The 72,089-nt window shown below is 43.2% G+C and overlaps 2 pseudogenes across 2 annotated transcripts; both read right to left on the minus strand.

The window, feature by feature from the left end:
* Positions 1-11,338: 11,338 nt before the first annotated feature.
* LOC307070091 (centrosomal protein of 78 kDa-like) lies at positions 11,339-39,098 on the minus strand (annotated as a pseudogene). The gene is made up of 14 exons: positions 39,057-39,098; positions 38,692-38,764; positions 37,515-37,624; positions 35,124-35,294; positions 33,005-33,118; positions 30,950-31,013; positions 27,658-27,779; positions 26,418-26,467; positions 24,873-25,003; positions 15,751-15,827; positions 14,111-14,277; positions 12,877-13,048; positions 12,507-12,554; positions 11,339-11,967 (listed from the first exon to the last, which is right to left on the minus strand). The product of its transcript is annotated as a centrosomal protein of 78 kDa-like (transcript).
* Positions 38,964-57,503, minus strand: LOC307070092 (BCL-6 corepressor-like; annotated as a pseudogene). The gene is made up of 12 exons (XR_013811536.1): positions 57,030-57,503; positions 56,317-56,370; positions 55,659-55,845; positions 50,046-50,291; positions 49,353-49,700; positions 48,621-48,928; positions 48,037-48,291; positions 43,006-43,172; positions 41,711-41,856; positions 41,198-41,275; positions 40,880-41,036; positions 38,964-39,454 (listed from the first exon to the last, which is right to left on the minus strand). The product of XR_013811536.1 is annotated as a BCL-6 corepressor-like (transcript).
* Positions 57,504-72,089: the final 14,586 nt, after the last annotated feature.

Below are 72,089 nucleotides of genomic sequence, written 5' to 3' on the forward strand. Positions count from 1 at the left end.
CCTAGTATCTTGTTGCATCTGGCAAGAGCATTTTGAAATATTCTCTAAAGTTTTGTATTTTATTTTATAATAATTTACTTATTTATCTCAATGTAAATATTAAAAACGCATGAGAAATATGTTAACATTTGGCATTTGACTATTCTTATCTATTTCCTTAATGTTTCCTTTGCCTCCTATGATGATCTTTTGGGATAGACAGCACATACCACTCTCCTACTCCCCAGACTCTACAGCCCCATACACATGCAAAATAGCTTGTGTGGCGATGTGTTAACATACACTTGGTTGAGGCAGGAAGGCTGTAGAGTACATCGTTTTTACACCTCAACATTTTAAGTGTTTTTGGAAAGTAACCCTAGTTTGAGTGCAAGTTCCATCGATTTATCAAATGCATTTCAGGTATACCTAGGTATGTCCAGTCAAATGGTAAGGCTGTATTACTGAGAGACTATTTACATGAGCCAGTGAAAAGAAATCAGTGAAAGAATATATTATAACCAAGAGTCAGATATAATAGGTCAATCAAATAGAATGTAGATCCCAGAAACATATCCACACATATAAGGACAATTGATTTTTCAACAGAGGTGCAAAGCCAATTTTGAGGAGAAAGGATAGTCTTCTTGACAAATGGTGCTGGAAGCATGTAGTACATGGATATAGTGCCTAGGTAGCCATATGCAAAAGTATGACCTTTGATCCCTACTTCACACCATATAAAGAATTAACTAAATGTAGATCAAAACATAAATCTCTAAAACTTGGACAAAATCTTTTTGACTTTGGGTTAAGCCTAGAGATGACACCAAAAGCAAGATCCATAAAAGAAAAAAAGTAATAAATTGGGTTTCATCTTTGGAAGCCATTATTAATAAAAGAAAAGCCACAGGTTGGAAGAAAATATTTACAAATTATATACCTGAAAAGACTTGTGTCTCTAACACGTATAGAACTCTCAAAACTCAGTAATTAGAAAAAAATTTTTAAATTAACAATATGGGTAAGAATATTTAAAAAGAGATCCTGCCAAGGAGGTGTACGGAGGCAAATAAGCACATGAAGTTGCTCAATGTAATCAATTATTAGCTATATGGAAATGAAAGCCCCAGGAGATACCACTACACACCTATTGAATGGCTAAAATTAGAAAAGTCCAACCACACCAAGTATTGGTGAGGCAGTGTAGGAACTGCAAGTCTTCTACACTGCTAGTGGGAAGGAAAATAGTACAGTCACTTCAGTCAACAGTTTGGCCGTTTCTTTATAAGTTGAACGTACACCTACCGTATGATCCAGCCTTTCTGCACCTGGATATTTATGCAAGAAAAATGAAAGCATATGTTCATACAAAGACTTGTACATGGATCATCATAGCATCTTTATTTTTAATAGACAGAATTGAAACAACCTCGAGCACCCATCAACAAGAGAATGAATAAATATACTGTGGTATACCCATACAGTGAAACACTATTCAGCAAAACAAAGTGATAAACTATTGACACCCACCAAAATATGAATTACTCTCAAAATAATTACATTGAGTGAAAGAAGCCAGATAAAAGAGTCCTCAGTGTGTGAATCCCTTTATATAAATTTCTAGAAAAATGCAAACACGTCTATAATGAAAGAAAGCATATCAGTGCTCACTTGGGGATGCGGAGGGCTGGAATGTGAGGGGAAAAAAGGGGCTTTATGAATGAGGCATAAACACTTGAAAGTGATGGATATGTTCCTTTTCTTGATTGTGTTGGCAGTTCCATGGGTATATGCATATTTCAGAATTTAAATTGTGTTTTTAAGTATGTGCAGTGTACTGTGTCCATTCTATTTAACAGAGCCATTAAAAAAAAGGCTAAGAACAGACGTTTGTCTCAACGAATAAATGTAACAAAGAACAGAAAAGTCAACTACAGTATGATCTCTGTCAGTTGAATTTTCCTGTAGTTTATTTCCTCAAAAAATATATCCCAGTTCTTAAAAGAGATGGGACTCTTAATAAATGGTTAAAAAAACCCAGCAAAGCCATCAGCAGGGTGAGCTCCAGCTACTTTTCAATTGTGAGACACTAGGTGCACAGTGCAGACATGCTAGGATGTTTGTTCTTCCTGCCCAATATTTTAGAGAGGATATGAAACACCCCCGTTAAATGCCTGCAAGTGATGCCCAGAGTGGAGTTTGGAGAATGATGGCTGTGATCTTTAATATGGTTGTGCCTTTGTAAAGAATCTCACTCAGAATTTCCAGGGTAATTTTGGAGTCAATTTTTTTTTGTTTTTTGGATGATATATATGTAACTCACCTGAAGAATATACCCACGTAGACTTGAAGTTAGGGACCAGCTGGTGTAAATTTGTGTGGTTATCTCCTGACCTAACCTTTTAGCTTCTTTTTGTTCCTTGATTGTAGTTAAGCTTCATCTTGCCTCAGGGACTTTGTATTCACTGTTCCCATGTTTTGGAAATATTATTTCCAGAAAAATTTTCCATAACTGATTCCTTTCTATTCTTTGGCACTCATCTCTTAAAGATATGTTTTCCTTGATTGTCCTACTAGCCTAACTCAGTCCCAATTTAACAGATTACCTTACTTCTTTCACAGAATAATAATCAAACCAAATATTATCTTTGGTGTCTCTTTGTATTTAGATGAACTTCTTCCCAAAGAACTCAAGCCCCACAGTGACAGAGGTTGTTACCTTTCTTATCCCTTGTTCTGGGTCTTAGAACTGTGTCTGGCATGTAGTAATCACTCGAGGTCTGTTGACTGTGTAAAGAATATGTGAGTAGATGAACAGATTTGGAGTTATTTGAGGTCGCTCTTAATGATGGCTGGTGTTGGTGATTAAATTAAAGTTGTAGGTTTTAGAGTTGGAAGTGATCTTGCTGAGTCTCACAGTTACGGCAAAACTCTCCCTACTGTAGCATCCCTGACAGATGATCAAGTCTGAGCTTGAATAACTGTATATGAAAGACCCTAACCAGGGCACCCTCCTAGCTCTGCCAGGTCAGATAGAATTTTGGACTATTCTCTTTCTCTCTCTTGTAGACAGCCACTGTCATTTGGTAAGCCATAAGCCTTCCTTTGCTTTGACTGTGGTTAGTGTGTTTGCTGGATTTCTAAAATATATTTTTAGTGTTTACTTGTTTAGATTGAAAAGATTGGGCTATATTTTTAAAAGTTTATCCCTCCATTTTGGAAGGCCTTTTAAGTTGTGATATTGCATGCAAGAGAGCTAACGGAATTCTGGACTCCATATTTTCGTTTTTACCTTTTTTTTTTTTTTTTTCTCAGACTTTGAACTAACAATGGCTAAGAATGAGAGGCACTCAGACCCGAATATTTTTTCCCTTGTCAAGCACAGAGAATATGGGAAAGAATGAAATTGGGAAATTGTTTTGCTCCTCTTCCTTTCCTCCTTTTTGGTCAGTTACCTTAGTCGTCCACCTCACTTTGTATTTCTAGCCTGGCTTCAGAAGACCTGAATTTGATGAACTACACACTGTTGGAGTAGTAGATTGTTAGAAGGAATGGCGGCTTCACAGAATTATTTTCAAGAAGGATGGTCCAGCCAATTTCCTCACTTCCACTGTGAAAGGAGTTCCCTATTCCTAAGAAAATGGACCTATGTCCAAATGACACAGAAGATAGAGATTTATCCCAGTGCATTTATATATGTATATCTATTAAATTTATGTATATATATATATAATGCCTAATGGAAACATCTCAGATGTTCTATTTGGTATTTTTCTTTAATTTTACTTATAAAATTGTGACCATTTTTTAACTCAAAAGAGGAGAACCTTAAAAATTAATTAAGAAGACATCCTCAGTAGTCTAAGGTTCAGAGTGACTTGGCAGAGAAAATTGCTGAATGGTTAGATAATATTGCTGGTATGCTTGGCTATTGTAACACTTTACATTTGAGTTTCTCTTCCTTGAAATTACAAGAACTATATGACTCAAGAAAAAGATTGATAATTAGGAATATTCTGCTTGCTATTTTTTTTTGTTGTTGTTGTTGCGGTACGCGGGCCTCTCACTGCTGTGGCCTCTCCCGTTGCGGAGCACAGGCTCCGGACGCGCAGGCCCAGCGGCCATGGCCCACGGGCCCAGCCGCTCCGCGGCATGTGGGATCCTCCCGGACCGGGGCACGAACCCGTGTCCCCTGCATCGGCAGGCGGACTCCCAACCACTGTGCCACCAGGGAAGCCCCTCTGCTTGCTTTTTATATAGCCTATTGAAGAACATTTTCATTATTTGGAGGTCATAGGAAGGAACCTTCATGATCTAAGTTTTGAACAAGTAGTGTTGCAACACAAAGCTATGACTTAAAAAGGAAATTTGAAATGACCTATTTCTTTTGGCATCTCAATCCAGATATCTGTCAGTAAAATGAGTCACTTTTCAGTCAAATGGGTGGTCAGCAATATAATTTTTTATTGGGAAGCTGAAAGACGCCATTGCCAAGCAGAGCATCTGCAGTGTTAACATCTATATTTGAGCATCTTTCGTTTTCCCAAGGGGTGCAAGTGAAGAGAAGGAAGGCAGAGAAATGCACTTTAATAAAGCTTTTCAAGATGGATAGAACAGAGAGCATTGCCAGAGGCAGGTCAAGTTCAACCCAAGAACGACTCTCTCAGTGCTTTCACAACTAGGTAAAATACAAGACCAGTAGTAACTCAGCTCTCAAATCAGTGCTGAAATCCGGCAGAAGGTTGTTAATATTGATATGGTTAACATACATCAAATAGGATTACTGAATTTACTGAATCCAACTGAACTCCCAGGATTGTTTGGTTTCAAAGGCTGTTGGGTTCAAGACGCATTTGGTTTTTTTTTTTTTTTTTAGCGCGGTATGTGGGCCTCTCACTGTTGTGGCCTCTCCCGCTGCGGAGCACAGGCTCCGGACGCGCAGGCCCAGCTGCCATGGCTCACGGGCCCAGAAGCTCCGCGGCATGTGGGATCTTCCCAGACCGGGGCACGAACCCATGTCCCCTGCATCGGCAGGCAGACTGTCAACCACTGCGCCACCAGGGAAGCCCCACATTTGGTTTTAAATAATCCTTCATAAAATGTTCAGCTTGCAGTCTAATATGATTGAAACCCAGCTTGAGTGTGTCTTATAATACACTGGACTGGAAAGACTATGGGCATTGAATTATTCAAAACATGACAGGCGAAGGAGTGATATGTGGGGAGGATGTGATCATAGAAATGAGTGAGACTTGATATTTCTTGTTATCTCATTTTATTTACCTGTTAGAACTCTTCCAAATATTAGAGGAAAGAAATCAATATCAATTTTCACCTGTCACGTTCCACACTTCAATGATTAATGAATGTCAAATTTGACCACAGTTTTCTGTACCACCTGCTCTGAAATAATATTTCTGGGCCTTTATTAAAACTGTAAAATTTTCATTGAATTTCCAAATATGATTCTTCAGTGGCTAATTCAGCTTGTTTTATTAGTAAGCAAGTTCTGATGAGTAATACTAATTTAATAAGCCTGCATGTGAGGTTAAAGTGTAAACTATTCCTGCCGAAGGTGATGAGATATGACTGTGATGTGGTGGTAGGGCACTCACCTTCCTGAACGAACCCTGCGAGCACACAGTTCTTGGGAGAAACCAGTACTGCATATAGTAGCAAATCTGATATAATTTTGCATGTCTCCTGTAGCAGTGGAATGCACACACATACAAACATGATCATGGGTGAAAAAACACACATGCGCACCTTAGAGGCTTACATTAATTTCTGAATATAGTTCTCCGGAAAGAAAAATCTTTACTGATGATTTGTATTTTTATAGTTTGTTTTATCCATACTAAAACACTTCATGAAATCACTTCCTGTTTTGTTGTCCATGGAATCCTTTCAATTTTGAGATGCTAAATATAAATCGAAATAATGATTATAGTCCTTGGCCATGAAAGACTAAGTTACAGAGAACCCGGTGACTGGAGGTCAGAGCTGCCACGGAATTATTCTCTGCTCCAGAGACCATCAGAATATCACTGTGTACCCACTTAAGGATAGAATGCTGCTATTGAGAAACGAGCTCTCTTTTATTTCTACTAAAAGGAGAGAACAGTAGGGGACCTTGGCTGCGCGAGTGTATGACACTTTCTCTGTTTTGTACAATAAGCCAAAAACAATACATGAAATAGCCTCACGCCTTTTGTCTTTTGTACCCAGCTCCTTCCTGTATTGCTCCTGATCAATTACACTTAAATCAACAAGAGTTGCTTGAACATTTTGACAGTTATGTTCCCCATACCCTGAAGCATTTTTAAAGGGTTACTGAGATAAAGCTATTTCAAAAATACTCCCTCCAAATTTTTTCAGGGTGGCATCAATGAAAGTAACTTAGAGGAAAAAAACTTGAGTTCCTGGCCTACCACTCTAAGGCCAGGCAAGCATAAACCTTCATAGCAAAACCTAAGTTTGCTCCCAGTTGAGAATTTAGTTTCCACGGTCTTATATAAAAAGTATATGGAGACTTTAATTCCCTATAGGCCCTTTCCAAAGAGTGAATACAGTTCATCATTCGTAAGAGATGATGAAAGTTACAATTTTGTTGAATAGGTGGAATATATATTACATATAATATACATATTTATTTTTAATATATATATATTATATAAAGTTACTATTCAGAGTCCTAAAACGTGGATTTTTCTTACTTACCAAGAATGAACAGTAACTTGATCTCTAAACAATAAAGCACCTGGTCATAACAGAATCATAACAAATATTTGATATCAGAATGAATTCACTGTTCAGGTGTAAAGAGGGAATAGCTTCAGTTTTCCTCTTTCGTGCACCCCATTATTGCATCCTGGACAGAGGGGATTTTCTTGATTTTAATCTAAAGGAGAAATGGTCACTTTTGTTGAGATGGAAATTGACAACCTCAGTAGGCAGAGGCACTGTTTTTATTTGGCTGAATTCATGTTTCTAGTGATAATTCAAGGTGTAATAGGGTTTTCTCAGCCACTCCAAAATCTGAAAATGATAAGCATCTCACCAGAGTTTCAGGATGGCCCATTACCTATTCTGTGGAAAGGATATTCAAAATACCATGCTTCATCAATGTCTTCTTTGACTTATTAATGAATGGACAACTACTGAGTTAAGACAGTGTCTTATCCTTGCTTCAAAAAAATAAAAACAAAAAACCCCCACAAACACAAAAAAACTGTTAACAATGAAAACTCATTATGCCAGGCCTTAGTATGGCCTGACTTGGAAATTTAGTTTCAGAGGCTTTTGTGAATATACCAAGGAAAGAGGACCTAGGTGTATCTTATTCCCACAGGCCGTCAATAAATATTTGCTTAATGGACAAAAAATTAATATATAGTATAGGAGAGAACCTGACAGATGCTTCACATTATTGAGTGATAGCAATGCCCAAACTCATCTGTGATCAAACACTATGAAAGTATCCTCCTAAGGATAAACTTATTACAAATAAGAAGTGAAAATTCAATTATGCAGATACTTTCAGTGTCAGCTCTGATATGCAAAAAGCATGGAAGTTGTCACTGTATCTTGTCCTTACAAGATAATGCTGTACAAAATGAAAATCAGTGACTTTTCTCAGACGTGATTAATAAAACATGTAACTATGAAAGAATTTTCAAACGGTAATTATGTATGTGTCTATATGTGTCTCTGAAAAATCTGTGTCAAAAGCTGAGGCTATCAGTATAAACTCATTTAACTTCTATCTCTTCTTACCTTTATTTCCTCCCAAACTTACCAGTATCCATCCAGCTCGAAGGATACAAGTGATTTTTATATACTGTGCAAGGTTTTTTTTCTTATTCATATGTCCATGTTTCCCCAATTCTCTAAATTATTATCTACATCTTCAGGATCTCCTTTATTGGTTCCTTCATTTCAACATATAAAATATAAGTCCTTCTCATTCTAAAAAATTCTTTTTTGCTAATTATTTTCTTTTCATCCAAACTCCTTGAGAGTAGCCTATTCCCACTGTCCTCACTAGCCCCGCCTGGCCCCGACAGGCAGCCCTACACCCTCAGTTTATTGCCATCTGGCTTTTTGTCCACCACTTCACTGAACTGCTCTAAGGTCACTGGGGACCTAACTGCCCAAATCCAATGGACACTCACATTCTCTGAAGGATGACACTGTCATCTACTTCCTCCTTCTTGAAACTCTATCACCTCTCTCCTTACCAGAATTCTTTCTCTGCTTATTACTTAAACGTTGTCAGTACTCACAATTCTCTGAAATCTCATCCATTTTCATGATTTTAATGACTGCTGATATGTGCTGATGACATTCAAATTTTTATCTTTCCATGTCTTCACGTGCATGTCCAGTTATCTACCAGTTTGTCTTCTGAATTCTACAGGTGCTTTAAAATTCTACATGTCCAGAACTAAAGTCTTTTCCCCACTTCAGTTCTTTATCCCTTATTTCCAAACTCAATGATACCACCACCCAACCTTAGTCACACAGATGGGGGTTCAGCCTCCGCCTCCTACTTCTTCCTTACTTCCCAAGGTCAAGTCTTGCTGGTAATTTCCTAAATACAATTAAAACTTATTTCTTCCCTTCATCTATACCTTATTTCAGACCCCTTTCTTCTTGCTATTACCTGGTCTAGAAGTTATGAAATTGCTGTTTGGTGGAACCAGTTGTTAGACATTCTATTAAAAAAGGACTCTAGGGTCAAATAGCTTTGAGGATGGCTGTGTACCATACGCCTGCTGTGACGATCCAGAATGAACATTAGCCTACAGCAGCCCCGAGAAGCTGTACAGTAAAGAAACCTGATTAACTTTACTTAAGCCAGGTTCTCCCTTCTGCCGGCCTATAAACCTTTCAGTAGGGACAGGAGAGGAGGTGGCAGCGTGAAAATCCCACTTGAAAATATAAAGCACTGCTCCTCAGAAGAGTGGGGCATAATTATCTCCAGGCTTCTTCAGATTCCTCATCCATACTGACGTCAGTGGTCTAAAATGCCACCTGAACTTGTCCTTTCCATTCTTAGCTATTTTCTGAGGAAACCAGCTCCACGCACATGGGTGGTTAAGACCTGCTCTCCTCCTCCTCGCTGCCTCCTTTAGGGGCACTTGCCGCTGCCTGGGGACACTGCACTGATCCTCCAGAGCCTGTGCCTGTGCCTCTGTAACACACCCCTCGCACACTCACGGCTCTGGACTTCCGCTGTCCTCTCTGCCTTGAGTATCCTTGCCTTTCACCGGCTGACTCACCAGTTTCTCACGAGCCCTTTAAGACTTAGCTTAGGGACCGCCTCTTTCGATGACTTTTCTTTGCCTCACGGCTCCCCCTCTTCTTCCACAAACACTGACTAAACGCCCTGAATATGCCCGTCACAGCATGTCACGTGCAGGATGAGACATCTGCTGTGCGTCTTCCCCTCTCACTCCACTGCTAAACGGCCAACACTACATCTTGCTCATTGTTTCACTCCTCTAACACTCAACCCATGATTAATGAACTAACTAGTACTGTAATAGCCCTCTTAGTAATAATCAGGCAGGACTTTCTACAGGAAATCTGACACTCCAGCTTTTCTCTGATCTCACCTTTCACTCTGGTTGAACTAGACTTATCTGTACATGTTTTACCAGGGAGATATAATTTAATCCAGAGATGTGTCATCACATACTCTGCCATTTAAAAATTCTGCTCACGATGGGGGAAGGAGACAGCTGTGCTTTCTGACAGCCCCACTGTTTTTGCACTTCCAGTGCTCACTGGCTTCTCTCTCAGTGCCTTCCTTAAACCCTTCTTAACAAGGAAACAGGATAACAAAGTAATTAAGAGCCTGGTTACAGCCTATGTGTGAACAGAAACATAACCAAGGACATAGAGAATAGACTGGTGGTTGCCAAGGAGGAGGGTGTGGGAGAGGTTTGGATTGGGAGTTTGGGATTAGCAGATGCAAACTGGTGTATATACAGGATGGATAAACAAAAAGGTCCTACATGGGACTTCCCTGGTGGCGCAGTGGTTAAGAATACGCCTGCCAATGCAGGGGACATGGGTTCAAGCCCTGGTCTGGGAAGATCCCACATGCCAGAGAGCAACTAAGCCGGATGTCACAACTACTGAAGTCCAGGCACCTAGAGCCCGTGCTCTGCAACAAGAGAAGCCACCACAATGAGAAGCATGTGCACCTCAACTAGAGGAAGCCCGCGTGCAGCAACAAAGGCCAAACACAGCCAAAAATAAATACATACATACATACATACATACATTTATTTTAAAAAAGTGCATGTATTTAAAAAAACCCCAAAAAGGTCCTACTGTAGAGCACAGGGAATATATTCTATATCCTGTGATAAACCGTAATGGAAAAGAATATGAAAAAGAATGTACATAAATGTGTAACTGAGTCACTTTCCTGTACAGCAGTAATTAACACAACACTGTAATTCAAGTGTATGTCAATAAAAAATAAAATTTTAAAAAATTGCCAGAAAAATAGTCACATAAGGGGAACTTCCCTGGTGGTCCAGTGGTTAAGACTTTGCCTTCCAATGGAGGGGGTGAGGGTTCAATCCCTGGTCGGGGAGCTAAGATCCCACATGCCTTGAGGCCAAAAAACCAAAATATAAAACAGAAGCAATACTGTAACAAATGCAATAAACACTTTAAAAATGGTTGACATCAGAAAAAATCTTTAAAGAAAAAATTCACATAAATCAGAAACAAATGAAAGATAATAAAGTCCATACATTAAAAAAAAAAAAAAAAAAAAAGCATGGGTTCGGGTCACATTGCAACTTCCCACTTACTTATAGCTGTGTAATTCTGGGCAACTCACATAATGTCTCCTCAGACTGTTCATCTATAAAATGGGGATGGTAAGAGTTCCCTACCTCAGAGCGTTGCTGTAATCCATAAACATGGTTAAGTGCCTTGGTAAATGTTTGAGGCTCTCTGGTTATTATGAATTAAAATATGTCAATGGCTTCTGGCCGTGTGATTTATAATAGTTTGATGTTTAACCAAATGGTAAAACTATTCCATTTATTATTCCCATCTCTTTTTAACCCTTAGCCTGCTTTGTTGTTTATGTTTTCTCCCACCACAGAGTGCTAGTTCCAGGAGAGTAAAGGCTTTATTTTGTTCACTGCTGAAAGCAACAGCACCCAGAAAAGTACTGTACATATGAAGCCCTCAGTAAACACGAGCTGAATGAATGGTGCAAAGTGTTACAAGGAAAAGTACACCAAAACTTTCATTATAATAAAAAAGTATAGATTAAAAAAATCTTTCTCTAATGGCTTCCAGTCAAGTAACTGAAAACACCATATGCTATAATAAAAACATAAGTAATTTATTAAAATTTGAAGGCAAAAACATAATTTTAAAAGATTTAGACCTATGTTAGGCGTGATAGAGTATGGATGCTTTCTTGAAATTCACAATCAGATCCAAGAGTATCACTTTCAGACTGTTCTAGTAGACTGAGTTTACTTTTAGTTGTCTTTGATGAAACAGTCACTATTCTACTCTCTTAACAGAAATGTGTTTTTTCGAAGACTCACTTTTAATTGGTTTATTAACCAAAGAATTATTTTGCCCAATTCCTTTGCTTTTCTGCTTTACAGGTGAGTCAGAGCAGGAATGCAGGTCCTTCCCAGGTTGTTTCTTAGCAGAGTATTTTTTGGTATATTCACCTGCTTTGCTCATTTTCTCTGAAGAAGACCTGCTATTTCTAGATACTTCCTCTTCTTTTCTTTGACTTCCAGTTCCAGAAATGACGTCTGCTGAAGGAGAACATGTTCTAGCAATGAAATCTTCAAAAGACTCCTGCCGCTGCTCTGTGACTGGGACCCCCAGGTTGTCTTTGGAAGTTTCTAAGGCCTCCTGAGTAGACGCTGGGACACGGAAGGAGTCGAGAGGCAAAGGAATCCTAGCATCACCTGTAATTTTCTGAAAGTGGAGGGGAAGACAAAAGACAAGACAAAAATTCAGTGATGAACAAAGCCAACCATTAAGAAGTAAGAGTTCAAAACTTCAATGTTACTCTGTAATCTTATTACTAACACAGTCAATTGATTAATCAGAAGATTTCAGAGCCAGTTTTTTTTGTAATTATATCTTGCCAAGTGATTCTCAGCTTAACCTAGCTATATCCAAGGCTATGTCCGCTACGTTTTCAGACTTTGGTGATTGGGGTAGTTATTACCCATTTCCTTTCCCTCACTAAAAATAAAACCCTATTCTGTAAGATAATTAATTTCTTTTCTATCCTCCAGGCACATGTAAACCGTATACAGTTTGTGACCAGACTGTGTTCTCAAGCTGTCAGTTCCCAAGACCACTCTGAGATTGGTTGATGTGGGCTCCAAGTAAGGCTAGAGGAAAAGCTGACAGGTTTTCCCCTCCCATTCCCATAACCAGGTGATTCATTCTAATATGTTACCTATTAGCTATGTCTGGATTACTTATTTTAAAAATTATATCAGTATGTGTACCTTCATTAGTGTTCCTTCATTGTAAGCTGACTGCATACAAATAGAAACCTAGATAAAATATGAACAGAATAGACATTTATACAATTTAAAATCTGGAATATTTTCTCTAATGTCTTCTTTCTTCATTAAGGATAGTTTGCTTTAACTCATAAATTTTCTAAAGAACTTCCAGTCTCCTTATTTACAAAAGTACAGTATCATGAAATGGGCACACATTTACTAATCTCAGATTTGGAAAGGATTCCAGAGTCTTCTAGTTCCCAAGCTTGTGAACTATTAGAGACCGATCATTATTGTTTTCTCCCTGACTTGGTCATTTCCTTTTTGCTAATCACTCTTAGAATCATTAAGTGCTGTTCTGTCCATTTACTTGGATATTTTGCATTTGTTATGGGGCACCCTGTTTTGATTCTGATTTTCCTTCTTCAAGTGCCTTCTTTTCTTCTTTAGGTGGACTACTAACAGTAGAATTCATCTGGGGACGACCTAGTAAATGAAAATCTGACTGATCTATACCAGCCATTGTGGCCAACTGCCCAAGCCTAGACGAGAGGAGGAAAGGAGAAAAGACAAAGGTTATTATAATCACAGAAGAGCAGTTTAGATTTCCCCAGACCTACAATCATGAAATACTTCTAAAATCTTTTTTTCTTTTTCTTTTTTTTTTTTTGCGGTACACGGGCCTCTCACTCCTGTGGCCTCTCCCGTTGCGGAGCACAGGCTCCGGACGCACAGGCTCAGCGGCCATGGCTCACGGGCCCAGCCGCTCCATGCCATGCGGGATCCTCCCAGACCGGGGCACGAACCCATAGCCCCTGCATCGGCAGGCGGACTCTCAACCACTCCGCCACCAGGGAAGCCCTACTTCTAAAATCTTAAAAGCCAACATCCTACTCCAGACTACAAGCCTCTCTCTCCCCCAAATCCTCAGCCCTTTCCAGATTCATCCTCTAGGAGACATCCCACTGTCTCACTAGCAGCTTCAATATGTACCATGCACCCTGTCCACTGCCTGTCACACCTCCATTCCCACACTTCTTTACCACCTTTCCTCCAGTTTCCAAGAATGTGTTTGTTCCTTCCTTCCCAACACCAACACCAATTCATTCACTGACAAAACACCACTCCATCAACTATCAATCTCCACTTCCCTCTTTCAGCAAAATTGCTCCCGGTTGAGAACCACTGACCTATATCTCCCCTGCAGATTAATAATCATTTTTATGTCTAAGGCAAAGATAACTTTAATTCAAACTTATCAAACAAGCAAAATAAGTGAAAGATAGGAAAATTCTTATGCATTCCCGAATATTTTCAATGAAAACTGCCTTTAATTTAGTCTTTACAAAACAACTACACCTACTAATTACTCTGTCTACAGGTTACTCTTTTATAATGGGCTCCCCACTCTACCAAAGCAGGCTTCCCTATTTGCATTTCTTAAAAAATTTAATTCCTCATTTTAAAATGTCAACTATATTACCTATAATTACACTAAATTTGGCTAAATATAGCCACGTAAGTGATGAAAATTGCTCCAGTTCCTCAGCAAACTACCATTATAGTCGCAAAGAGAAGAATGCCATGAAGAGAAATGAACTAACCCAGCATCTTTAAGGAGAACCAGGAAAGCATGGAACTTCTGAAAAGAATTCTCAGTTCTGCCCAAAACACCTTCATCATCCAGGATCATGCTTGTCAATGAGTGGGCATGAAGGGCTTCAGACAAAGAGAAAGTTGTGTTTCTTAACTGGGCATTTTCATGTTCCAGCTATACAAGAAGACTGAAAACGTCTGACATGATTTTTTCTCATTGTCATCAAAAGTAGTCTTGCCTTGGGCTTCCCTGGTGGCGCAGTGGTTGCGAGTCCGCCTGCCGATGCAGGGGACACGGGTTCGTGCCCCAGTCCGGGAAGATCCCACATGCTGCGTAGCGGCTGGGCCTGTGAGCCATGGCCGCTGATCCTGTGCGTCCGGAGCCTGTGCTCCGCAACGGGAGAGGCCACAACAGTGAGAGGCTCACATACCGCAAAAAAAAAACCCAAAAAAACAAAAAACAAACAAACAAAAAGTAGTCTTGCCTAGTTTCAAGGAACAAAACTAAAACACTCAAAATGTAATTAATTTATAATTAATGTAACCCTCCGCCAGTAAAGACAGAAACCATATCACATAATAACCAAAACCCACAGGCACCCAACAAAGTTTCCTATATAACACTTAGGTGGTATATAAATAAACCAAAGTTACCGTTTTATTAATGATCTTTCACAAAAGATCACATTTCTAACTGGTTCAATTCATAATGGAGCCTCATTCCACATTAGAAAATTACCTGCTTTAAGTTTCCCTTAAATTAGAAAGTGAATTATAGAATCTGATTTGAACAAAACATATTTCAACTCTGCTGAATGTTAAGAATTAACTTTAGTGAGTAAAATATCTAATGCTTACATTTAAAAGTCCTAAATCATACCCAACCCGATTTATTAACTGTCCGGTCACCAATATTGTCTTTGGCTTCTTGAAAATATTCACCCCGTGCACGCTTCCCCTTCCGCTCATCATCTATGCACTTAAAGCCCCCTGTAAGCTCCACTCTAGTATTTCTCAGAAAGGCCGTTAATGTTCATGATGCCCCTTTCGCCTTACATGAGCAGGTGCTCAACATTTATTGAGTGAGTGTCTGCCAATCCAATGGATGCACTTTCAAAAATTCCTCCCTACACTCACCCTGTGATAAATTATATTTAGATAGAACTTTTTAGATTATGCCCTGCTTTCATGCACATTACCTAATGTAATTCTCATAGTATATATTTTTATCTTTCATTGCATTCTTAGAAGTTTTCCAATATCTTAAATTTATTTAAATGATTCACTTTCCTAATTCATTGCCAAGAGAGTCTCATCATGTCCTTTATGTTACTGTATATACAATATATGCACAGAAAGTGCCTTCTTGAATCAAAGAATCATGAACAGGAAATAAGCTAATGTCATATAAAAGCACACACACACACACACACACACACACACAAAACCAGATTTTCACATCTTTAAAAACATGCTTTCTGGAATATAGATCATATGATCACTAAACACCAGTAAATGCAAAAGTCCATATGATACAACCAATTTGCAACATATTACAGTTTTAAAGCTTACAAAATATGTGTATATGGCTTAAAATCAAATCAAAATAAAACCAAAACACTCTCAAAAGCAGATGAAACGTGTTTACCTCACTGACTCGTCTATCAGCCTTCAGTCTTATTACTCTTTCCTCCTTTAACTGCTTAGGCACCCCTCCAGGGTTTCCTAAGCAAACAGAGTCAATATTATAAGTAATTCATAGTATAATATCCAAAAGCCTTTCCAGCTATTGGTCTCATCAGGGTTTAGGGGCAGAGCCAGAAGTGAACTCAGATGTTAGTCTGCTACTGGTAATGTCATACCATGCCAGTGAAATGAATGATCAAAATCTATCAAATTGGCAAAGATTTATTTAAATTCCACTCTTTCCAACATAAATTTGTGGCAGCCCACCATAAAAGGCATATGCATATAACATAGTAAGTCAGAAATAAGAAGTTACGACCAAGAAAGAAAAATTCAATTTTTATTTGTGGGTCTCTTTATAGCAGGAAGTCCTGTTAACGAACCTGCTTAGCATACCTGAATTGCATAATTGCAGATTCAAAAGCATGTTTTAAAAAAGTAATCACTTTTAAAGCAATTTACAGTCAAGCACTGTTCCTGGAGTTCCCTGGGTATTAAATAATCGAATCATCAAAACCCTAAGAGGGGGCTTCCCTACTGGCACAGTGGTTAAGAATCCGCCTGCCAGTGCAGGGGACACGGGTTCGAGCCCTAGTCCAGGAAGAACCCACATGCCGCACAGCAACTAAGCCTGTGCGTCACGACTACTGAGCCTACGCTCTAGAACCCACATGCCACAACTACTGAAGCCTGCGCGCCTAGAGCCTGTGCTCCGCAATGAGAAGCCACCGCACCGCAACGAAGAGTAGCCCCCCGCTCGACGCAACTGGAGAAAGCTGGCGAGCAGCAACCAAGACCCAATGCAGCCAAAAATTTTATAAAACAAAAAACCCTACGAGGAAAGAATGATCACTAACTCCATGTTATTTTACAGATGAGGGAAACAGAGGCAGAGAAGTACAGTAAGCAGAGCAGCACAGCCAAGGTCACACCACTAAGTAGCAGAGCCACACTGTGGACTCAGGAAGCTGGCTGCCATTCCTGCTCACGGAGGTGGTAGTCTTCCCTTCACCAAGGTCACTGAAATAAAATGAACACTGATAAACTCTCTTAGGAGTTTTAGGAACGAAGACACTTTGGTCCTTGAAGTGGGGGCACTGCTTGCAATAGGCAGAATTCTGACAGAGCCCCCAAGATTACCACTTACTGAAGTACACAAACCTTCCACTTATCCAATCAAACTCTAAATCTAGGTGCTGTAGTGAAGGGATTTTGCACATGGAATTAAGGTTCAAAATCAGTTGATCTTTTAAGATAGGGAGATTATTTTAGGTGGATGTGGCCTACTCAGGCACCCCATGAAAAGGACCTGAACTCTTCCTGAATTGAAGTACAAAAGGGACAAGAGGGAGACTCTCCATTGCTGGCTCTGAAGAAGTCCAATGCTGCGGCAGGGAAGGCAAGCGAGAGGCCTCTAGGAGCTGAAACTCTCCCCCGACTGACAGCCAGCAAGGAAATGGGGACCTCTGTCCTGCAACTGCAGAATCTGAATTATGCCAACAAGCCGAAGAAGCCTGTAGGCATTCTTTCCCAGAGCCTCTGGACGCTAACACAGCCAGACTGACATCTTGATTTCAGCTCTGTGGCCCACACAAACTATGGTGAACATCCAACGTTTGGGGCTCAATATCTTACACTTAAATTTCACGTGCTTTAACACTCTCAGGAGGGAACCCACATGTTCCCGTGTGTATCTGAGCAGGAAGCCCAGTCACGCTGTGCCTGGACTTCTGACCTACAGAACTCTGAGCTAGTCAAATAGGTATTATTTTCAGTCAGTAAGAGTGTAGTAAAAGAATTAATATTCTACTCAACCTCCAGGTTCGTGAACAAAATAAATGACTGTCATTGTTTTAGGCCACTGTTTTGGGGTGGTTTCTTATGCAGTGATAAACAATCATAATACCTATACTTATGAATACAGTAAGATATATTTATACATGTTAACTGCTTTGAACAATCACTTAAAGAATGAGGAACTCTATTACCTGCCATCATTGGGAGAGGAGCTGGTATCACTTTCTGGAGAGTAGCTTTTGGTACCTAACAACAATCCTACATCAGGAGTTTACCCTAAGGAAATCAAAGATGTGGGCAAAGATTTATCTACCAACATGATGTCATAAGATTGTTTATAACCAAACCCTAGAAGAAAGCTAAGAGCCTCCGAATTGGGACTGGTTTAAGTAAAAACAGATCATCGTCTGAAGGAATGCGCTATGAAGCCACTAAGAATGACAAGAGGTCTCAACCAGAGTTAATGAATGGGCTTCAGGAGTGCTACATTCAAAATGTATCTGTGCGTTTTTCCTGGGAGATGATGCATAAGCTTAATCAAATTCTCTGATGTAGAAGAGTAGTTAGTGACATGGCAAAATATTTCTGATACTTTTTTAAGACAAAAGAGCAGATTAGGTGTGTGTACATGCAGAGGTGGCTTTTATTTCCTTCAAGAAGTTGTTCATTGTTTTCAAACATTTGCTCAATGAACATATATTTTTATATTCAGAACATGTTTAAAAAATTGAGAGTCTAAGAACTTCAAATTCTTTAATGTTTCATTACTAAAGCCAGTCAAGTTTTCAATGGGGAAAAAGGGAAAAAAATTGCAAAATTCCTCTACTTTTAATATAATGGTTTAATCAATCTTCTAAAACTGATTTCAAAGAAATTCTAAACAAATAAACAAAAAAACAAAAAACCCTCAGCACGGTCAGAGGAAAGTAGACTAAAATTCCTGAGTGGTTCGAAATAGCACATCAAAGTGCAGTTACATGCAACAGTTTCTCCCTCTAATGGAGGGAATTAGAACACAGTGTTAAATTTTTGTGAAAAAGTGTACCCTCCTCCTACAAAGTATTCAGAATTCATGTCCCTTACGTGGAAATATGGAACCAAAAAAGTTAGAAAGTAAAATTGCTTGATATTCTATTACTTAAGTAAGACTAATGATAAGGCTTTGGAAGAATTTTCCTTCCTGCCGTCTGCTCTCCCTTCCTCCCTTCTGTACACCGGCCAGGGTGATTTTTCTGGGACAAAGCTCCCATCATATTGGATATCAAATTTTATGTTCAACTTTTCTCCATTTAACATTGAAATCAATCATTTCTCATATAATCAGGGGATTCATAACCTTGATTTTTTTGTGTGGGCTACAAAATATTCCACTGAGTGGGTTTACTGGTTAACCATTTTACACAGTTAAATTCTTTCCAACTTTTCAATATTACCAGACAAAATAACCGTTTTTATGCATGAAGGCTTTTTTCCATATTGAGAATAACATAATTACAATAAATCCATAAAAATGAGCTTGAGATCAAAGCAAATGAACATTTTTAAGGCTCTGAGGTACCTATCTCCAGACTTTTTACCAAAAGATTTCTGAGATTTTACACTGCCATCAGTGATGTATCACTTGGTATATAACCTCTACTATAACTGTTGGCTTACTTCCTCACTTAGAGTGCAAGTTATTTGAAGATAGGGGGTGTATTTTATTAAGTGTTTATCCCCAGCACCTGTGCCTAGCACAACGTAGACGGTCAATAAATAATTGCTTAATAAGGAAAATCCCTGCCACACACGTACATATAAGATGTACGTGTGTGAAAGACAGACTGTGTGTTTTTCTCTAACTGGATAGATGAAAACTTGTCATCTTCTTTAATGTGCAATATTTTTGCTTATAATTAGTAATTAAATTTCTCTTTTAGATTATATTGTAAATATTCAGATTCTCTGAGGCAAATGGGCCTGGCACTACCCATTAGCTATATAACTTTGGACAAGTTCTGTAACTCTAGGCCTCAACTTCCTCATCTATAAAATGGAGATAAGCTCCCATATCACAGAGCTCTTGTGAGAATTACATGAGTTAAAACACATATAAAATTAGAAGAGAGCTTGGTACATAGAATATGTGCAATTAATGCTGAATGAATGAACATGCGAATGCAAACAGTAGTGAAGGGCTTAAAATGAAACGGTCTCATCCCACTCCCACATCCAGCACTCAAGAAGCGACCGATTCTTTACGCAGTTTTTAATTGTAAAATACGATATGTGTACTGAGAAGTGCACAGAACAAAACTGTCAATGTGACAAATAAAAAGAGAATACTTACATAAGCACTACTCGAATCTGAAAGTATTCATACTTGTCAGCATCGCAAAAACCCCCCATATCCTTTTCTCATCACAAGCTCCTTCCCTCTTCCCGGTTAAACACCAACCTCACTTCTTGACAGTCATTTCCTTTAACCTGCATGCATCCCTAACAAAAGAGTTTAGTTGTGTCAACATCTAACTTTATGTACAGGATCATAGTATATGAAGTCTTTTCTATCTTATTTCTTTCTCTCAACATTGGTTTAAAAAATTCATCCACATTGCTGCCTGTAGCTCTAGTTCATTCAACTTTATTGCTGGATAGTTTTCCCACTGTACAAATACACATCATTTATTTAATTTTTGACTCTTAATGGACATTTGGTTTGTTTTCAGTTTGTGCTAATGCAAATCATGGACAGGAATCCTGCTGTACCCATTATTCTGGTGCATTTACATAGGGCAGGGGTGAGGGCTGCTGGCTCACAGGCTATTTATATACCTTCCATTGATGGAGAGTGCTAAATGCTTTCCAAAGTAGTTGTGTCGATTTATACTCCAGTATAAACAGGGTAGAAGATTCCCATAGTACTCCAGGTCTACAATACCTGATACTACCAAACTTTTTATTTATGTATTTGTCAATCTGATTGACATGTAGTTTCCTTGGTTTTGACTCACTTTTCACTTATTACTTAATGAAGTCGTACACTTTTCTGTGTTTACTGGCTGTATGGATTTCCTTTTTTATGAGGTTTACGTCAAATATTGTTATTTTTTATTATTTTATTATTATTATTTACTTTTGGCTGTATTGGGTCTTCGTTGCTGCGTGCAGGTTTTCTCTAGTTGCGGCGAGCGGGGGCTACTCTTCATTGCGGTGGCTTCTCTTGTTATGAAGCACAGGATCTAGGCGTGCAGGCTTCAGTAGTTGTGGCACGTGGACTCAGTAGTTGTGCTCGCAGGCTCTAGAGCACAGGCTCCGTAGTTGTGGCGAACGGGCTTCGCTGCTCCGCGGCATGTGGGATCTTCCCGGATCAGGGCTCGAACCCGTGTCCCCTGCCTTGGCAGGCAGTTTCGTAACCACTGCGCCATCAGGGAGGTCCAACTATTGTTATTTTGAATTCTTCTCCATTTCCAAGTAATACTCTTCCATGATTATTTTCTCACTAAATTGGAGGCATTATCTGTTCACTTTCTAACTTACTAATAAGTAAGGGTTTAGTTCCTTTACACTCTTTCCTATGTCCACACTGCTCAGTAAAGTTATGTCATCATGAGTTATTCCACTGCTCATGATCTCTTTGACTTGTAGTGATATACTTAAAAACCTACATTGTTGATCAACTAGAAACTCTCTCAACGTCACGCTTTGTAAAATGAGGACATTCATACCATCTTCTCTTTTTTCTACCTCCTGTCTACCTTCCAAACCTAGCTTTTACGTTGTCAAAGTTGAAATTTATATTCTGTTCTATGTGCAGTTAAGTCTTCTGTTATGTGAGAGTCAGTACGGAGTAAGGTTTAAGAGAACAGGCAGAGAGCCTAAACTCAAAACCTCGATCCAACCTTAAATTAGGTACAGACTGGGCAAGCTCCTTCCCTGTCTTAGCTTCCTGTTCTCAAAAGTGGGAATGATATTAGCACCAACCTCATAAGTCTATTCAGAGGATTAAATGAGTTAATATATGCAAAAACACTTAGAACCTAATATATACTAAGTACATACTAGTACACAATACATTTCAGTACATACCAAGTTAATACTAATATACACTAAGTATAGTTTACTTTAGTTATTTGTGATTACATGCAAGTTGACAATAAAAGCTGCAAACCAAGACAGTATTGCCATTACTACAATGAAATTAATATTGCCCACTGCAGATGTACTGTGTCTCTGTGTATAGACTACACCTCGTTCCATACTGTGCCAGTGTCACTGCCCTTGTGCAGGGTGACCACATACCCCAAGCCGCCTTGGTCTGTTCCAGTTTATACCTGTTGTCCTGATGTTACAGCATTAGAGTGCCTCCTTACACTATTGAAGTGTAAGGAGTTTGGACAAGTTCTGGTTTGGACAACAAATTAGATAGGTGGTCATTACCCCTGTGTGTCACTGAAAAGGGGGACATCTATAGTGTCAAGTTGAAGTGGATTCTTCCCTTCCTCACCAATAGTAGGTTAAAAATCAACCATAGTTTAGTGTGCTTCAGGTTTATGTCCGAATAGCCTTTTCTCCTCTGGAGTTCAAGTTCCTTCTCCTCTTCCTCTCCCTCCTCCCTTCCAACAGTGCCTAACACCTAGTAAGTACAATATGCCTCAAGGTGTTTCTAAGCTCTCAATCACACAATCAATAGAAGCCTCTCCACTCTAGACTAGCTGCAATCTGCACTGAATCCCCTATTACCTTCCTTCTTGGTTTATTGCCTCATTTTACTGGATTATTTCTATAAATAGCTTAAGGTGTAGCACAGGAGGTCAATTTTTCAAATTTCTTTGGGTACAAAATATCTTCTTCAGCCTCCACTTATGACTCATAGTTTGGCTAGATACAAACCCCTAGGGTGAAAATTATGTGCCTGAAAAACTTTGGAGGTATCTTTCTAATGCCTTCCAGGATCCATGGTGCTCATGACAAGTATGATAAAGTCAGATTTTAACCTTTTTTATTAGGTGACCAGTAGTTTTCTCTCTGGAATGGATGTATCCTCTCAGTATTTTATTCTATTTTAATTTATTTTTTCAGTATTTTAAAGTTTCACAATGAAGGGTGCCTAGGTATGAGGCTATTCTTGCTCATCTTGCATAACTATTTTCAATCTGAGGCCTGATGTCTACTTTCAGCTGTGGGGAATTTTGTTGCCCTTTGACAGCTTCCCTCCATTTTTTTTCTAAGTCTGGACTTTCTAATAGTAACATGCGGGATCTCCCAGATGCAGCCTCTCTAACATATTTCTATCACATTTTCCATTGTGTCTTTCTTTTTTATATACTGAGAAATTTTTTAAATTCCTACTGAATTTATTTCAGCAACCATATTTTCATTTCCAGGAGACCTCTCTTGCTTTCTGACCATTCTCCTTTTCATTAATACCCTAGTCTTATTTTATAGTTGCTAGCTCTTTTTAAACCTCTCAGGATACTAATTAGGGTTTTTTCTTAAATTATTCTGTTCCCTAAATTGTCCCTGGTCCTACTAGGATATGTTTGCACTCTTTCCCCCTCTCTCATGTTGTAAGCTTTACTCAGCTATCAGGCAAATGACAGTTATTTTCTATTTAAGAATGAGTGCAGAAAGCTCCCTGAAGTCAACGATTGATTGGCTTCTTATGCAGGAAGAAGCGGGGAGTAACTGTAACAGGATCTCCCCCAAACACAATTTTCTAGGGTATAAAAACTCACACTAGCTGCCCCAGTTCTCGCCAGTTTCACTGTTTTCAAAATGAAATCATCTTATTTCAGGAGCGTGAGGGCGGGGCTGGGAGTCCACTCCTCTAAACACAACCCTTCAATGAGCTCCCCTATCTCAGTCATACTTTTAACTAACTCCACCCTCTCTCCTACATGCGCACCTGAGCATGGGGCTACTTTTTCAGGTGGGGTCAGAATCCTCCTCAGTTGCAGGTGGTCCCTGTGCATATTCTAGGTGATGCTTTTCCTCTGTTCTACTGCTTTGGTTTCACACTCTTCCACCTGTCTTCTGTCTTTGAAAACTATGTTGAAATCTCTTGATTGTTGTGGGCTTATATACTGAAACACTTTGATACCATCATTGTAGTGTCTTGTCAAAACAGAGAAGAGCTAAAAGGGTTCTCAGTGCATTCTGAATCTGCTATTCTGTGGTCCCAGTGTTTAAACTTCTTGGACTTCCCCAGTGTCTATCATTGCTTTTAGAAATACAATCTCGTGGTCTATTCGTGAAGGAAATGAATACACCACATCTAAAATAACAAGGAATGCGGGTTAGATGCTCTAGGGTCTTGTCATACTCTGCCATTTAGTAATAAACCACTTACATTCTACAAATTGTAGGTGCTCATTTATAAAATGAAAGGGAGTAACTCTACATGAACTATAGATTTCTCCTACTCTAACATTTCATAATTTTCTAAGTTCTTTTCTTAAAATTACTCTATATTATCATTAATTTTAATTAAAAAATAAAAATCTAACTTTCTCTTTTGAAAATCAAAGAGTAATTCCCGTAGTCCTACAATAATGGGATAATTAGTTCTGAAACCTGTCAAGTGTCACGTTTCATATGAAGAGAAAGTCATATTAAATAATTTTAAAAAATTAAACATGGACTTTGTAGCACAAAGGCAAGGTCCCCCCAAATGGTGTTCCTTTATTTACTAGAAATGTTCAGCTCTGCATTAAAGTTGAAATAAAATAAATATATTAATTTTGAGGTGCAAAAATTTCTTATAAAAATCAATTTTTCTTTTCTGTCCATACAAACAAAAGTATGGAATGACATTAGAGGTCAGGTTTATTTGGTAATAGAATGTAGCTTCTTGATATTTTTGATTTTAGGAACGGAGAATATCAACATCAAAACTTTTTTCAACTTTACTTTTATTTAAAATGAGGCCATATTTTCCTCTTATAAAAAGAGAGTTCAACTAGAACTGTCAATTTTCTCATCTGTAAAACAAGAGCACTGAATCAGCTGACTGTATTCATTCAGAACTCAATTTCCTTATCTTATGATCACTAAGGTTCTCCCTAAATCTAATATACTAAGGTTCTAAGGAAAGGAAAATATATTACTAACGACATGTTTTGATTTTAGTTTCTTAGAGTTCAAATGTCCACCATTCACCTTGGTCTAAGCTTAAGGAATCAGTCAAGGGGATACAATGCAGATGGCATGAGAAAACAGAACCCTCACACAAGCTGTGCAGTGTTGCAATCAGGCTTCCATTTGAAAAATAATCTTCTCTATAGCTTTAAAGTGATAACTTTGTACCTGCACTGCTTCTTGTTTCAAACGGATTTTCTCTGGCTCTTCCTGAACACGTTCTGAGGAATCATCAGCCTCTTCGACTTCTGAGGAGGAAGGACTCTCTACTGTCACAGTCACAGGAAATTCTGATGGACCTGAGTGTCTGAGGAAGAAGATAAGAAATCACAGAGTTGTTAAACTAAAGTGCAAAGAAAGAAGACAAGATTGTATAAAAGACAACACAAGCCAGATACCAAGTATCCAAATATTAGAGGACATTTAATAAAAGTGATCTGAAGTATCATTCTTTATAAATGTCTCTTACTGCTCCTTAGTCTAAAACAGGCAATGACTAAGTAAAATTACAGGAACTTATTTTTGCTATGTTACTGTACAGACCTCTGTTGTACATGATTAGGATTAGTAATGGGAATTGTCCATATTATTTTATTAAGTTTCTTTCACAGAAGCCAAGTGAAGATCCAAGGTAAACATTTTTTCTCAGATCAACTTTATACTGCAAATGAAAAATTTATTCTTCACCATCAGACAAAAACAGTCTGGAAGAAAATGTAGTTTTTCAGAGGAAAATACATCAGTAAAGGGACTGATGAATAATCAGAAAGTCAACATATCTAAGCTGTGAATAATAGACATTAGAATTAAAAAAAAATAAATCGCATACACATACACAACTAAAACTGACCCATCAAAAATTTCATCTTCTCACCACCCTTAAGCCAAAACTAGGGCAACAATTCTCCCAGCAAGCTTCACTGCCACTGCAATGTTGTTCAATAGGACATTTCCAAACATTTAAAAACTGACCGTGCCACAACCCCATAAAAGTCTACAGATCATAAAGAACTGTGCTGGGATTATATAACCACGCAGAAGACAAGTCACTAGGACATCTTTTTGACAACAAGCAGCAAACCCTGCAGCATAGGAAAACCCTAACAGGAGAACGAGGTGCACACCCCTCTCTCTGGGAATGCAAGGCCAGGACTGACACCCAAGATGCTCTTCTCTCAACCTCAGCAGTGGTGCCATTCACAGAGCAACTATGCAGTCTCCCAAGACCACTGGGAAGGAGAATCTGATACTGACAGTATTAGCTTGCCATGAGGCCATAAGCGAGGGAATGTGTGTGGCCTTGGTGAGAGAGCAGAGGTTTGGGAGATGCTGCTTTATATTGGCTTTCAGATCAGGAATTTGTAAATATAGCCCGCAAACAACGTTTCTTGAAAACATGTGAACATTCTTGAGTATGACAGCTCCGTGTGAGGGGTCAGAAATGGCAGTCAAGTTCGTTTCACTGTGTAACAGCTGATTTGCGGACTGGAAAACAGGCTTCCTTGTTTACAGACATAGCCACAAGGCTGCCCGTTGTGTGCCAAATCCACACAACTACACAGTTGCATTGAGAGAGCGACCAAACATGTTTTACATGGATTTATTTCAGAGAGGGAAATGCTTCATGTAAGGCTCTGTCAGTTTAAAAAGCAAGAAGAATGACCATCCACCTTTCCCAATTCAAGCCCTATATATCATAAATATGATTGCTACACACCAGCAACTGATTACATACATCACGAGCTTTGATGAATGGAAAGCCCCTAAAAAGATATCAACAAAACGAAGTTAGATCTTCATGTAAATACATCACCAGTTAAACCCAATTAATACAACTATTTAGTAGTATGAACAGTATCCATACAGAATTGTGTATAAAAATAAATAAGCTCAAAAGAAGGACCTGGAAGGCTCTGCTACGGAGAAAACAGAACAGAATTCAGCCGACTGGCTTGGTAATAACTCTCTGAACTGCTGAGAGGCCCCTTCAGCTCCTATGCTCAGGACGGTTGAGATTTCAGTCTCACTTCTTTAAATGGTGATATTAATCGTTCTCTAATTTAACACCCTGTGTGACGAGGATGGACCTGCGATTAAGTGTCGCAGGAAGAAGATAGGAAACCACAGAGCTGTGAAACTCAAGTGCAAACACTGGGGATTCAACACTATAGTTTATGCAACAGCAATTCACATTACCATTTGCAAAAAAGTAGTCGGTTGTCCAGTGGGGATTAGAAACATCCATTTAACATGAGCAACTGAACAGATATTTTACACAGTAACTACTTCAAGTACTATTCAAAATCAATTCTCTTTGTTTTCTTAAGCAATTGTTAATCCTCAATTTCGTGATTACTACCAAGTAAGTCACCTGAAGATCATCTAGAGACATCTATTTCACTTAGCAAGCCTAAAGCTATAATTCAACCATTTTATTTACTGTTCTGTGACAAAAATTACTATGAACAGCTATCCCCTGGATAAGAAATCAGGTAATGCTAGTTTGACTCACTAAATCTGATTTACTGAGTTAATAAGCCAGTTGATTTAGAATAGGTCTAATGCATATTTTTCATCCATTCTGCATTAAACTATTTCCCATGCCTAAAATGTCTTTTTTCCCATTCGTACGTATCCAAATTCCTACTTCTGTGCTGTAGGGCTTCGCTCAACTACACCTGCCTTTAATGAAACTTTTCTCACATGCACAATTGGTGATAATTTTAGTCTCCTCAAGACTCCCACGGAGTTACCTCTGTTGTGACACTTGAGAAACAACTTGAAACTCCCAATTACTTTTAATTTTTCTTCCTTAGAGGGCTCATTAGGCAGAAGCCATGTGTGAGTTACCTTTTTTCCTCTACACAAAGCACCAGAGACCACCCACATAATAGAAGTTCCAAAATAAAGAACTCTAAATGACTGAAAAAGACAGGGAATGCAAACAGGTTACCTGTTGCTTTTTGCACTTTCTGCAGGACACAATGGCCGGAAACCAGACACTCCAGGTGGTAGCGGTTCAGGAGGGTAACATTCTTTACCAGCAGAGTGTTTCCTTCCATTACTTACAGGCTTCTTTGCGGTCAAGACTACACTTGACAAAGCATGAAAAGAAGGAATCAAGATGCACCAAAGGTCTACAGAGCAACTGTCACACGTGCACACGTCGAAAGGAATCAAAAAGGCACTTGACAATGATGCCAAGCCCATTAAAAAGAGGATCGGTTTTGTACAAAGGTTTTACATAAGCCAGCATTTTTAAAAAATATAAGTTCTCTACAGTAACAAGTTATTTTAACTAAAACAAAAGTGTTGAGATGTGCAGAAATGCAAAAATAAAGTTTAAAAAAAATCCCAAAGTATGATACATTTTATGTATCATGCAGAAACACTCAAGTTTCCTGAATCTTAGAACACCTTTGGCATTTCTGAATCTCAAGGACACAGAAACACAGATACACCCATGACTTCTGCCAAACAGAATCTTCAGAAGTAGACCAAAAGTTAAATTGAAGATGAATTTTTCTATGTAAAAACAATACAAGTTGTAAGGCTGCAAGTCGCTGGGGGGTAGATGAGTCAATTTTACCCTCCTATAAGCCTGTCAGCCTTCACTGCTCCTTTGATTTCATATAGAAAACACACAGAAAAACAAATGGAACCCACTGCATGAAAGAGTGAAATGTGGAGACTTACCCTGTATTTCAGTAGTAAAGAGGCAAGTATCTTTATATGAAACATTTGGTTGCAAAAACTAGACCTACGTGTTAATATTTTACTTAGAACAAGCCATATATTAAAATTCACATTTAAATATTTAATTTAAATTTACTGAAAACAAACATCATAGGTTAAAATGGTTATATTTATCCTTCAAAGCTACTATACTTTATGTTATTTTATTTATTTATTTTAATAGATCTTGATTGGAGTATAATTGCTTCACAATTCTGTGTTAGTTTCTGTTACACAACAAAGCGAATCAGCCATATGCATACACATGTCCCCATATCCCACCCTCTTGAGCCTCCCTCCCACCCTCCCTATCCCACCCCTCTAGGTCATCGCAAAGCACCAAGCTGATCTCCCTGTGCTATGCTGCTGCTTTCTACTATATTTTAGCAGCATTAGGATGCAGGGTAAAATGGAGTGTATGCGGTAATATAGGACAAATATTTCATACAGTGTAGCTTATTGATAATCACCACACGATCCTGTGTGATTTACATGCCTCTTAAAAATATATAGGAGGGCTTCCCTGGTGGCGCAGTGGTTGAGAGTCCACCTGCCGATGCAGGGGACACGGGTTCGTGCCCCGGTCCGGGAAGATCCCACATGCCGCAGAGCGACTGGGCCCGTGAGCCATGGCCGCTGAGCCTGCGCGTCCGGAGCCTGTGCTCCGCAACGGGAGAGGCCACAACAGTGAGAGGCCCGCGTACCACAAAAAAAAAAAAAAAAAAAAAAAAATATATATATATATATATATATATATATATATATATATATAGGAGCTCAGTTCATTTTGTGCTATTTTATTGTTTTTTAACTTAATTGCCATCAAAAAAATGTTTGTATGCATATGGTTTGTATGTGTATACCCTTCCTTTACTTTCAGAAACTAATGCAAATACATTTGTATTAAAATTTTTTTAAATTACACTTTTCTTGTTAGGAGATTAAAAATTTCTAATAAAAGTTCCCATCTTTTATTAGGCATACATAAGTACAATATAAATGTGACACAATTCACACCATTATTTCACCCCTATACTCACCTGGATCTAGGTATATACCCAGATACTGATTTGGCTTACCTCTATGTCTCCAAATAACTGAGGCAAATACAAAAAAAAGCCCAAGAAATAAAATTACTCTTAAAAGAGCTCAATGAGCTTGTATACTTCAGTTACATTTCCACTTTGTTTAATCATGCTAACTAAAAAAAAATGTTTAACTGTTCTCATTCCATGATGCCCTATTATTCTGTACTAATTTTACAGAATTCCTAATATGTTTTATTTATATATATTTCCATTTCTAATATCATAGCAAAAGTCAATGTAGCTATTTTAAGAATGCTTTACATATGATATAAATTTTTAATAATATCTAATTAGTGTGATATCACAAATCTTAACTTCTTTAAATGTACTATTTGATTATTAAAATATCACTCTCTTGAAATAAGAATTGGCAGACGATCATAAGCTTTTTTTTGACTTCATAAACACTCTTAACAACTTATTTAATACACTATTGTCCAAGCAAGTTGATTAATAGAGAATCAAAAACATACAACTTTAAGTAGAAAAAAAAAGCTGTATTTATGAAGATGTTTACATATTTTAGGTTATTTCCAATTTTTCACCAATTTAAAAAATTGACCAACTCAATGAAACCTTGTGAATGCAATGTTAAAAAGTATAACTATGAATCACAGAATTTAAATTTAGTATGAAAAGATAAGAATGGCAAATTATATTGAAGCTATGTGGAATTATGTTTATAGACAGAAGGAAGAGAAAATAAAAATGTCAATACTGCTTGATAGGATAATGGGATTAGAGGTGGTCTTTTAAATTTTTCATTTTTATGCTAATACAATACCTTTATAAAACCCAAAAATCTTCAAACAACACATTTTTTAAAAATTGTGGTAAACTACACAAAACAGAAAATTTATAATTTTAACCATTTTAAAGTGGACCGTTCAGTGATATGAAGTCAACAAATTTTTAAAACTTTCAGAGGGCACCTGAATAAAAGATGTGTTGTCCACTGGTGATTTTAATGTATCTGGTATATAACTAAAGTCACCACAAAACTCTTTCTGGGAAATTGGCAGATCATAAACATAAAAAATTTATTTTGCTTTTTATTAAACTTTATTGCTTTGCTGTTTCAAAATTCAAATTTACTCACAAGAAAGAGTCAGTTTCATATTAGATTTGGTTTCACAAATGCTGCTCCTGCTATTCATTCTTATCACCAAAAAAAAAGACTATTTGTGACTAACAATAATATGTTACAGAAAATAAAAAGTTAAAAGGTTTTCAATCTGCATTATCTGGGAACCTAAATTAAAGCATCACATAACATTTTCAAAAACAGAAAAGCCATTTGATTTGACTAAAATCTTAGTTTTAAGATGGCAGAAAGTACCTTGATAATTTTCTTTTAAGAAAGAAAGAAAACCAAGCCATTAAAGAGAAATTCTTCCAAGAGAACTGAAACATGTTATATACCTCTGACTTGGCACTCCTTCCATCTGGAGAACTTTTTTGGTAACTGTTTTCATCACAGAATGATCTAAAGTAAAATGAATTGAAATTAGAGTAATTATTTTCCAATGAGTGGCTATTTCCATTTAAAACCAAAAGCCAACTAATTATTGCTTTTCCCATAAATTTAAATATGAAATCTACATTATATAATTATACACTTATTTCCCCCTTTGTGTATTCTAATTTCTTCCTCAGAAACCTAAGATGCCATCTTGCAGACTGCCCACAGTGGCTACTATTTTGGCAGCAGCAAAGGTCAACTTTAAACATTTTGCATCTAAAGTGGCTTTGGATACCTTTGGATACAAAGTACAGTCTGAGCACCGTCCAGACGCTTAGATACCTAAAGAGCATCTAAGATATCAAACCAGGGCATCCAAGATAACAAACCAAGTCCTGATATTCCCTCAAAAGCTGCTCCTCCCATCAGCCCCCTTCTTCTAAGTGATACTACCCAGTTGCACACATAATCATCAACGACTTGTCTCCTTGTTACTATTTCCTTCATACCTCACATCTATGCAGGTCTTGATAGCTACACCTTCAAAACACAACCTGAATTCAACCACTTTTCACTTGCTGCAAACTTCCAACCTAACCTAGGCCATAAACATCTCTTATTTGGAGCACTGTGATAGTCTCCTAAGTGGTCTCCCTGTTCCTCTTTTTTTTTTTTTTTTTTTTTTTTTTGCGGTACACGGGCCTCTCACTGTTGTGGCCTCTCCCGTTGCGGAGCACAGGCTCCGGACGCGCAGGCTCAGTGGCCATGGCTCACGGGCCCAGTCGCTCCGCGGCATGTGGGATCTTCCCGGACCGGGGCACGAACCCGCGTCCCCTGCATCGGCAGGCGGATTCTCAACCACTGCGCCACCAGGGAAGCCCCCTGTTCCTCTTCTTTATCCTCCCAAGTCCCTTCTCTATACCAGGTCACCTTATTCAGATACTATTTGGATCATGCCTTTTTCCAGTTCAAACCCCTCTACTCATTTAGAATAATCCACATCTTTACTCTGGCCTTCAAGACTTTACAAGAGCAGACCCCTGGCTAGCTCCTTGACCTCATGTCATACCACACTCTTCTTCACTCGGTACTCTGCCCAGATTGGCCTCCTTGCTTTTCCTTAAATACTCCACCCACCTACATGCCTACATACTCATTGCCTCCTTGTCCTGGAATGTGCTTACTCCACATCTTCCATGGCTTGCTCCTCTCTTCATTCAGGTCTCCGTTCAAATGCCACTTCTCCAGTGAAGCTGTCCCCTAACAAACCTATCCAATGGAGTCCTACCTGCTCTCCCTCACTCTCCTTACATTAAGATATTTTTGCACTTCCTACTCTCTAAAATTATATTACTTATCTGTTTACTCATTTCTATCTGATCTCCTTCACTAGAATGTAAGCTCCATGAGGGCAAGACTTTTGTCTGTCTGCTTCACTGCTTTATCCCTAGTCCCTAAACCCGTATCTGGCACACAGAAGATATTTAAAAACTTACTTGTGAATCTGACAAATGAATAAAGTACTCCTGGCAAGAATTCAGAGGTTGCACAGGAAAGAAATAATGCTCTTGGTGGAAGCAGACTTAGTATCTAGGTTCACCTCTATTCAGAGTAGAGATAAGAAAAATTTACAAGTATAATTCACTTTAATTAGTACATTATCTGCTAAAAACATAAGGGAAGTGCAACACTAGAAAAGTACAGTTGAAGCTTGAACAACATGGGTTTGAACCTCGCGGGTCCACTGACACACGCATATTTTTCAATACATATGTACTATCGTCCTACATGATCCAAGGTTGGTTGAATCCACAGATGTGGAACCACTGACTATAAACTTATACCCAGATCTTCAACTGCGTAGGGGTCGACACCCCTAAGCCCACGTTGTTCAAGGGCCAACTGTATATGATGAGGAAAGTTAAACACATTAAGTTTTAAAAAACTGTCAATACCTGAACAAATTCTTTTTGTTTTGCTATGTGTTTATCAATTTAAAAAAAGTGACCACATACCAACAAGCAGGGTTTTTCTTATATCCAGAACGAGCAGAGTTCTGTTGGTTTCAAGGGCCTTTAGTAAAGCCTTTGCTCCTTCACTGGTGAGGCCGCACTGCTGCAGGTCAAGTGCTTTCGATAAAAGACAAAAGGTCACTTGCTAACTCTACAGATTTAACATATAGACAACTCTCATTTTCTCACGTGTGGAAGAGTCCTGCACAAGACAAGTCATGGCAGGTTTGTAATTTTGGGTATGGAAAAAAACAGAAACATATACGCACACACATAATGCATAATCCAATTTAAAAACCTCTTCTTGGATGTGCAATGATAACCCTGGCTTTAGTACCAATAAATCATACAACATATTTTACAATTACAGAACTGAAGAATAACTGTATAAAACCTATGAGCAAAAAGCATCACAAAATGAATCTCAGTTCATAATTAGCAAGGGCGGCAGGGGCATGTAAACCTCACAAGCAAAACCTGGTGGAGCTCAGAAATGCACTGCATTCTTTTGATCATGATCTTCAGCTCCAAATCACACTTGAAACTAGTTCAAAGGGGAAAACAAAATAGAAGAAAGGTAATAACTGTTAGTTTTAGAGGAAAAAAAGACAAGTCTAAGAGGATACGAATAATAAAAACTTTAAACAATGTGTGAATAGAGAATACATACTAAAAACCTATCATGAAAGTATGATGGTCAAGAACCCTCGCAGTAAAAGGTCAGACAAAAACCAGAAAAACTGATCATGAATTCTAGTAGTTCTGGGGCTGAACAACCTACTCATTTAAACCAAAGGGAGCATCACTAAAGCACAGGTATTAAAAAATATTACATGAAAGGAAACTATCATGAGTCTTTTTTTTAAGTGTTGTGTGGACCATCACATTAAAATAACTGGAGTCTTTCAACACCCCCATGACACATAGAAATAGCAAGTCAGACATACGGATCTGACAGGATATGATACAACCCTTACAAACTCTCACTACAGAAGAATGGACACAGGGTATAATTAACCAAATAGCCAAATTAATACAAACAGCCAGTAAACCTCACCAGTAAATCAAATGAATACAAAATAAAACAAAATGTAGTTATTCTCCTATCAGATGAAGCCAAGGTTCTGTAAGAAAAGCCTTTAAATAATGTCTATACACTTTGGATCCAACAACTCTCTTTCTAAGAATTTAACCAAAAGAAATAGTCAGAGATATAGGTAAGGATATATATCAGAGGACTATTTGTAACTGAAAAACTGGACAAAGCTTATATACAAGAATGGATAAGCTATGTGCACTGTGGCATATTCATATAATGGAATACTGAACAATCACAAAAAATGATGTAGGAGATGCAAATTTACTGACTTGCTAAAATGCTCATACTAAATTAATTGAAAAAAGTTATAAAATTTGGAGTAATCCCACTTGCATAGAAAATGGAGAGGTACTCATTTTTGTAGTTTTACATTTTTTTACAAGTGCTACAGGCCAGTGTTTGTGAGAGGCAGGCTTCACATCTACTGTTGGGGAGGACTACATATAGGCATAGCCTTTCTGGGTGGTAATTTGGCCATGTGTATCAAATGTCTTAAAAATATGTCGCACTTAGTCATTCCACTTGTAGTACCTTATTCTACAGAAGTAATCCCGATGGACACAGAGATGTATATACAACGTATTCACATTGTTTCTGACAGGGAAAAGCAAACTGTCTAAATAGAATTGCAAAGAATTGATTAAACTATGGGACATCAATACGACGCAATACTACATGATACATCATTAAGTGAAAAAAGCAGGAATATGAAATAGCAAGTATACTACAATTCTATTTTTGTAATCCCTAAGTGTACATATATATTTGTAGGAAAAAAAAGACTGAAAGTATATACACCAAAATGAACAGTGATAATATCTGGGTATTAAAATTATAGGTAATTGTTCTCTTGTTACTCTGTATTTTCTATAAGGGATATATGCAACTCTTAGAGAAAGTTTAAAAGCAAAATAAAAGCTATCAGTAAAATGAGGCTTTAAAAAATCCTATCACAATAGTATCATGCCAAAAGCTAAGCATGTTTCATATTAAAAATTCAATATTTTCAATTTTAGAATTTACCTCTAAGCCATAAATCCTAAGAGATTCTGCCAAAGCACTTGCACCCAGGTCACCAATGACCGTGTTGCAGTTCAGAGTGATGCGCCTCAAACCAGCCATGCAGTCAAGATCAGGTCTCCTGGAATGAAGACTCTCAGCCCAGGTTTCTTCATGCCTTCTGGTAGTCTGATACTTCAAAGATTTAATGGGATGAAATTAAGATGCTTGAATAAGGAAACAGGGTGTGCCTGAGTATGGCTTATTATGTCAGAGATTTACACACACACACATATCAAGCATATATGCCAGGAGCATCAACCTGAGAAATTCAACAGTCACTTCTGGTTTACGAGTCCAGTGACCCAGATTCTGCTCGGTCAGTGATTAGATTCTAGCCACTGGATTTCCTGTTTCTGGACACTTATGTAAAGTTGGACAACTCAATTACAGTCTATGAATTATTTTCCTTATCTTCTAAGTCAGGGAATTGGTTCTAAAGTCTATCTTTGCTGAGGCCCTATATTTCATCATCCTGTCCTCCAATGGCCTCCAAACACCTGACTGGGCAAACCATAAGAAAACTTTTTAATATGCATCTTATTTATTAACAAATTATATACACAAAGTTCCATACATATAATTTATGTACATGATAAACTACACAGATTTTTAAAAATAATACAAAGGTAAAAATGTTCTAATATTTTCTTTTCCTAACTCCTAAGGCATTATTTTAGTTTACTTATTTTTCATAAAGATTTATTTATTTGTTTGTTTGTTTGGTTGTGCCGGGTCTTTAGTTGCAGCATGCCAGATCTTTTAGTTGTGGCATGTGGGCTCTTAGTTATGGCAGGCACGTGGGATCTAGTTCCTTGAGCAGGGATCGAACCCAAGCCCCCTACATTGGGAGCACATAGTGTTAACTGCTGGACCGCCAGGGAAGTCTCAAGCATTATTTAAAAAACTATATTTACAAAATGTATCTCACATGCTACCTAGGGTATGCACACAAGCTTTAGAGCCCTGAACTATGCAGAGCCAGTTTGATGTGCCTTGGGAAAATAATGGTTTGACATTTAAGCAAAAGTACTGTCTTGAAGACATTCAATTCTTTATATTCATAAAGTAAATTTTGGTAACAGGGAACACTGACTGTAAATGAAAAAAGTCTTATTACATTCCTAAAAAAGTAAAAGACTCAAAGTGCCTTTGTTACTCTAAAAGGAAAATCATGAGTGTCATTTTTCTATTAACAATAACTTATTAAAGCTCCAAGCAGAAACAACAGCAATCACTTACACAGTGCTTAGTATGTGCCAGGCACTATTTATACAAATAAGTGCATTTAAACCTCATAATGAGGCATAGAGGTTAAGTGATTTGCCCATGGTCACTAGCTATGAAATGGGAGAAAGGGAATTTGAACCTAGGCCATTTGGCTTCCGCACCCAAGTTCCTGACTGTTTTCTACCTCAGGGGTCCATGGACTTGCCCTGTATAGGCTCAAAGAATTTTTCAATTTTTAACATCGAAATTTAAACATTTCCAGATTTGTGGGCTCTACAGTTTCTGTTGCAACTACTCTGCCCTACTGGTGTAGGGTGAAAGGAGCCATAACTACCATGGAAACAATGGGGACGACTATGTTCCAGAAAAACTTCCTTTACAAAGCCAGGCGACGGGCTGGATCTGGCCCACCAGCCAGAGTTTACCTATCCCTGATCTGCACCATCAAACTATTAAAAAGCCTTCATGTCAAATTATTAACTAACTTTAGGCCTAAATACAGTCATTATAACCACTGTAAAGTTGTTAAGGCATTATTTTAAAAACTGTATTTACAAATTGCTGATGTACTGACTTTTATTAGTTTAAAAACTACAACAGCTAATAAACACTTGATTCATTTAAGTCTTGAAGACTATAATGGCATAGTTTCTTCACAGTATTACAATAAATGTTTTCAGTAAAAAAACATACATAAAAGTATTATTAGGTATTATATATTAAATCTCTTATTTCTAAAATTAAGTGGACTATCTTTACTAAATGGTAGAATCCCAAACTGAAAACTGGTCATATTCTTTCAGCAAAATGAAAGCTGCGCTCACATGTATCAAAAGACAAAAATTAGGGCTTCCCTGGTGGCGCAGTGGTTGAGAGTCCACCTGCCAATGCAGGGGACATGGGTTCGTGCCCCGGTCCGGGAAGATCCCACATGCCGCGGAGCGGCTAGGCCCGTGAGCCATGGCCGCTGAGCCTGCGCGTCCAGAGCCTGTGCTCCGCAACGGGAGAGGCCACAACAGTACCACACACACACCAAAAAAAGACAAAAACTAACTGCCTTCTGTATCAATATATTAATGTGTTTCAATCACATATGTTTTCATGAAAGTTTAAACATAAAATCACCTTTAAGATCTAGGCCATGTGATCTGATCCATGCCATGTCAGAATACACCCCGTGAAGTTTACTTAACTTGCCTTAAGTGTGATAGAGTTCTTTATACCTTGACAAATAACTAAAAGGAAAAAAAAAAAAAAACCCCACACAATAAGATGAAGAGCCTATACATTTGTCAATCTTGACTTATTTGCTTTTCTTGACTCAGTTGGAGGTTTATAGCCACATTCTCAAAATCATTAACTACAATCTTCCCAAACAGGTAATTGACGAACAGATGCATTCTAAAACTCGTCAGTAACAAAGTGCTATTCCAGTTTACAGCAACAGTTTAATTCTATTTAGGTACTAAAACTGAATACACTGAATACTGCAAACTTTATTCCCAACCACTCAGTAAAGTAATATATACTTTTGAGACAAAGGAAAAAAAAAGAAAAACCTAAAAAGCATAAGACTCCTCCGATTTTCATTTCCAATGATACATGCCAATCTTGATGATCAATCAGCGATTTAAACGTCAACTATAAACCCGGTATTTTATTAGCTGCTCTGCAGTGCACTAGAGCAATAGAAGAAAGAGGACCTCAAACCCTCTGTGCCCTCAAATTGAAAGGCAGGCTTCCTGACCCCTCCAGACCACTACTGGACACAGGGAAGGCACACTAATCTTTCAGGACCCCAACCAACAGTCACCTGCTTTGTGATTACTTCCATGACACACCCTCACCAACACCACTGAGTCTGCTGCTCCTACGGGACGTTACATGTATTTCCTATTTTAACACATACCACAGTGCATCATAATTATGACTGCAGATAGATGTTCTAACAATTGAAAGAGAATGATGACTTTTTTGCTCTTACATCTTGCTTTTTCCCTTTCCATAATATTTCTTGAAGAGAAACCATAAAAATATAAACAAACAGAAAAAACAGAAAATATACAAAACATGTGGTTTGTGGCTTAACACAAACTTAAGTAAGATTAATTCTGACAGTATCCAGCATGACAAACTTCCATGGTACAAATGAGAATGGACCAAGGTTTGAGCAGGTACAGGAGACAATCCAGGCCTGAACAATACCAAGAAAAGGTAGACAGGAAAATGTAGACAGACGTGGTATGTAGGAAATCATGAGACCAGTCTGATGGGAAGAGACTTAAACAAGACTGAAACTCACTTTCTAAACCTCCATCTCCAATTGGACAATTCGCAGGACACAGGTGCACCAAAGTGGCCAATTTATTCAATCCCTTTAATATGGAGGAAGAGTTTAAAATTTTACTGGTTTAATTTGCCCCAAAAGCAACTCTCAACAGTTATGGCCTCTGTCGTCGGAGCTTTGTATGAAATTAAGTCAAAGTGTGGAGCTCCTTTTCCTTTTTTTTTCCTCCTTAAAAAAGAAAAGAAACAATTGTTCCGAGTAAAAACAAACATATTCCAAAGCGTGTGTACACTGAAAAGTAAAGAAACTTTATTAACAACTTCATAAAAACTGACTTAAAATTTTAAAAAGAAAAAAACATGTTTCAAAGTCCTTCCGACTGGAGTCGTCTCATAGTGTCCTTTCTTTACAGAAATAGTCATATTATGACACATATGCACAAGGATTAACACCATGACACACTGTACACGGCGGGCCCCGGCGAGCTCACCAGTCGTCGTCTGAGTCCAGGTCTCTGGGGAGGATCCACTCCATGGATGAGCCCAGCAGAGTCTGAAGCTCGTTCGTGAACTCCACCAGATCTAAGAGCTCCTTACTTTCCGGATTAAAGGACTCCAGGTCTTTGGGGCAAGAGAATAAGAGACTTGCTGATACTTGCCAGTAGAACTCGGCCTCCGCGACGGTGACAATTTCCACATTTGGGAAATTGCAGCGGAATATGCAGGAGGACATTTGCAGTTTCTTGAGCAGGTCTGAGAGCAACAGCCAGTTACGAGGCCTACACCAGAGAAAGGACAGTGGTTTGAGTTTCTGGCAAAATTAGAGGCGCTCCCAACTATGAACTACCTGTCTCCTGGCGGTGAAAGGGCCTGCTACTTCCACTTTGATTACCCCACCCCCACCCCACTTCTCACTGTCCTTAGAAGATCTACTTCTTCTTTTTCTTTTTTAATTTTATTTATTTATTTATTTTTGGCTGCATTGGGCCTGTTGCTGCGCACGGGCTTTCTCTAGTTGTGGCTCACGGGCTCTAGAGCGCAGGCTCAGTAGCTGTGGCGCACGGGCTTAGTTGCTCCATGGCATGTGGGATCTTCCAGGACCAGGGCTCGAACCTGTGTCCCCTGAACTAGCAGGCGGATTCTTAACCACTGTGCCACCAGGGAAGCCCGGAAGATCTACTTCTAGCGGAGGAACTCTGGACTCATGTGCATGTGTTAAGAGACCACCTAGGGCAGATCAGCCAACTTAGACAAAAGCAGGAGCAGCGCCCCTGAACGAGGCTCGTTGCAGGCCACCCCAGTGCTGCCTTGGCTCTGGCCACAACTCAGGTCACCCCTCTCCAAGTAAGTGCACCCCGTTCTAGTCACTGGGGAAAACCAGTCTGTATGCCAACCCAAGGGAGATGGCAAACACCTCTTTGACCTCTCCTCTCCTCCGGCCCTCACGGAGAGAGCATGAGAAACACTTGAGGTCACCTGGCTTTCCTTTCCTTTCCCACACCTCCAACCCGCCCCTCAATGCTGCCGGGAGTGAGGCTTTTTCGAGAAGGGAGGTGGTACAATCCTTCCTGATACCCTGCCACGCTTTATGATCTCTATCCCGAATAGAATGTCACCACAAAGTCAGACACGTTCCCAGCCTCAGAGTCCAAGGAGGATGCTACTCCTTAAGCACCGGGATCAACACACAGCAGAGCAAGGTCTCCTGATGTGTTCACTCCAAAGGGTTGGTCATGGGGCACAGTGGCCCGACCGTGGGGACAAGACTCGATCTAAGCAAATCTGAAGACACGTAAGATCCCAGGTGCCACATACGGCTTTCTCTAATCTTATACGAGAAGAGGGTACACATCAGTATCGTCCCATGGACCTCACGCGCCTTGGAAGGCCCCTATGGTAGCCGTTTGGGGAGGATCCCTTCCCCAAGAGTTTAGTGACTGAAACTGTGCAATTGCAGTCGCTGACTCCCGTGTCCTTTGGGCTCTAGGGGTGTGTTCCAATGAGGGTAGTTGGCTGGGGAGCCCTCCCACCCCCCAAACTTTTCTGGAAAAGTTCCACTGCATTATGTGAGGTCGGTGGACACTTGGTGAGGAATTCACTCACCCCCCAACCCATCCACCCTCATCTGCTGAAGGGGATTTCTAACTCCTGCCACCCCACAGAGCAGCTGGGCTGGCTCTCGACCACACGCTGGCCACGCTCACCCCTGAGCGACGGACACCTGGACGTTATAACACGGCAAAAGGGGGTCTTCGGAAAATTCAAATTCCAATAGGTCACCATAGGCCTCGTTGCTGTCATCCTGGTCCTCCGGTCCTGGGGGATTTGCTAAAACATCGTAACCACTTTCATCATCTGGTTCTAACCGGGGTGGGGGCAAACAAGAGAGAGGTCAGCAAGCTGGAGCAAGATTCCAGCTGTTCTCCAAAAAGGACCCTGGAAAAATTCTTTTCCAAGCAAGCCCTGCTCACAGCACCACCACGACCCCCACAAGCCCAACTGAAACAAACAAGGCTGCTCACCACACACACAGCTGCCAGAGAACTCCGAAGAGCAACCGGGGTTACCGTCGTCAGGAGCCTGCAGGTTATTTAAACAGTCTGGAGAGAGAGGGGGAGAGAGAGAGAGAGAGAGAAACAAGATAACGCCTGCTGGTAAGAGGCAAATGCTGCTGGAGCTCGGGAACATCTCACGCTGGGGCTGGTGTCACCTCCTGACAAGTCCCACTGCACACGCCTCCAGGTATCTGACTGAAACCTCCCCACGCGTCCACCCGCCTTCCTGAGGGACCGCCCGCCTCACCGCCCCAGCCTGCCAAACAAAAGCTAGCCTGGCTAGCTAAGAGTTTTCCAGCCCCCCACCTTGCAAAACTCAAAGTATGTATCTCTTCTTTGACAGACTAACGTTGGGCCACTTTTCCCAGTAAAGGGTCACTTAGAGTAAACGGGGGGTGGGGGTAGGGGGAACCCAGGTGAAAGGCTGTGAAGTCACCGTCTAGAGACTTGAACAAGACCGTGTCTTGACCTCTGCTGTACCTGTTAAGAACTTCTCCAGAAGTTCGCTGTGGTTCACTTTCTTGATGGTTCTACCTGAGTACGTAGCCAGGGTAGGATCAGCACCGTAGGACAGGAGCAAGCGGACAGTTTTGAGATGATCATTCTTGACACCATCGTGGAGAGGCCTAGGAGAGGTGCGGGGGATTACACCTGTGCACGCGACGCTTGCTTCTAAGGACACGGGGCAAAATCGAGCGTGTGCGGCCAAGCCTCGTAGGCGCGCTATTCCACCGAGGAGGTGAGTGTACGGTCGCTGCGACAAATTACTCTGTTATTTCAACACATAACCCTTTACGGGACAGGTGAAGGGACCATCTCAGCCTAATTCTTCAAAGCAAATCTCTCTTAATGCATGGCCCAAGGAGGAACTGAGGCCACGATGAAAACGTTTCCAATGAACTTAAATAGTGACAGACTGTAAGAAGGTAACGTACAGCGGGGTGGGGGAAAGAACCCCAGCATCACGGAAGCAGATACGAGAAGCCATCGTTACACCATTACAAACAAAACCCCAAAAGTGCAGTTTGTAAAAGAAACTAGGGGCAAAGTGGAACCTCTCCTGAAACCAACTTGGAGATGAGTGATCAACACTCTCGCCCAGCAGCAGTCGACAGGCAGGGCGAGTTCTCAGGCGGGTACAGAGTCCTCCTGCCCGTGTCCGCTGGGGTCAGGAACACTGGCCGCAGCCCCATCCAGAAAGGATGCTATTTGGAAACCGTGAACCACCAAATACCTTACAGTTTTGCTAATTTTATGACTGTCAGGAAAGCCCCAGTGCCCTGCCTCGTGGTGGCATCCCAGGTACATCCAGGAAGATGCTTGGGCTGACTCAGACCTGGGCCTCTGGCCAATGAACTGAGGTCAAGGACAGAGTGGGGGCCAGGCCCGGGGATGTGGGTGGACATGGCAGGTCCTATCAAGCCAGTTGCCACTGGACCTGTCTGTACTCCTGGAACTTTCAACTCACATATATGTTAAAGATTGTGATTCAACAGACGCTGGTGAAGAGTCCAGGGTCTTAAAAGAGAATACCCCTGATTATTCATGCAGGCTCAACATTTTCAGGGACTTCTGTCCATAAGAGCGTCACAGAGTTTTAAAGTTCTATGTAAATTTGCCAGAAAGATCTGTCCGATTCAATTCTAGAGGACTCCGCCATCAGTGTGCTTACATGGCACTCACTCTCCATCTTTCCTTCTGGGGTTCCCCACACACCCTGAGAACCACTGCCTATGCCCCAGCAGGGCCAGGCCAAGAGCAAGACCGCCACTGACCCGGTTCCATCCTGGGCACTGCAGTTGACATCGGTGCCATATTCAAGGAGGTGTCGTACGATGTTGAGCCAACCTCTTGCACAAGCCTCGTGCAGGGCACAGTAACCTGCGTTGTCGCGGTGGTTCACATCACAAATCTTGTTCTCCAGGCAGTACAAGACCACTTCCTACGGGGAGAGGAGAGGAGATACCATCAGACCACCATACAGTGAACCTTGTAAGCGTGACCTCCCCATAGCTTGGCAGTGCCCACTTTCAAAGGCATACATCCTTGGGGCCAAAAGCCCACCATGGCGCGGGCAGGCGACAGGCATCCTGGTGGGGGGCGAGAGTGCGTGAGAAGGGCTTGGAGATGCAGACAGTGCTGTCTAAGGCTCTGCTGCACCAGTGGCCTGGCCATGGGCAAGTTACCCTTGCACTTCTCCAAGCTTCCACAGGGCTGCTGAGAGGACGCATTCGGATAGCGATGAAAGCCCTCAGCCCAGGGGCCGACGTGACCAGTACAGAGGTGTCACGGCTGCTAACATCTTAGATGACACATTGCCAAGCACAGACCATTCTCACTTGATGGGTCTGTTCAGTCGGTGGCAGTGGACGATAACACAAGTTTAGATAAAAGTATGGATGACCAACACTTAAAGAGAGCTTAAATCAGCCGGAGAACATTCCCCAGCTTAGAGAAGCAGGGACACCCAGGTCAGCTACATCCTCGCGCTCCCTGTTAAGACCCCAAATCAGAACCTGGGCCTCAGATGCTCTTGTCTGTATGTTAAGTAGAGTTAAAGAGAAGCTCTCTCCCTCTATCCTCGAGGAATGACACAAAATGCCTCCAATAACCCCACCCTCTATTTTGCCTCACTCCACCCTCTTGGGGCAGAATCAGTCTAATATTTTCATATTTACTCAAGTTAATGACAGGAACCTGATACACCACAGGCTGCAACCTCCACATTTCAAGAATCAAATAAAACGTTCACCGCCCCCGCCCCCGGAGATGTTCTGTGTCAACACTGTGCATTAGAATCACTGTTATTAACCTTATTTCTTTGGCTTGTTAAAATATTAATATGAACCACTCCCAGTAAGCAGAGCAGGGATTTATTCCATGTTTTATTACCTTAAGAAAGTTTTCAGACACATCGAAAGCATTTGCCACCAGAAGACACGTTATACTGTTTGTACTGGGTAAGTCGTGCCCAGCAGAGAGCTGTCAGGTTCTGAGAGCTGGGAGTAGGCAGAACGTGCATGTGGCCCAGCACATGGTCTGCTGGGTAAGGGGGGATGGGATGGGGTCAGAACAGGCCTCCTTGTGACATCTCTCAGGTAACTCATCTGTTAAACCTAAAACGGGGGGCATTCTAGCCGCCCATAAGTGCGAGATGGGTTCTGTAAAACCTTTTATGCCCTTTGGAGGACACGCCAATCAAAGGTGACCACTCACTTGGGAGCAAACTAGAATGTTCCATTTGCTTACCACGTGAACCTAATGGGGCATGCTGGTAAACCTGGCCATCGGTGCCCTGTTACTTCAGGTCACTGCAGCAGCTCCCTTCCAAAACAAGAGGAGGAAGAGAAAAGGCACGCCCACGAATGCATTTCTCCGTTTACATCCCAACCTGCCAGAAAGCCCACAACCCTCTGGGCTCCCAGGCCACCTGCCCCGAGCCCTGGTATCCAGGATACCGCATGAAGCTGCTGCTCTTTTAGCAGGCCCTCACTAGCCAGACTTGAGTGGACGGCTGCAAGCTAATGAGTTGTGTGACCCAGCCAGAGAGGCCCTGTCACGTGGCTCTGGGATCAGCTCTGAACGCCACCAACTGCTGTGCACAGATCAATTTACTCAACCCAGGGTTTATTTGCTGTGACAATCATGGCCTTCACCTGGAAACCTTCATCACTACTAGGGCAGATTCAAGGGTACCTAGAAATGAAAGGCCATCCAAGCTGATGGGTAAGTCAACTCTCTTCTCCTGGAAGATGGCAGCAAAGGCAGCAGTAGCCCCAGGGCCAGGTCAGACTTTTTGCCACGGGCTGTCCTAACTCAACCACGTTGATCCCACTATTTACACAGTGCTTCTCATTTCCCCAGATGAGGACGTCTTCTGTCACCCACAGGAACCCAGGAGCTACCAGGAAAGGAAGGTAGTACTATCCTCATTCAACACTTGGAAACTGAGGCCCAGAAATATTAAACCCCAAGTTCAATTAACATGAAGTACTAGACCTATAACTCAGGTCTTTGGTACCTGGTCAGCTGGGAAGATTCAAAAGGCCCAAGAGGGCCCCAGTTAGAGGGATGCAATCCAGCTGTGATGAGCATCCCACAGGCCTTCTCTGTTGGGGGTCAAGTGGGCTAACTACACTCTCCTAGCTAGGAGGGTGATGGCCTCTAAATGGATGGCAACCGTCGCCACCGACACTTTCTCTAACTGAAAGGTGAAGAGGCGGGGCGAGTCTGTCGAAGCAACACATTCCTTGGTTTATTTTCTCCACTAGAAATAAACGGGAGTGTCTGAAGGGCAGCCCAGCCATTCCCAAGCAAAGTCAAACTGCTTTTGTCGGACAGCTCTCTGTTCAGCGGCTATAAACCGAATGCCATTACCCGCAAAATGTAACCATAAAGGCCATAAGCCCGACGTTGTTAGTTAATTAAATGCCTCATTAACTTTTTAAAAAACATGACTTATTCAATTCATAGAAAATTTAACCATCATCGCTAAAGGCACAAGCATGTGGTTGCACACTGGCGTTTTAGCCTAAGAAATAGAAGCCTTTTTCCCAGGAGGGAAAGGTTTGAGGTCTTTGGCCACGCAAGTGATCTATTTAACGCGGATCTGAAGCCAGAGTGTGTTTCTAAACTTGCAGCACCAGATTATCATGACATAAAGCTCAGACAGCCTTTATACTGCACATGGTATCTTTGGCTAAGCAGAAGAACATAACTAAGAATGCTGAAGACAAAACTTCAGGAAAACCCTCCCAAACCACACCCTTATCTGGTTAGGCAAACTGTCCTTCCATTTTAAAAGGTTTAAGCTGCCACATCTCCCAACTGGGCCATCATCCCAACATTTAAAATTCTGCCCAGAGAAATCCCAGAAAGTTGGGTTCAAAGTTGAAAGCGTTCATCTACTTGTCACAATGTTCAGCATCAACACTGGTGATCTGTGTAACCTACATATTGAAATTTACATTTGAAGAAAAAAACAAATCTGACCGTAAACATTCCCAAGGCTTCCTGTGCAATCAAAGGCCAGGTAGCCTAAAAAAGTGTGGATCAAGTGCCCCTTGGTCCAGGCCTCAGAGCCACCAAACCAAAATGGAAACTGTCTTAGAGGACCAACGAGGGTCTTTTGACGTCTCTGGTCCCAAAGGGAGGCTGCTGGAAATGATGCCAAGTTCACAGGTGGGGCTCGGAGCCCCGCCCTCCACGGCGGGTGCAGCAGCACCCCGCCCCCCATCTCCAGCATTTGCTGGGAGCGGGAGTCTACTTTCTCAACCCTAACCCAGAAGTTGGGGTTAGGGGTCTCCCCCCACCTCCAGCGTTTGCTGGAAGCGGGGAGACTATCTTCTCCACCACGGGGGGTCCAGCTCAACACTACGTGCACCATCCGCTCCGTCCTCCTCGGCGCCCGCTCTCAGCTCTTGGGGAGCCAACCGGGTGCTCCTTGGACTTCACCTGCAAGGAACTGCGCCAACTACCAGAAAGTGCTCTCTAGCTAACGGAGAGGTCTCCAAGAGACGTGTAGATATAAACAACAGCACATTCAACCCACAACAAAAAAAACACCCCCAAACTAAGCATAGCCCTAGTGCTTCCAACTTCCCACCCACAGTCATGCCTTAGGGCCAAGGCAGGCACACTTCGAAGGGCTCACGGCACTATGGGCCGGGGTGGGGGGACACGACGGGAGACGGGGGACGGGGGCACAGAGCTGGCTGAGGGTGTGGGCGCCAGGGCTCCGGGCCAGCCTGGGTCCTGCCACCCCAGTGCTCATCCACACCTCCACGCTCAGCCTGCGGAACCGCGTTTTACTGTCACCATTCAACTCCCAGAGGGCTGATGCCAGCACAGAACAATGCCTTTGCCCTGCGGGCTATTACATCACAATCGCTACTGACAAGTATGGTGGGGGGACTGCACAGGGCAGAGAGAGTCATCTGTCTCACAGAGGTTTTGAACTGTAAGACGGGCAATTCCAGTGTGAGCCAGTCTTGCTGAGGAGCGTGGTGGGCTGTGGAGCACTGCTGGATTGCTACCTGTACGGGTATCAGCTAACCCCTCTGAGGCTCCGTTTCCTCATCCGAGAGTGGGCTAGTACTCGTTACTCCCAAGTGAAGATGTTACAAGGGTGAAAGGTGTTACTACAGATCACACGGGCTTAGGCAGATATCAGCTATCTTTCTATGTTGCTCTAGCAATGGAGGCTGTCACTGTCACCAGCCGTGCTGGGCTGGGATACAGCAGTGTGGACGGGGAGTTCTGGGCAAGGCTCAAGCCCTGCTCCCCGCCCACCAGCCCTCGGCTCCCGCGCCCCCTCAGAAAGAGACCGCTCAGGTCTGCCCCACTCCCACCCCCACTCTGCACAGACACTTCCCACCCGCTACCCCACAGGGGCATCACTCTGCCCCAGACAGCACAAGTCATTAGAGCTAATAACTACTCTCCCTCTTGCTATTCAGAATCCAAAAGGGCTCATTAAAATTCCCCTGGTCGCCAAGCCCTGAGTTACGTCAGATTTTATATCAGAGATGAGTGAGCCGGACTGGCCGAAGCAGCCTACCTGCCTGAACGGGAACAGAACGTCAGAGAGGCCGGCCTTTCTTTTCACACCACGACTGAACAAGCCACCAAAGAGCCCGCAGTGTGAGCGGGGCCGACGCAAACACCCTGCTGGAACACCCAGCCCAGCCCGCCACGTGGAGGGGGCTGGGCTCTGAGACCCGCCCCCCATCCCCAGCCAGTGTGTCCCCCACCCAAGGAGCAGCAGCCGGCGGATCCTGATCCGGGGCACCCACAAGGATGCTCACCTCGTAGCCAAGCCGGGAGGCCTGCTGTAGGAGGGTCTCACCCGCGTTCTTACTGACAATAAGTCTCTGGGCTTCTGGTGGCATCGGGCGGGACTGGGTGGTCTCTGGAGGGGAGCTTGAGCACATCAGCTGCGAGGCCTGGGAAGCTGGTAACAATTGCTGCAAACGGTCCAAGGGCTTCTGGTCCTGCTTGGCCGGCGAAAGATCATAGTCGGAACTGGGCTCAGGCCGCTTTCAAAATCTCCGGACGGTCACCTATCACGAAACCAGGCAGCGCACACATTTCAGGCTGTCCTTCCACCACCCGCCTGGTTCGCCTCCTCCCTGAGTTACAAACCTGAGTGCAGGAAAGCACTTTTCCTCCTCTCTGTCTGGGGGAGGCGGGGCGGGAGGCAGGGGGTGCATTTTTACTCGCTGGAAACCTCACCGCCACCCAGGAGACAGGTCCCCTAGGAAGGGGCAGTGACGTTCTGGGGGAGGGGTTCAGGAAGAGGAAAGCTTTGTCCCCAGAAGCAGAGAAGTAGGCAGGCGGGATGTGCCTGCACAGGCCCGGGGGGCGGGGGAGAGCCAGGGGCAAGAGGTACCTTGCCACCCGCATTGTCCACGTAGGAGTCCCCTGGCAGCGGCAAGCCCCGCCTGGGCTCCTGAGGGATCAAATGCTTGGTTTTGCACGGTCGCTTCCCGGATGGTTTCTCGCTGTTGTCGGTGTATTTCTGCGGCAGGGGCGAAGGCTGTCAATCCATTTCTTCGTCCACGCACAGCACATCTGTCAGGGGGAGAAGAAGCGGGCGTCACACAGTTGTAGCCGGTGAGGAGAGAAAAGCCCATTGTTAGCACGGATCGTTGGAGCAGCTTCAGTTTTTAAAGATACACCGATTATGTTTTCGAAGCACTAATATTTTAATTATCCCACATTCAACCGGCAATTAGGCTAAGCCACGACACGCCAAATGGCAAGTCGCTTCAAAGGGCTGCAAGAAAGGGCAGAAGCCAGCCCTTCGTGCGCTCCCGCCCCCACCCGTGGGGGGCCTGGGGGCTCGGGACAGGGCGACCGGGGACAGCCTGAGGCTGGAATGAGGGCACTGACAAGCGCCCGGGCTCACCCAAGACTTCCCTTCCTGCCCAGCCGCGGGCTGGGTGATGAGGAGCAGCCCAGGAGGTCGCGCTCCCGCCTCACTGTCCATTCCATAAGGAAGTGTGCAGGCTGAAAGGACCCCATGGAGAAAACTCCCCGCTCGCCACACGCTACTCTTGTCAACTTGGATGGCGCTCAGGTCCCCTCCAGGGCCGTGTCCCACAGAGGGCGGGTGATCCACCCTCCAGGAGCGCCCCCCGCCCCGTGCGTACCCTGTTCATTGTCACTGCATTTAAGGGATTCCTCCAACCAGCTTCTGTTGCTTTTGGCCTCTGCCCTTTTCCTGCCAGGTTTCTCTTCGGAGATGCTATTGCCCTGGGGGGTGACCGCAGGCTGAACCGCCTGGGTCACTTCCTTCCTGCCCTGCCAGCCAGGTTTGCTCTCTGCTCCCGCCGTTCTCTAAGGTGCGGCAAGCCTGGGATGGAGCCCTGTTAATTCAATGCACACCTCAGGTTGGTCAGCTCACTATAATGTGGCTCTTCTAAGTGGTTAGAGGAACTGTTTGTCATTTCCCTCTCAGGCCAGTCAGCTAATGGAGAAAAAACTACAAATGAATGAAGAAGCCCCCCGGGGCGGGCCGGGGGGAACAAACTGTCTTACTCATCACTAGCGGGTGGGGGAGGGGAGGGGTGTGGTCACTGTGTTGGCTGGAACTTGTCACCAAGTCTCGGGAGGGGGCCTATTTGCCTTTGGCCACCTTTGGGCTCCAGCCCCGGCACCTGGCTTTGGGGGGGTGGGGGGTGGGATGGGGGTGGGGGGTGGGGAGGTGTGAGTGGCTCCCCCCAGGGCTCCAGGGTGGGACTGGAACTTTCCACTGCTCCGCCCCAGGACTTCCGTAGGGTGCCCTGCGGGCCCGAAGCGAAACCGAGCTCACCTATGGAGACCCGTCTCCGCTTGGCTTTCAGCAGAGAGTCCTCCGGGAGCACAGTTGTCTCAGTGTGGTTCCTATCGCCAGAGACCTTGCGCTTTCTGTTCAGCCGGAGGGTGGGGCTGCGTGACGCGTCCGGGGCCGCCTGGTCGGCGGGGGACTCTCTGGGGGTCTCCGTGTCCATGTCCTCAGGAAGATCACTGTCTTCTGGGGCTTTGAAGGGGTCAGGTTTGCTTCCATCATAACACTCCCCTAGGGGAGGGGAGACAACCCGGAAAGGAGGGAACAAAGGTCACCAGGAGCAGGCAGGACCCCCATGCCCAAGGCAATCTGCTACCAACAGACCACCCCCCCTTTGGAGACCAGGGGCCTCACACGCTGGAAGCACAAAACCCTCAGAAAGACGTCCCAAAGGAAGGACAGCTGAACACAACCAGCAAAGAAAGCAGAAAATGAGGCGCGTAGCCCACTCACAATCCATCCTTCAAGGGTCAAGGTGAGGCATCTACACCACCCCTCTGTAGGCACGTGAGATAACTCCCTGACTGCTTAACTCTACAAGGTGGCTTACTGTTAAAGGGGGGTGAGTGACCTCACAGTAAGATCCAACCCATCAGAGCGGAGCTACAAATGACTATGGAAACAGCTGCTAGTAAACAAAAAAGGCTGATGTCATCAAGAGACCAATAGCCCCCAACTGCCATCTACACAGACATAGCACCAATGTTCACTTGGGTCAGCAGGGGCGGGGGGGAAGAAGAAGGGAAGGGAAAGAATGGTGGGAGGCTGGGAAGCTGGGGAGGCCAAGGGAAGAGGAGCCTGGCAAAGGGAAAGGAAAGGCTTCCCGGTGCACACACAAGGGTCAAGGGCGATTTCAAAGAACTCAACCAGATTGCTACAAGTCCATCTGTCCTCTTTCCACACCCGTGGGGGGAAAAGCATTTCACTGCCATCGAGGGGCTGCTCCTATTTCCTGTCTAGGAAGAAGGCCCTCAGTGACAACAGTCACCCACCTGGCAGGTCTCCAGGCCTTCCTTCCCAGGCAACAAGCATCTAAGGACATTTCAAAGACAAGACCCCAACCCCCTTCATGGGGGTGGGGGGTGGCGGGCAGGGCTGAACGGCTCACACCCCAGCTCCGCCTGTGCTGCTCCTGCCCGCTGTGCTCAATCTCGCATCCACTTGGGGCTTTTCCTCCAGTCACCCCAGCCTAACATCACTCCTCACTGCTGCTCTAGCCAAAGAAACAGTTCAACTGCTTTGCCAGTCACATTGTTTCTAACACACAAATAATTCCATAACGATCACTGTGCTGTTAAAGAGTTCCCCGAAGATGACCCTGTGTCCATCACCGGCCGGGGGTGGGGGTGGGTGTATGAGTTTGGTATTTCGTTAACACCTGAGCTAAGCTCCCACAGCCCGTTTTTCTAGATGAAATCATGGACACACCCCTCACATGCTGCTCGCATTCCTCCTCCTCTCCCTAGACCACTTCAAGTATCACTCCCACTTCTGCCCAGCCGGCTGGTCCCCTGATCAGCCTCTCTTGGGGGCATTCCCAGCCTTTAATGGCAGTCCGTTGTGGGGATGAACCTCACCCTGGCCTGGGCTAGCCTGACCTGTGTTCTCAATGGTGGAACACACTTAGCTTTTCTCCAAGGGTATCCCAAGGTGGGACGGATCTCCATCTACTCTTGCCGGAATGGTGGAATCACCCCAACCGCGAGGGTCTCCTGTCATGGCAGCAGGAGAAACCCCAAACTCCTGGCCTGTGCTTACGGGTGATGCAGCCCAGGCTACCGCAGGCCCGGTGAAGACGGCGTGCTGCAACTCTCACTCCGGCTGCTCTGTGACCCTCTTAAACACTCGGGCAGGAATGACGCCGCTTTACAACTCGGCCCCCTTCACTTGTAAAGTGGGAATGTTACTGCTAGCCTCCCTCCAGGGTGGGCTTCATCATCACGGGCCGGGCTCAGCACAGAGAAAGGCTGGAAAAATCCCTTTAACCAAAAGATGCCAAGACTTTCAGACCAGCCTGAATCTCAGGCCTGAAATGTAGGAAATTTTAAGAGGTGAGCCCTGCTGGTTACACCACTGGACTTCTCTGGTCCAATCAGCCTTCCCTAAAAGCTCCGTGGGAGGGGATCCATGGAGGAATGGAAGGGCTACCTTAAGAACCCCCATGTCCAATTTTAAAGTTTCTTTTTCCAAACTAGGTCCATCCACCCTTCCCCCAACCCCGGAGCCTTTTAGGGCAAAGATCTCAATTCCCCTCAGCTAAGGCCCCCCAAGACCTTACGCTCGTGTGACCTTACCCAGGCCAGTAATAACCCTGAAGGACACCCACCCCGACTGCCCCAGAGACCCAAGGCCACCAGCTATGGGGTAGAGGCTCCGTGTCCCTTGGAGCTTCTCAAAGACTGTTCTAACCACGACCCAGAGGAGGATTACCCTCGAGGGCAAAGGAGATGGGGAGAGAAACAGATACACGGGGATCCTAACCATCAGGCTTTGCCATCATTGCTACTTTTGGCCCTTCTAAAAGTGGGAAGCCATGTGCCCTTGGTCACCCAGTCTAAGCAAGATGTGAACGTGGTCCCTGCAGCATGGTCCTATGACTCACAGCACATATATCCCAAATTCATTATGGTTGTACCATAGCATCACCTCACAGAAGCATCACCACAGCAACATTTACAAGTCACTGTGGCAGCAAAGCACCCTCACCACGGTTGAGCCATGCCCAGTGAGGCCTAAACAAGGTGAGAGGGTTCTGAGTCGCTGGAAGGCTCCCCAGGATTAAAATCCCCTTCTCTGTAGCTTAACTATAGCACCTGAGTCAGGGCTAACCTTGTTAAAAGTTACACCCGCTACAGAAGGAGTGCAGGGGATCTCTGTTCCAAAGTAGTTTACAAACGTGCAGGTGCTCAGCTGGAAGAGAAGTTCCCTGAGCAAAGAAGTTTCACGAAGCCCCTCGACTGAGGCTTCCTCCAGCTCCTGGCCAGGCACTGCCACTGAGCAGGTCCTAGGCCTGTCCCAGCCAAGTGGTTGGCAAGGGAGATGGTTACTCCAAGTTTGAGAAGGAAGGGACCAATGCCTCCTGGCCCCGCCCCATCTTCAAATGCCACTGAGGGTTCCTAGTGATGAACTTCCAAGTCTGAGGAACCTCCAAACTCATTTGGTGAACTTCCAAAATAAAAATTTCACTCAGCCACCCATGTGATCATAAAGAATAAATGAGTACCTCGGCCACTGTGTTTTCAAGTTAATTCCTTTTTTAAACAAGCCCCTAGCAACAAGATGCACCCGCACCAGGACAACCAGGGCCACGCAAACAGCACCCACCACCTTGGAAGCTCCTGGTCCCTCCATGGGTAGGGGCTGCCTCACAAGGGGGAAGGCATCTTGAAGGCGTCCTGGACCCTCTTTGTGACCCCTGCCCGCCCCAAATCCCCGCCCCAGCTCCCATGTGCTCACAGCTTGGCTCTCGGCCACACCGACACCCATGAGAAGGACCTGAGCCCATATCAGCTCAAGACATGATGGCCCAAGAACAAGAAGGCCCATTCATTTCCGGCTGAATGGAATGAACACCTGCTGTGCCTTGGATGTGGAGGCCGCAGCAAGAACAGTGGCCCCTTCAGGTGACCTTTCCTGACCAGCTATTTACAAACCCCACGTCTCTACAAGACAGAGGGTGGGTGGGGAACCCACCTCCGTTGCCCCAACCTTTCAAACGGAGCCCCTCACCTTCCCCAACCCTTCTCCTGCCCTCCCATGGTGGCGAGTCATGGCTCACTGGGCCATGTCCCGGGTGCTCCAGGAAGAGGCCCATCGGTCGGTCTGAGACTGGAGGCAGGCGGTGGGGGGAGGGGGCTTTCGGAATCGTCTGGGGCTCAGGCCCTGCTCCCCATCAGCCACACCGAGTTCTCGTCTCCACGCTCAGCAGGAAAGACTGGGAAGGACGCACACAAACGTCTCTGGGAAGAAGGGCGGGTGAGGCCACTGAGACGTGAAGGGCAGCGGCCACCCTGGGTTTGGCCACGTTGCTGGAGAAAAGGGCGAGAAGACGCGAGGCCGGTTAACTGCCCGCTCCCTTCCTCCAGCCTCCCTCACCGTCCACCCAGAGCAGGCAGATCCCCTCCTCAGAAGAGCGCATCCCCGTGAACTTGGCCTTGCCCACTTCTATCACGTCTCTCTGAGAAACTTCCCCAGGAGCTGAGTTATGAGGCCGCTCAGGAGGCTAAGGGCCGCGTGCCAGCTGTGAGCACAGGCCAGGAGGGAGGCCTCCTTGCTGCTTCACTCCAGGGTGGCCTGGACCCTCCGTGTTTCATTCCAACCCGAGGGGAGGAGCTCGGAATCGTCCACTCCAGGCACATCAAGAGCCCCATCCCTCGGGGAAGGCCGCCACTGACTAGCCACAGAAATCCCCGTCTACGGGAGCCACGTGGGACAAACCGGTCCCGGTGTGGCTTACCCAGAACCCTGGCCACAGGCCTTTGTCTGACCCCAAAGACGAGCTGGGGGAGGGCAGTGCTCCAAGCAGCAGAGAGAAGCACACACTGTTGCTGACCACAATTTTCCCGAACTGCATCAGGCACCCACGACCTAAGCGTGCGGGTGAACGCCGACCCTACGACTGGGTCCAAGGGCCTGGACCTCCCAAACGTGCCCACCACCCACGACTGTCCCGTCTCCGGAGGATGTCACGCCCACCCTGTCCTCGACGTTCACCTAGGTGCCCTCATTCACCATTACCGGTGAGGTTTCTGGGGTCCGGAGCAGGCTGCAGGCCACAAGCACGCACACTGAAGAAAGCGGGAGAAAGACCTCCACTTGCTGCCAACACATCTCATTAGCCCAGGAAGTCTCGAGGGCAAAGCCCGAAGTCAACCCCAGTGGGGGAGCAGCTGATGGGACCGCAGAGTGTGACTCGAGGCAAACACTAGCTTTCTCGCCAATTTTGCCTCCAAAACATAATACACCCCGTCTGGTAGGAGGAACGCCCTCGTTTATCCCACGCCCTTGGAGCGTGCTCTCAACTCCTAATGACTGCAAACAAGCCTGCCACAGAAAATAATTATGCTCATCTTTCTGGTGCCTTCATCAGCCCTCATCTCATTTTAACGAAACTTCTGCCTTTGGAGGGAGAATCCGAGTACTCTCCACTCCCTCCCATAGGAGACTGTCACTCTGGAGGGTCTGGCTCTGGCTGCAAGTGTCACTCCACTGCTACCAAAACCCGTATCCGTACCTGCTACAAAACAGAACACACACCTGCGACGCTGGAGGTCTTGCACTGCCATTCCTCCGCTCTGCTGTATCAGACTATTACTAACTACAGGACTAGCATTTCTCCGGAAAAAGGAGATGCGTGCCAGGAAACAACAATTTCATAGGTGCTTCACTCCTGGATGCCGCAATGCTCAGAAGGACAACCAGCCTTGCAATCCACAGCTGGGAAGGGTGGCCAGAGCAGCCCGTTCTCCAAACAGCCAGCACCCCGACGCTGGGCCGTCGGAAGCGTATTGTTTCCTCTCACCTCCCTCGGCACTGGGAGTGGAACCGCCCCGTTCCCACCGACGTGGTACCACACGCAAGCCGCCTGGGTTCACTTACATCTCTCACTGTCGTTCTGGTCGGCAATGGCCTCCTCCAGGGCGACCGACTTTGGCTTTTTGTCCTGACTTCCTTTCAGCCTTTCCCAGTCAGCGGGGCTGAATTTGCGCACCTCGGAGTCTTTGGTCGTGGGGTGGCCACCTTCTCGCTCTTTCATCTCCAACTCTGAGAAGCGCATCACTGCACGCTAGAAAGAGAATGGAGGTGGAAAAAAGACACACCTTACCACCAAAGCTATTTCACTGCCCTTACCTTAAAGGAAAGTATCTTCAAAGAAAAGTTTGCCCAAAACCAACCACAATTTATGATACAACTGAGATATTTTAAAATTGAACGATAAAAATGTAAGAGTGTCTATGTGTAACTAGTCACACACTCTTTATTCGTAAAGCCATATGTATGTAGAGATATATGTGGTGTGTATGTATAGTCATACATACACTGTGACATAGAGACAGACATTCTCTTTCGAAGGTAAATAAAACAAAACAAAAACACAACGCAAAGAAAGCAAAACAAAAACACAACAGAAAAGAAAACAAATGCACAATGAATAAAGACGACCATGGCTCACAAACTTCCCTTTGTATATTTGGAAATGAAATTTAACTCAAAAGGTTTATGTAAGATTCTAGTAATAAAAATTTGAAGAACTGACCTCACAGTAAGCAGCAGGTAGACATAAAATACTGTCCTCTTGTAATCCTTCTATCTATGTAATTAAAATGGGCACTCAATGGATCATTTAGATAACTTCATCCATTTTTATAAGCATAAACCAATTTTTTTCTTAACATTGCAAAACAATTTGGCTTTGTCTTTTAATTAAAAGTAAAACATCTTAAGGAAATTCCTATACAACATCTATCATTCACTAGCAAGTTAAATACATACTCTATCCCTTTAAGCAAGGTTTGTTTTTTTGTTTTTTTTTTGTTTGTTTGTTTTTTTGGTGGAAAAAAAAAATTGCACGAATCTCACAGACATGCGGCCGCTACACACCTCCACCAAGTATCACGTAAGGCATTCTAAGCAGCGCTTTTAGGTATATTTGTTAACGTACAGTAACGGCAGAGAAATCAAAGCGATTGATAGGTAAACGTCATGCAGTCTTTTAGACATCCTTCGCAATAATTAAAACTTCCGTTATCAGCATTCGAGTGGAGTTCGCTTAAAATCTACAGAATAACTTAAAGTATCCACTTACGTCCCCTTACTGGACACATTTCAAACATTTAAATTATCCTAAGCTTCATTAACCAAATCAGCCCGGTGTCCTGCCCTATCATACCCCCGGCCCCCTCCTCTTCACACATTAAAAAAACCTGACAACTGGTCAGGCTCCTGAAATTCGGGTTGGGTGGGGCTCACCTGCAATGCCCGCTGCTCCTGGCTGAGCTGACTGGAGTCTGCGTACAGTCCGGTAGCGACACACTTGAACCGGTCGCCCACGTAACCAGCGGAGTTTGCGATTCTCTTTGCCAGCTTAGATGGCTTCGGTTTCAGAACTTTGCCATCGGTTGATCCTGCCTCGTCAGCTCCGCCTTTGGTGTAGGTGGGGGTGACGTCCACACTCGGTGGGGCACTGCCCACGCAAAATGGTTTGGGATCCTCTTGGGTTTTCCCGAAAGTGACCGCAGAGCCGTCACTCCCCAGGGTCGGCTCCAGGAATGGAGTCGAGACCGGTGTCGCCAGGTTCTCCCTGTTGGTTACCGCTGGAACATTCTCCTTGCTTAAGCCGGAAACTGGCTGGCCCGGAGCCTGTTTGAAAGTATAGGCTTCGTGGAAGTCACTGATGCGCCCCAACTCCTCTCTCAGGGCAATGAAATCCCGGTGTGGCCACATTTCACTTTTTTATTTTTAATATATGTTCACATGTTTCCATAAAGGATCCAAGGTGGCCCATAACGTAAGGACACACAATATTAGCTTTAAAAAAACATGAAAAAAAAAAAAAGGGAAATCATGATCCTGGAAATGGGTTGCATCCTTTTAAGGGGTGAGAATAACAGAATGAGTGAGCCAAAGATTTGGGAAAGGATCTCACATTTCCAAATGTCCAAATCTTAACATTGCACCAAGTGGGAATGTAGATGTGGCAATATTAACCTGAGAGAGCTCTATGATCGTTGTCTTTACTCATCACTTGGTTGCAAGGTTCTAAATGACAGGGTAAGTGAAGGAGGGCAAGTAGACAGATAAGAGTCACTTCCTGATTCTCAACAGAAGGGGCATCACCTCGGGAAGGGGACTCCACAATCCTACAGGGATCCTCTTGATACACTGAATCCTCTAGGTGGCCAAAGGATCTCATGTGACCCTAGCAGCCAGATGGAACTTAGAAAAGTAGTGAAAAGCTCCTCAACTGAATGCAAGTCATATGACTGGGAGCACGTCAGTGACAAGTTCCAGTGAAGCTGCTGTGGACGAGCAGCTCCCCTTGTGCTCGAGCCTCAGAACGTGCAGTGGGAGGCGCAGCACCCGCTCTGCCTCACAGCGACCCTCCAACCTCTGAACTCATCTCTCCTGGGAAGCTGAATCCAAAAGGTCAATTAAAAAAAAGATAGGGCTGCCCTGGTGGCGCAGTGGTTGAGAGTCCGCCTGCCGATGCAGGGGACGCGGGTTCGTGCCCCGGTCTGGGAAGGTCCCACATGTCGCGGAGCGGCTGGGCCCGCGAGCCATGGCCGCCGAGCCTGCGCGTCCGGAGCCTGTGCTCCGCAACGGGAGAGGCCACAACAGTGAGAGGCCCGCGTACAGGAAAAAATAAATAAATTAATTAATTAATTAGAAAAAGATAAAAGTCTCTAGTAGAGAAATTTTATCAGAGCCTAGTATTAACAGCTGTAGAACCACAAGTTTCCCATGATACAGCCTTAGCAGAGGCTGTTAAGGCAGTGACAGAAAATTTGTACAGAGGGAAATAGCAAAAGAGTTTGCCTACAATTCACAAAAATGATCCCTGCACTTGGCCTGAAGGAAATCAGCAAAATTTATAACAGCTTGTGTATTTGTATGTAGGATTGAGAATGAATTTAATTTTTTAATTTCTCTGAATTATCACATAAGATTCAGAAGATGCTCTCTCTGCCTAGAAGCCACCCCACTGGGATAACTATGCCTACGGAGTTCCTTTGCCTATGACTCCTACTTGCTAACAGACTGGCAGCCTGGCCCCAGGGCCTGGTCGCTGCTCCCAGTGCAATGGTGGATATGGTGTCAACGGTTGCAAAATCAAAGCCCCTTACATCCTCTCCATGCCTCTGTCCCACCACCCACCCCACTCACCATTGATGTTCAGGAAGGGGAAGGTGTCCTGGATGGGAACGTGGTGCTGGGACTGGTCCAGCTCATCTTCCTCATCTTCTTCATCCACATCATTATCTTTCTCATCCCAAGGAGCAGATCCAGTGGATCCTACCCGAGAAACACACACACAAAGGTCAAAAGTGAGGCACTCCCGTTGCACTGTCATCCCTGCAGCTGACCCACTGTTCAAGCTAGGCACTGCCAGCACAGAGGTTCCTTGGGTTCAGTGTGCACCCTCAATGCCAAAAAGTGGGAACCAAGGGTGTTCACCCCACTCCCAGCTCCTCCTACTGAGCCCCAGTGCAAGCTCTCATCCCCTCCCCTATCCAGGAGCTGCAGACCGTGCTCCCTTCTCCTAGAAATCTTTGAATTCCTACTCTAAACCCCTTTCTACACATTAGCATCCCTTCTAAGGACCCAAGGAGCACAGCTTCTCTCCTTTATAAGCTTACTGTGAAGACAGACCCTTCCCTCATGGCAGAGCCTCACTAGATTCACTGGAGGTCAAGTCTAAATTATCTGGCTCTTAGTCGGAACTTGCTAAACATTGAGTAAATATAGGGATCAGGTGGTATTCTCCTAGGAAAAATACCATACAAATTAAATGATCACTTACCCATCATTTATAAAGAGAACTTAATAGCGGTCATAATGTCATGTCAATTGATTCTTAGAACAGCCTTTGAAATACGCAGGAAAGATGAGAACCCAGATTTTATAGTGGAAGAAGCTGAGGCTCAAAAGGTTGAATGACTTGATTCAATGTCCCACAAGTAGTGGAATGGAAAGACCGAGGTTTACAACTCAGACCTTCTAAGTTTTAATCCCTCCTTCTTCTAAACTACCTGGCCTCTCTTCTCAGTGTTGAGTCCCAAGAGAAGTTATTTTTTATAGGACTCAATACCCCCTCTTCTTTCTAATGCTTTACTGTTCCACTGGGTGGGCAGGAAGACTGTGCTGAGTTTATATCTTTTGTTCTCTGGGTTCTTTCTAGGGACAGGATTTCTTGCTTTATTTACCAGTCTTCAACTTCATAAGCGAGGCGACTTTCAAGTCGACTATCGCTTTAAGGGTCCAGCCCAGAACCTGGCACACTGTCCACCTTCTCCCCAGCAGCTGGGGCCTCACCTGGGTTAATGACAGAGCCCTGGGGCTGGGGGATGTCACATACTTGATATATCTTCACTGGGTTCATGGGCACCTCCTTGGTGCCGTCGTACATCAGGTTGAATTCCCTGCTCTTGTTGAGCGCACAGCGGAGCTGGGCCTTCCATTTAGCTGGGTCGGGGTCGTCCACCCCTTCCTGGTACTTCCCCTGTCTCCACAGCCCAGGCCTGAGGGATAGGAAACTGCAGTGAGTGCCTGCTTCTTGCCCAGAAACACTGGAAAGTGTGCCCGCCCTCCCTCATACAGACACAGATACACACAGCCCTGCCTGACCGCCCCATCACCCCAACTTCAATTTATAGAGACTGCAGCAGAAAACACCACGCTGGGGACCAGGCAAGGCAGGGCCTGAGAGAAATTAAGCCAAATGCAAATACAGTATCTTAAAAAGAGGAGCCTCATCTCAAGTGCTTGTGCCAGCATCATCTGTCAAGACTACAATGGCCTTAATGAAGGGTTGAAAATAAAGAAAAATCTGGAACAAGTATACACCAAAATACTCATGGTAACTTTTGGATAGCAAGATTTCAGGTAATTTTGTTTTGTTTTGTTGGCCTTATTTGTTTTTCACATGAATTGCTTATATAATAAGAAGAGAAAGGGAGGTGGCGTATGATATCAAGAATTTAGGCTTGCTGTTCCCTCTCCCTTCAGTCTTTAATCTGATGCACAAATAACTGTTGAAACCAAGTACCTTTAGGAGGAGCAGCCCATAGGAGGGCAGGAAGCACGCTCTGGGGGTTCAGCTGGCCTCAGTGCGAGGCTGAGGGCCTCAAGTCCTAATACACTCACACCACCTGCCTTTCCCTGCTTCCTCAAACTCCCACATTGGGAACATTTTGCTGGGAACACCAGTGGCTGGTGGCCTGGGCCAAAACCAGTGTGGCCCCGCCTCTCTGGTTTTCAATTTCCAGGTCTAACAGGCATTTATGTGTCTGTGCACGGGATATCAGCCCTCCCCCACTGTTAACGTATCTCAGATGTCTACACGTTCTTCAGGGCTGTGACGTATGTGCTGGTGCAGAAAAGGGGGATGTCTTTCGCAGAGGACTCCAGATCAAGAGAACGAGATGGACCGGCCAGACTGCTCCCACTTGATGTTAGGAAGATAAGGTGGCCACGGAGTTAGAATTCTGCAGGGGAACACAGTCTATATAGTCTATGGGTTTGCGGATCCACAACTTTTATTTTTTCAGTAATGCCAACCAAGCTCATAAGAGACTGACATATAATCCAGAATGCCAGTCTACTCGTTTTCAATGGGGGATAAAGCTGGTCAGTGACCAGCATGGTTAAGTCCAATAACCTGGACATAACCATGTATGATCCCAACCAGTAACTCCTGTATCTGGTTTCTAATGACAATTCCAAGAACATAAGACCCACTCAACATTTAAATCCAAATTTTCAGATGACTCCAAAGCTAAATGGAAATGATTTGATATTGAACTCTAAATTTGCATTACCTAGACTATCTCTTACCCAGTTGGGTAACCCAGAATTGACAGTAAAAGGCTCCTGCTTTCTCAAAAATCACAGGGCATAAAAATGAAAAGCACTGGAAAGTCAAGACCCCCAGTGAATTTGCAAAGCTGCTCTTGTGTCTTTCCTTTTTGACCTTGAAGCCAGGAGAAATTCTAAATATACAAATGTATTAATTTTTAAAACTTGACTTTACTGAATATTGTTCAGATCCCCAAACCTACAAAAATAATTTTATTTTTTTTTTTTTTTTTTTTTTTTGCGGTAGGCGGGCCTCTCACTGTTGTGGCCTCTCCCCTTGCGGAGCACAGGCTCCGGAGCACAGGCTCAGTGGCCATGGCTCACGGGCCCAGCCGCTCCGCGGCATGTGGGATCTTCCCAGACCGGGGCACGAACCCGTGTCCCCTGCATCGGCAGGCGGACTCTCAACCACTGCGCCACCAGGGAAGCCCAAATAATTTTATTTTTTAAAAAATGCTCCCTGCCCCAAAGGAGTTTACAATCCCTTAAAGGAGACAGATGAGTCAATAGATTAGCAATATAGATACTATGTGAACACCAGTAAAACTGCCTAATCCATAAAGAGTCAGGGGGTAGGTATGGTTGGCCAAGTTTATCAGAATTTATGATTCTAGGGCTGAATCTTGAACATGGGTAGAAGTTAACCACGTGAGAAGCGTGGGTCATGATACCCTAAGCAGAAGAAGCTTTATGGGCAAAGGCAGAGGCTGAAAAGCACAGTGCTTAGGGGACCTACAAGCAGTTCAGCTTGCGTGGAGGCAGCATGAGATGAAAGTCTGGGCTTGTAAGTAGAAACCATGCCAAGGAGTTTGGACCTGATTCTTAGAACACTGAGAACCACTGAGAGATTTAAGCAGGTTGTGATGTGATCAGATTTAAGTTTTAGAAAGAACCCTCTAGCTGCAGGACTGAAGAGGGTTTGAAGGGAGGCAAGGCATGAAGATAATACATAGTCTCTATATAACCCATATAATAGTGTTACTAGGGTCTGAACTAAGGAGGTGGCAGTAGGGATAGAGGATACAGGTAATGAGCTGTTAAAGACGTTGACTTGACAAAGCTTGATGATGAACTGATTCCTTGAAGAAGGTGAGAGAGAAATCACGGATGATTCCCTGGTTTAGGGTTTGGGAGACTGGGTGGGTGGTGATGCTGGCCACTGAGATAGGAGCAGGTTTAGAAAGATGATTTCCCTTTGGAAATGATGGATTTCAAATGCCTGTGGAAGGCCTGGGGGAGAATGCCCAGCATGCCCAGGGCAGTTTTTTATGCCCACTCACCTCTCACATCACCTGAGGGATGCTCCCTGCCTGCCTCCAGCCTGGAGGAAGGTCCACCAGATTACCGACATCTCTGCCCTGTAGGCAAGGACCAATTTCTTTTCATTTCTGTATCCCTGCTCAGGCTTTAGCACACAGTAGGTCAATGTGTATGTGTTGAATTGCCTCAGATTTACAGAAATACACTTCTTGGGGAATGAATAAGTTGCTATTACAGATGGAAGACCAGAAAAACAGCTATGAGCAGAAGGCCAAGGAGACACTGCAGAAAGTGCCGGAGGAGAAAAAGCATGCAGAACAGCAACTGCAGAGCAAACAGGTGTGGGGTGCTCCATAATCCTTGGGGCTGGGAACCCTGGGGCAGTCTGGGTGGCAAGGGAGCCAGCTGCACAACTCCCTGGAACCCCCAAGGCACCACCCACTCCTCTGATCTCCCTCAGCGGTCCCTGGCTCTGGCCGAGCAGAAGTATGAAGAGTGGAAGAGCCAGTACGAGAGCCATCCCCAGCATGCAACTGTCCCCTACCCTGCCAGCCCAGTAATCATGAATGCCATCTTCCTTCTCTTTTTTACAATGTGGTACATATGGATTTTTTTTAAATGAGATTTAACCAGCTTTTAAACCTTTCTTCTTTCTAACAATATTAGTACTCTCTGACTCTCCAAATGTGCCTTTTAAAGTTGATTTAATTTATGGAAAAATCACCCTTCATACTTTCCCTTTCTTTTTTAAACCTCCCCATGGTAGTGTAATGTAGTAGAAGGAGATTTGGCCTGGGAGTTTGGACAGATTTGGCCTGGGAGTTTGGACACCAGGGTTCTAGCTGCAGTAACCCACAGTTACACACATTATATTATTAAAGAAAAAAGTAACTTACAGAAATGTATGAGGCCATTATGCACATACACACAAATATATATTCACTCATACATCCATAAAAAAGTAGTCTGGAAGGTTCTATAAAATGTTAAAGGTGTTCATCCTAGGGTGGAGGAGAGATACGTTAACTATATTACCCTCTTAAATTTTTACAGTAAATATATATTACTTTTATAATTTAAAAAACCAAACTTTTCATTTTTAAAAACCTAAAACATGAAAGAAAACTGGAAAACCAACAAAATTAAAAAAATCCCTAAGTCTGAGGCAACGATTTTTTTATCCAAGTACAAGTGATGAATGAAAATACTAAGAATGGTGTGTGACACCTTAAAGTATAGAAAAAAATACAGTAAGGCAAATAGGCATTAAGATAATAGAATATAAAAAGTTACCCAGATATATTCAGACAACGGACTACCATTCCAGTAATAAAAAGAAATGAATTACTAATATGAACTACACGGATGAGTCACAACAACATGAGGAGCCAAAGAAGCCACGTGCAAAAGGGTACTTATTGTATGCTTCCATTCATATGAATTTCTAGAATAGGAAACACTAATACATAGTGAAAGCAAGCATGTCAGTGGTTGCCTGATGCCAGGCCTGGGAAACTGACTGTAAAAGGACAAGAAGGAACTTTTTGCAGGTATTGGAAGTGTTCTGTATCTTGACTTTGGCGATGACAATATAGATATACACATGTGTCAAAACTTATCAAATTACATACTTAAAATGGTACACCTTGTTGAATGTAATTCATACTTCAATAAAGTTGATTTTAAAGTTAAATTAAAAAGTCACCTATGGGGACTTCCCTGGTGGCACAGTGGTTAAGAATTCGCCTGCTAATGCAGGGGACGTGGTTTCAAGCCCTAGTCTGGGAAGATCCCACATGCCGCCGAGCAACTAAGCCCGTGCGCCACAACTACAGAGCCTGTGCTCTAGAGCCCGTGAGCCACAACTACTGAGCCCGTGTGCCACAACTACTGAAGCCCACGTGCCTACAGCCCATGCTCCACAACAAGAGAAGCCACCACAGTGAGAAGCCGGCGCACTGCAACAAAGACACAATGCAGCCAAAAATAAATAAATTAATAATAATTTTTTAAAAAATCGTCACCTAGATGTCTGAGTGAGACAGGGTTCCTTTACACTTTCAATCCCAGCTCTTCTCTGAAGCCTCCCCTCATTCACCCTGGCAGCATGTGACCACTCGGCATCTCTTTAACACCTTATATTTATCGGTTCCACTCAGATTTGATGCTTGAAAAGTTTTGTATATTTTATGTCCATCTTCCATTAAACTTGGTTCCTCTAAGGCAGGAACAATAATCTCTTTCATAAATTGAGACCATTACAAAAACAGAATTATGTTCCCTTTCCTCTCAATCAGGGGAATTTGAAGTAGGATTGATGAAATCCTGGAAATCATAAGCAAAAATGTCATTGCTGCATTTTTATGGCCAGAGGGTCCTGTGTTTTCATCAGATTCTTGAAGATATCACAGAGCCCGACAATGTTAAGAATCTCTGCTTTGAATCCATGGGCTTTCACCCAGCTCTATGGTACAAGGCACCCTGCCCCTGGGGCAATCTGTCTGTGGTCCCTGCAAAGATGATAAACCCACATCAAAGACACTTACTCTTCTGCATGTCAGTAGACTCTACTGGCATCTCTTCCTCCACAACGATGTCACTATCGCCATCTTCAAGATTCATTTCTGTCTCATCTAGAACACTGTCTTCTTCCTCTTCCTCCTCCTCATCTTCCTTGGAAACATCCTTTAATGTGGCAAGTAGTCTGTTGTAACCAGAAACTTGTTCTGGTTCACTCGATGCTTCACTTTCAGAACTTGAAGTATCTCTAAACTCTCTGACTAAAAGGAAAATGGGGATTTTAAAAACACAAATTATATTGTTCTTGTTGCTACCCCACGACTGTCATCAGGCCCACAGTGGAACCAAGTTCAGGCTTTTCTAAATAAAAACTAGCTTTTCTGCAAATATGCAACCCTATCTATTCAACCAAACCTAGCACCAAATTTGTTTAAAACAGCTAATCTAGCTATGATTCTAGAAGCGCTTCCTCTTCTTTGAACTGCTAATGTTCCACATGGGAAGACAGCAAACTAAACACAGGGAGCTTTAGGTTATAAGGCGATCTAACCTATGTGTCAGACATCTGGCACCTTTAAAGGAGCAACAGGTAAACTTACAACAAAAAAAGTGTACTTTATTTCTGAGTCTGTGGTAATGAAATAAGACCTTTGATGATTTTGCACTCTATTTTATGTTAAGCAAACATGACATTCCCTCTTAGGATTCACCAAGAGCCCTCTGGTAAGCCTCCTTACCAGGTTCTAACAGGCTAATCTCTCAGGACAGTTTCATACTCTATACTATATTAGTTATCACAATGGCATTTTAACAGACATCTGCACTTAAAACTAAGCAATATTACTAAAATATAGCTTACATCTAAAATCAAAAAGAGTGGAAATGTAGCCAAACTTTATTACCATATATAATCTTAAAAGTAACAGTCCAGAATCTACTATCATAAAGAAGGTATTGGGCTTCCCTGGTGGCGCAGTGGTTGAGAGTCCGCCTGCCGATGCAGGGGACACGGGTTCGTGCCCCGGTCTGGGAAGATCTCACATGCCGCGGAGCGGTTGGGCCCGTGAGCCATGGCCGTTGAGCCTGCGCGTCCGGAGCCTGTGCTCCGCAATGGGAGAGGCCACAACAGTGAGAGGCCCACGTACAGCAAAAAAAAAAAAAAAAAAAGAAGGTATAAAGCATTACCAGTTGACAAGTCTGTGGTTTTGCTTCCTTTCTGGAAACCCTGAGAAGAAACAGGCAATGTTAAACTTTAACTACTAGTATGTAGCAATTAGGAAAAGTCTAATGATACAACTTTAAATGAACATGGCAGACTATACCGTTATAAATACATTATATCTATTATCAAGTAAAAACTCCATATGCATTTGGACAGGTTTTGGAAGGATATGCCAAATAGATAATAAGAGACGAATGAAAAAGTCTAACAAGACCACATGACAAATACTACAGTCACACAGTAACAGGCTCTCATCCAAAAGATGGGAAATTTTGGCAAATAAAAGCCCTCGGGGTTCACCTTTTCTAGCAAATTTCTTAAGTAGACTATCCCTCTAACTGTTGATAAAGCAGCCCAAAGGGGTGGGATGAGCACTAAGATCATAACTGAGAGTCTGGACACTTATAGAGGAACCCACAACTACCCAAACATTAGTTTCCTCATGGTCATTGAATAGATAGGTGATGTTGAGGGTCCCAAGCAATTCTTTTTTTCTTTTTTTTAAACTTATTTATTTATTTTTGCCTGCTATGGGTCTTCGTTGCTGCGCCCGGGCTTTCTCTAGTTGCGGCGAGAGGTGGCTTCTCTTGTTGTGGAGCAGGGGCTCTAGGCTCGCGGGCATCAGTAGTTGCACCACCCTGGCTCAGTAGTTGTGGCTCGCGGGCTCTAGAGTGCAGGCTCAATAGTTGTGGCGCACGGGCTTACTTGCACCGCGGCATGTGGGATCTTCCCGGACCAGGGCTCGAACCCCTGTCCCCTCCGTTGGCAGGCGGATTCTTAACCACTGCGCCACCAGGGAAGCCCCCAAGCAATTCTTTAAAAACATATAAAACGAAAACAAGCTTATAATATCTCTGCCCAGTCGCCACACAGGAGGCGTGCCGTCTAGCATAAAACTACAGGCTCAACAAAGGGTAGGAAGACCGGTGAAGAACCCCATCTCAGGCGGGAAGCCGCCAGGATCCCCGGGCGAGCTAGGCCGGCGCCGGGGCAGCGTGGGACGCGGCGGGAGCTGCCCTCTCACTACCCCCGGGGCACCGGCGGACCAAACGCGAGGACACGCGGGCTCCCACCGGGAAAGGACGCCGGCAGCGCCGGTCCCAGCCTTGCCTCTCCATACCTGTCATAGAAGGGATGCTCCTCGCGGAAATCCCTTAGATGCTTCTTCTGCTTTTTAGTTAGGGAGTTGAGCAGCTGGCTCTGGCTCCGGCTCCGGCTCCCGCTCCGGCTCCCGCGTTAGCCCATGGGGAAGACGTCAAGTCAGCCAACCTCCAAGCATCGCGTTTTTCACCTGGAAGTAGTCTCGTCAACCAACTCACGCGGGATTGCCAACGGCGCTTTACGGCGGAAGCAGGGTGCCATAAAGCAGACCCGCTTTACGTCGCGCTTGTACGACAGGCGTTAGAACTTCCTGTTTCCCATTCCGCCCCCTAGCGAGGCTCTTTGGAAGCACGTGCACGCATGCGCAGCTTTTCTCTGAGCCCCGTAAGGAAGGCAGGCAGGGAGGCTTCGGGCTTCCCCAGGTGGGTAAATGGGTGGGTGTACTTTGTGCGTCTGTTTTGGCTGTGAGAATCAGCCTGCATAAACGTGTAGTAACTGAGATGGTTGAATGCAGTGCCTTTATATTATGCCATAATACAAATACCAGCTAACATTTAAGGCTGCCGGTGCATCTCAATTCATCCTCACAACAGTAAACAAATAGGCCTTGTTAATAAGCCCGATATTGGAGATGAGAAAGCTGATGCTTACAAAAGGTTACATACACACTAGCAAGAGAGGAGATGGAAACCTAATTCTCTCTGATGCGACCACAGGCTTTTCCCACTAGGATCTGCCACATGCGTGTGCTACGTGAAGAATGAGGACGCAAGGCTGAGATTCCCGCCCTTACCCTACCCCCTCATTGCCTGAAAGTATTGCAAGGGCCCTTGGTAACACATCTGTTCTGGCATTTTTCATGTTATAAAAGCAAAAACACATCCAGAGAGGTAAAGTGACTTTCCTAAATCACCCGGAGAGTCGACGTTAGAGAAAGCAGTAAAACTCAATAAAAGTGTCTCAAAACTGAACTGGGGCAAATTGGGATGGAAAACTTTTAAAGGGTAAGTAACTTTTCTGTATCTGGGTCGTGGTGGTGGTTACACCTGGTATACAATTACCAAAATTAATCAAACTGTACCTTTGAAATTGGTACATTTTAATGCAAGTAAATAATAATCTCAATAAACAAAGAGGTAAAAACAGCGCAACTGGACTTAATACTCTAGAGACAGGCAGAGTGTGCAGGGATACTTAAAAACCACAGGATAGGGCTTCCCTGGTGGCGCAGTGGTTGAGAGTCCGCCTGCCGATGCAGGGGACACGGGTTCGTGCCCCAGGTCTGGGAAGATCCCACATGCCGCGGAGTGGCTAAGCCCGTGAGCCATGGCCGCTGAGCCTGCGCGTCCGGAGCCTGGGCTCCGCAACGGGAGAGGCCACAACAGTGAGAGGCCTGCGTACCGCAAAAACAAAACAAAAAAAAAAAAAAGAAGAAGAAGAAGAAAAGGAGAGCTTAGAAGCTTTCCTTCAAATGGGCCCCTGCTATGATACCCTGAGCCATTTGATACAAAACCTCAAGGTACACAGAAGACTTTGGGAGCCAGTCTGATTCTTCCTTCTCCTATTACAGAGAAAGAGGAAAACATCCTTTTCTTTCCAAACATCCATCATCTCTCCCCCTCTCTACCTCCTGAAAGAACTCAATTCCACATACACTGTTTATTCTAGGCAGTAGGCTGGGAATACGGAACAAAACTCTTTGCATGCTATATTCTATGTCCTGTCTCCTAGAAAGTTGTAGTTTCTGTTGTCTTTAAGTTGGTCCATTGGATATCAGAGGTGAATTTATAAAACTATACTTCCCTTTCCACTTACTTTGTTTTGTTTTGTTTTGTTTACTTGAAGTATAGTTGATTGACAATGTTGTGTTTCAGGTGTACAGCCAAGTGATTCAGATATATATATATTTCTTTTTCAGATCCTTTTCCATTATAGGTTATTACAAGGCATTGAATATAGTTGCCTGTGCTATACAGTAGGACCTTGTAGTTTATCTACTTTATATATAGTATACACTTACTTTGTGTGATCCAGGCTGGTCAGACCACATGATTATTTTCACTTTTGATATAATTTTTTCAGGTCCAACCTCAAATCTTTGATAAGAAGATATTTTAAAATAAGTTTAGCATCTGCATGCTCTAAATCCAACAGTAGTTATTAGAGATATGGTTTTGCACTAGGTATTCCTCTCTTTTTTGTTCTTGGCCAACCAATTGAAAATTAGCTTTTATTTTCTGGTTGGTTTGCTAGATGTTTATGACTATAATAAAAGTCTTAAATTTTGTCTCATATCTTAAAACACAATCTGAATTAGCAATGGATATTGTGCTATACATAGGGGCTGTGATATAAATATAGTTTCTAACTTCAAAAACATATAACCTAGAAGGGAACACAGACACATATGCAGCAATTATGGCAACTGCATTTGTTTACTAAGTGAAATAGTACTGAGATGGATAAAGTGCTAGCAAGCCTTGAACAGCCAAATCAGCTTCAAAAATAGATGTGCAGTTCTTTAAAAATATTTTTAACATTTTTCCAGCTACATGTAGAATATAACAGCATAAAAATGGTATGGGTTTTATTTTAAGTAATTAAGCATTTTGACATCGTCATAATGAAATTAAATCCAGAAGGAGGTTTCTCTCCATGATCTCTTGAAATGGTCCTTGATCATCCACAATATTTCCCATCATCACAAAGGTGATACCAAGGGCAGGGAACTCCAACATTATTAAAGTTTCATAAAGCAAAGTCAATTTTAAGAATATAATGTCCCCAAACTGATAAAGGTCTTGACAGATAATTTCAAGGGAAACATAAATTATTTTCTGTTTGTCAGAGGGCAAAAATATTTAGATTGAGTTAATGAATGGTAGAGTTTTTGAGTGGAGAGTGTCCTTAAAATATTATGTAGATCTGTCTGTACTGTCAACAGATGCTAGCTATGTGGCATTATTTATATGTAAACAAATTTAAAAATAAGATTAAAAATTCAGTTCCTCAGTTGCATTTGCCATATTTCAAAGATGTTTATTAGCTGCATGTAGCTATTAAATACTGCTTTGCATAATACAGATATAGAATATTTTCATTATCACCAAAAATTCTATTGAGCAATACTAAAATTATACTCAGATATTCACAGAGAAGGCAACCAAGTCTCAAGGAAATAATCTAACTTCCCCAAGGTCACACAGCTATGTTTTTAAAGAAAAACAAAATGACACAAAGGAAATAGTAACAGAGGCATTAAAGAAACCCAGTAAGTTTCTGGAGCAGTCAAAGTAGGGTTTAAAAGTGCATACTTAGCTGTTAGCAGGGTTGAAGCTCTTGATGGTTGGTAAGATCTACCTGCCTGAATTTGGACATTAGCATTTTATGCAATGAATTAAAAGCAAAAAATCCTTTCAACGTGTGGCTGCCAGCTCCATATTTTTAGCCACTGCCATGCTTCCAGATTATGTTTATCACTTTCATATACAGGGCACCACTGTGAAATGTGATGGTTTATCTGACCCCAGAGAAATCAAGAAATCTTGTGGGGGCTATGGCTATATTTGAAAAGGTTGATTTTTAAATGCATCATGCAGACTGGCCCTGTTTTAAAAGGGATTCCTGCCATCAATAATCAAAATGTAAACTCTCTTCTCACCTTGCAAAAGTCAAAGATAGTCCCTGCATCTTTATTATTTCCTTGAAATCCAAATATTATTTTTCCATTCTCTAACTTGTTTTCCTCACAGTGTGATCAACTATTGCCAAGGAAAGAAAGGTTAGATTTATCAATCAAAGTTTGCTAAAGGCCCCCTAGGTAATTGAACGCTCAGGAGAAACAATCCTCATGCATTCTTTTTCTGTTGTTTCAATAGCTTTGTTTCAGTATGTTTTGTTCTGTAGCAGAGGTTCTGTGACGTGCTTATCTTCCTCAGAGGTCCAGAAAGCCTGCGAGTCTGTGGATAAAGAAGGGTAAGGAGAGAGAGGGAAGGAGGATAGAGAGCGGCTCAGGGCTGAGATAAGGACAGTGGTCTACAGCCTCCTGGGGGTGAGGCTGGGGTGCACAGACACCCACGACTAATCTAGACAGAAACTGAGTAATCAAGGGGATGACCACTGTGAAGTCACGTGGTCACCTCTCCCTCTAGAAATAAACATTGCCCTCAGTAAGTCTCCTCCTGCCCCAGAAGAGCATTAGGAAGGTCTGGAGAGGGGGATTATTGGCAGAAATGGAAAAATCAGGTTGAAGGGATTAGCCTGGAGCAGAGAGACCAAGAACCCCAAGCCAGTAGGTGGAAGGCAGACTTTTCATGGAAGTCTCCAAGCCCAAGTCAAGTTCTGGGACCACC

The sequence above is a fragment of the Hyperoodon ampullatus genome (genome assembly GCF_949752795.1).
Source record: "Hyperoodon ampullatus genome assembly, contig: scaffold_117, whole genome shotgun sequence".
Classification (NCBI taxonomy): Eukaryota; Metazoa; Chordata; class Mammalia; order Artiodactyla; family Ziphiidae; genus Hyperoodon; species Hyperoodon ampullatus.